Source organism: Pelecanus crispus, chromosome 9 (genome assembly GCF_030463565.1).
Source record: "Pelecanus crispus isolate bPelCri1 chromosome 9, bPelCri1.pri, whole genome shotgun sequence".
Taxonomy (NCBI): Eukaryota; Metazoa; Chordata; class Aves; order Pelecaniformes; family Pelecanidae; genus Pelecanus; species Pelecanus crispus.
The window spans coordinates 4,759,554-4,831,642 of NC_134651.1; the positions used below are offsets into that span (position 1 = coordinate 4,759,554).

General features: G+C 39.9%; 1 protein-coding gene across 2 annotated transcripts; it reads right to left on the reverse strand.

Annotated features, from left to right (window-relative positions):
• Window positions 1–16,392: 16,392 nt before the first annotated feature.
• Window positions 16,393–50,538, reverse strand: BCHE (butyrylcholinesterase). Of its 2 annotated transcripts, XM_075716953.1 has the most exons (5): window positions 50,526–50,538; window positions 48,504–48,551; window positions 44,033–45,554; window positions 23,544–23,710; window positions 16,393–16,520 (listed from the first exon to the last, which is right to left on the reverse strand). In XM_075716953.1, the coding sequence occupies exons 1-5, from the start codon at window positions 50,536–50,538 to the stop codon at window positions 16,393–16,395; spliced, it is 1,878 nt and encodes a 625-aa protein (XP_075573068.1). The 2 variants fall into 2 exon arrangements, with proteins under 2 accessions (XP_075573068.1, XP_075573069.1); XM_075716954.1 differs by lacking the exon at window positions 50,526–50,538 and having other exon boundaries at window positions 48,547–48,565.
• Between the last annotated feature and the right edge of the window lie 21,551 nt (window positions 50,539–72,089).

Genomic DNA, 72,089 nt, shown 5'->3' on the forward strand with positions numbered 1-72,089 from the left:
CTCCTTTCTGCGCTGGTTACACACAAACTCTTCTTTGTACAAATAACATTATTTTCTTTTTTACCCTTGCCTGTGTTATTCCCGGTGGCTATCTTTTTAGTGCCATTTTGCCATTTCTTACAGGTTTGTCTGCACTGTGATTATGCCAGTTTGCTTTCCACATATACTTTTTTGGTACTGAAATACAAAGGTTGGGACTGCGTGGAGAAAGGTAGAATAATTCTCACAGAATTATTTCAGCTACTTCAGAGACTGCACATAATGTTTTTACAACTTTCCATAGATTTTCCTTCTCCCTATACTTGCACATATTTGGTAGTCACTCAGACAATACGACACCCTGACTATCACAGCGCAGGAAAAGAAATTGCTGCGCCTATATCCCTTATAAGCACGTAGTGCAGTCCACATAGATATTTTACATGAGAAACGTGGTTATTGTCAAAGAGACTGGTAATATCTTGCCTGAACATTTCGAAGCTGGCTCTAGGACTGTATATGCAATGCTAGCTGTGATGGAGTAGCTACAATATGCCTACAGTAGCATAGTTCTCTGCAGACGTCAGTAGGTTTTATCAGGCTCAGAGGGAATGTCTGACTGTTTATTGCACTGTTGAAGTTCTCCTGCTTTGAAGAGCTCAGACCAGATTAGGCTTTTAAAAAGCACTGACTCTTTAATTCTATATTTTAATGCTTTCTGACTAGGAGTTGGTCTGAACTTTTTGCAAATTTTTATCAGAAACAAACATGCAAAATATTTCTCAGAAGTTGCTCTACAGTCCATAATCTCGTGTAATTTCAGGTCTGAAATGTGTAAACAATATGATTAGGCAACATGACAATTGCTATATAAGGTAAAACTGCAAGAACTAAGTTTCTAAAATTCCAAGCAGATTTGGGACTGGGTGGTAATAGTTAAACATATAAACTCCAGCTCTCTTAAGATAAACAACAGGAATCCACTGAGGCTGGCTGCACTGAGGTACTGGATGGATATTCAGAGATACCTACTTTAAAATATTTGTTCATCAGTATGGGAGGCCAGCTTTCTTGAATTAGCTTGAAACTCTCCCTCCAGCAAAGTTATAGAGTGGCATTATAATTTCATAATAAGATGTAGCGAGGCATAGGATGAACACAGTCTTCCCCATGATATGTATAAGACTATTCTGAACGGAAGGTACAAGGAGGTGCCGCACATTAGACGATGGGAAATTACACAGCCCAGTTAAAATATTGACTCAGAGCCTTTTGCAGCAAAGTGCTTCAGCTTAAGTCCATCCTTTTTCAGCAAAGCACTTATTTTTGGGGTAGTAAGCACCAACATAAGTCAGTTGATTTTAATGGGTCTTTCCTGCATAGACGCAGCTTGCTGAAACTAAAACCAGAAAAACAGTTTAGCAAGGGCCATCCAGTTTTCCCGGCAGAGGCCAGGAGGCATTAGCTCTCACATTAGCTCCCCTCTCTTGAGACTCCAAAGCAGAGACGAGATTTTGCTGCCTGCCAGCACAGCACCTTTGCCTTTCTCTGAACCCTCGGCTTCTTTGCTGAGGGACAGGTCTGTCACTGTGCCAGGCTTGGGAGGAGATGCTTCTACCAGAGCAGCTTCACTCTGGTACGTGATCCAGGGCAATGGCATTTCTGCTATTCCCTTCCGTTTCCTGCTTGCAGCTACCCCAGTATAACTCTTCTCATCATTCCTCAGAGCACGGCAGAGACGGTAATCAGATATCTGACTCCATTTCCTTCCAGTCACATGTTTGCTTGAAAACTCTCAAGGGCAGCAAGCACTGTGATAGGATTAGAAGGATAACAAGCTAAAACCTTACCCAAAACCAAGCCAGACCTGCAAGGCTGGTTGTGAAGGAACTCGGGGAATTTAAAGTCCAAAAAAGTCTGTACCACATGTGATCCAGGATTGCAGTAACCCTGTTGATGGCAATTTACTTATGCACACACAGAAAAAAAAAAAAAAAAAAAGAAAAAACAATCCATATTCTTAAGTCTACTGTTACATAACTATGATTTACCATCTTAGTATGCATCACAGCGTTGAAGCTGTTGCAAAGCAGGTAACCTCCATAGGACCATCAGCTAACACACTGGACTCCGCAGTGCCACAAGTCACTATTCGTGAGAAGGGAAGAAATATGGAGGAGGGGATGTACCATCCCACGATGAGGTTTGGTACCGTGCCGCCGCTCCTAACGCAGGCCCTGCAGGAGCGAGATGAAGCTGCTGAGATCTCTCTGGTTTACAAGGCCCCTGTGCAGCAGTTGATCTTGCCTTATAGTATCTTAGTGATATTTCCCTAAAGGAGGGGGGTTCACCCTTTCTAATTATAGGAAGCTGCTGGAAAACAAATGAAACCAATTAATAATAAAAGACAGATCTCAAGAGTGTTGAATCCAGATTATCCATCACAGATGTGAACTGGAGGCAGCTAATAGGAAAGGACTTTGGTCTCTAACTTCTCAATCAAAATACTGTGGCTGAGTTGATGGCTGTATTATAACACTATTTACAGACACTGTGTGAAATCACAGGTATAACAAATCCAGAGAAAATGCTAGCAAAATTGAGAGGGAAATTAGCACTTCATTGAATTCAGTGTCAACTTCCATTAAATTCAAAGGGACATGAGAGTCTTCATGGGGTTACTGAGCATCTGTAAACATTTCCAAGTATGTCCCAAATTACAGGTTTATTTTTCAGTTCACAGAAATTGGCCAGGCAAAGGTATGTTTATTTCATATTATAGTAATAGGAGAGCAAAGAAGAATGAGATGAGAGAGCAAAGACATTTAAAAAATTCATCAAAATCTTATGATAGTTGGGGTGCTGCACAGTCTGGGAACCCCATTGGATATGGGGAACCCAATTGAATATGATTTATGTGTTGGTTTGTTTTTTTTTTAATGGGTCTTGTCAACACATATTCATTCTAGTGTGGCCTCAAAGGCACTCAGCATCCTCACATTTCAGATCTGATATTCTTCATGTTAAGGCACTGAAGTAATGGCCATGTTTCACAGAATCACAGAATGGTTGAGGTTGGAAGGAACCTCTGGAGCTCATCTGGTCCAATGTCCCTGCTCAAGCAGGACCACCTAGAGCCACTTGCCAAGGATCATGTCCAGATGGCTTTTGAATATCTCCAAGGATGGAGACTCCACAACCTCCCCGGGCAACCAGTTCCAGTGCTTGGTCACCCTCACAGTAAAAAAGTGTTTTCTCATGTTCCTGTGGTTCAGGTTTTGCCCATTGCCTCTTATCCTGTCACTGGGCACCACTGAAAAGAGCCTGGCTTCGTCCTCTTCGCACCCTCTCTTCAGGTGTTTACATACATTAGTAAGATCCCACTTCAGCCGTCTCTTCTCTAGGCTGAACAGTCCCAGTTCTGTTTGGAGAATGCTTCCTCCCTAGCTGTCTTCATCAAAAGGCAAAATATTAGCTAAGCTCAAGGCAGAGGCAACAAGATCACTGGAATTTATATTCTTGAATAAGAAGGTTGGAAAGATAAAAAAAACTCCACTGTGATGAGGTTAAAGAGCTCTTGTTCAAATAAAGCTTCTTGCTTGAATAGCACAGGAAGAAAAGAAGAGAGGAAGGATATCTAAACATTTCAGTTATAGACAATTTTTAAAGTCTGTGCCCCTCCCAGCAGTAACAGGAGAGGCAATCCTGTATGCTACAAAAGCAAAGTTGGCATCTCAATATTTTCTAAATCTTCCTGTGGTGAAGGTTATAGTCAACAAAGCATTGCAATTCTTGGGCATGTGTGTGACATGCTATTCATACATTCATCTTAGTTATAAATACATGCTTAATTGTTTTGGAGTTTGTGTGTGCATGCCAAAGTATAATCTGTACATTGACTTCTGTTGAACGAGTCGGGGCTGGCTCAGCTGCTAAATTAGGGTTCACTTTAAAACCTACAAACTTCAACTGAAAGGCTTTCACTGACTTCAATCACCTTTAGATGAGGTTCCTAGTGCAAAATATTGAACCTATTTGCAGCAAAAAGTCTTAGAGAATGAAATCAAAAGATGACTGAAAATAAAATCGTAAAGTTTTCTTGAAATCTTGTTTTTTAATTGCTACTCAGAGCTAAAAGGATAAACACAAGAGCTGGGGTAAGCTTCACTAGCCTGAAGCTTTAGTAGTTATAAACAACTTGGAGTGGTAGGAAAGGCAAAATTATATTTGTTAAGAAATGGCCTGCAGCTGAATTCTATGTATGGGAACACCCTGGTTGGCAACCGTTATGGAAAATCACTTTGTCTTTCTTTTTTTTTTTATGATAAAGCAAAACAATACAGAGGAATTCTGCTAATTTCTTAAGGTTCCATAACACTGAATAACAGTCCAGGCAACAGAGAGAGGAAAAGCAACAAATAGAAAGGAAAGGGGAAAAAATACATGAGTAACTGAACACTACCTGATACAATTTGCTAGAGGAATACAAAAGGAAAATGGAGAGATTACTTAGCTATTAGTGAGAGATATTAATTCATGACAAAGGAAAATGACCTAAGCATTTTGGTTATGTAAATTTGGATTGAAACTGGAGATTAAAAAGTGTCCTAATCAGGTGAACTCTGGATGCTGCTGTAGAAGAAAATGTATGTGTTCACATGATGTATCTTGCTGGACTGGGATGAGTATTACACACACACACAAAAAAGAGAGGCTATTTGACTAGACAAAATGGTGCTTCTCTTTGAAGACTTTCTTGATTAATGAGTTTCTTCATTTACTATTGTACATTTCAGGTTAGTCACAAATCCAGGTCTGAAGTTCAGTAGCTCTTTAATCTGGTTGTTGGCAATGTTGCTTCTCTGGTTGGAATACTTGATGAGACCAAGTTTCACCAAAGGAAGCAGCAAAAAGTTTTCCTTCATAATGCAGGTGGTAGTGAAGAAAAACTACATCGTCAGCAGTTTTGACCACCTTGCTGGTTATGTTTGGCAAATCTGAGATCTACAATCGATCAATGAACTGAGCTTCTCCATATAGCATTGAATTATAGTGTGTCTCAGAAGCAGCTAAGATACCTGGCTAGGGGACTATAAAGTGAAGTCAAGCAGATAAGCCCTGATTCCCAAACAATGATTGAGAAGTTCCATAATTCAAACAGAAATACCCTTGGAGCAGTACACATATTTATTGCAAACCACAATTCATTTCTTTACTTTTTATTTTACAAATTCTCCATTACTTGCTTCAGTTACAGTGAAATGGCCTACTGTATTTCAAGCTATTTCAAGCTGATCTTGTACTTCACTTTTCTATGTCAAGAAATATTCAGACAATTGAACAATCAGATTACTGAAAAGCTGTTAAGTGCCCCGTGTTGCAAGGAAGTGTGAGCTATTTAAGACCTAATGTGAAAAATGGCAACTTATATGCTATCAGGTAGGCCTAAAAGAGAAAAAAAGGAAGAATAAGTCAATATGATTAGACAGGACTGTATTCAATAAGCACACTTTTGTTTTGAAGTTGTGAGAAAAGAATGTTATTTCTTAGGAGATATTCCTTTGTACTGTAGAAGATACTTCTACTCTGCAACATGTATTTTGCCCTTGCAAGCCCCATAGTTTGTAAGAGTAATCTGATCGAAAAGAATTGGATGCACAGAAATGAGAATTTTTTTTTACACTGGGGGAGCTAAAATGAATCGTCTCTATTAAAAATTGTGAGGATTATTTGTACAAGAAAAGAGGTCTTCAATCAATAATTTTTAAAGCAGAAACGAGGTCAAAAAGAAAAATGTTACATCAATGACAGCTATTTGGCAACTCTGCGTAGGCTTCTCTGGAATGAGAAGTTGTTGAGTTCATTTGAGTGGACACACCACAAAACCATTACTTTAAACATCTGGTAACTTTGGCCAAAGGACTAAGTGAGCAGTTGCAACTAAGGGCCACATAAAAATGGAATAAAACTTAGTATCGTAGAGCCTGTGTTTTGCTGCGCTTTATAAATTGAGATTTCCCAAGCCCCCAGTACTGAACTAAATCTGCTCTCTCTGAGGTTAAAAAGGGAGGTAAATATTAACGGATGAATTCCCACAACACCAACAGGCAAACTGAGACGCAGGAGGTTTAAATCATAGAATCATAGAATCATAGAATCATAGAATTGTTTAGGTTGGAAAAGACCTTTAAGATCATCCAGTCCAACCATTAACCCACACTACCAAGTCTACTCTAAGCCAATCAAGGGTAGACTAGACTAAACCATGGCCCAAAGTGCCACCTCTGCCCGTTTTTTGAACACTTCCAGGGATGGGGACTTCCCCACCTCTCTGGGCAGCCTGTTCCAATGCTTGACCACCCTTTCCATAAAGAAATTTTTCCTAATTTCCAACCTAAACCTCCCCAGTGCAGCTTGAGCCCATTTCCTCTCGTCCCATCGCTAACTACATGGGAGAAGAGACCAACACCCACCTCACTACAACCTCCTTTCAGGTAGATGTAGAGAGCGATAAGGTCTCCCCTCAGCCTCCTCTTCTCCATGAGAAGTGTCCTTCTTTTGTAAAATGAGAGTGTCCTTCTTTTGCACAAACTTTGAAGAGACCCAGCTTGCACTCGGTTTCTTTCTTGTGTGAAGCAGGCAAGAAAGAACCACTGTTGTCCATTCTGAGCTTGCATGCTTTTATCTGCAAGGTTTGCAAAACGGAGAATTTGGGGGGTGGGAGGGGAGAAAATTCACTGTAAAACAACAGCACTGCACTGAACAAGGTGCATGGGAGTGAGCAGCTTCTGCACTGACCTGTGGCGTGTCCCGGTGGGAATATCGGGTCTGGTTCAGCCAGGAGTAGGAGGAAGGACTCTGACATCAGCCTGCTCCTCTTTGCTCCCGGACCCCGGGCTGGCCCAATTGCCTGATCTGTCGAGAGGGAAGCCATCCACCACTGACACCAAAGGGCAGACAGCAGCACTGGTTCGTATCCCAAACTGATGCATGTTGAGAGTAAACCCCTTTTTCACGTTGCCCCACCTTTCCTGGTGAGCAGATACTGCAGTGCTGCCCGTAACACGCCTACATAGCTGCCTTTAGTGCAGTGTCAGAGAATGCCTGGTAGAATAAGCTACTGGTTTGAATTTTTATAGGATATCCTGATCCCAGTAAATGAATGAAATACGGCTTTCTAACACCGAGGCTGTGTTCCAACTGCCAAACCTTCGCTTCCCAGTCTCAGAAATGCCCCCCTCCCATAGCACCATCATTTCTGCACTGTTAACAGCTTCAGTTTATCTTGCTAAAATTCTACCACTCTAAAATACATTTAGGTTGCACTGAAAGTCTACATCTGTCTTAGAAGGGACTAGGAAATTGGCAATGCAGAAAATTCAGTAATTCATGAGTCATGTGCTCATAAAGTGAGAAAAGCCTTATATCAGAAAATACGGGTTTTTTATATTATATTTCCAAAACATAACAGAATCTGTGTTTTTTAATAGAGTCTCTAGGATGGAAATGCAATTAATTATATTAACATTTGAAAAAGATCTAAGAATTTATGTTAATTGAAGATGGAGTGCCAAAGAATTTACCAGAGATGAGTGCCCATTTCCATCAAAATTTAAGTCAATGACAAACTATTACGACATTTTCATTAAGTCCAAAGAATTGCCAGGAAAGTGTTAAAGATACTTTCAATTATAGCATTTTCTATCAATATATATTTACAGAAGTGGGTTTACCCTACAGAAAGATGGCAAATATTTGCATGAAGAGAGGTGAAGAGGGTCAGAAAAAATGCACATTCTAAAGAAAAGAGGGAATATGGGTACCGTAATTAATGGATCAAATGGTCAAGGAATTGCAAAGAGGATCAGAGGGTAAGAAGATAACTAGCAGATCAAAGGGTACGAAGCCAAGTGTTGAAATAAAGTGGTAGTGATACAGACAGCTAAAGAGGAATTATAGACCAATAATTGTATTGCTTCAGGCAATGTATGCTTTGCTAGAACCATTATTAACACGGTTTTTAATGGACTAGCCTATTTTTATAAATGTGGAGTTATGAATGTCAAATGCCATGAATTCATTACAGAGCCAGAGTGCACTAACAGTAACCTGGATTTTAGGAGTTTGTAACTGTAATACTGAAGGGAAATAGGAGGAATTCAGGCTGCAGTGGCTGGTTATGTGGTCAAGGAAGCTTCCTTTGAATATAAAAATAACATAGAGTGTGATTTTCAGAGATTGGGCATAAGGCTTGTTCTTACATCAACATAAATGACATAGTTTATTCTGGAGTGGGTAACATCCTGAGCCAAAGCCTCTGTGAATCCTCTCCATTGCTCTGAGTGAGTTTTATTCCCTCTGCTGTTCAAAAAGGTTCAAAAGTCTGCCAACAGAAGACCACCTATTTTCATGCTACAGCACACCTGCCTCACCAGTAACGAGGCTAGATTGAATGAGTGAAAAGCTAATGGGGATCCAGGGGTTTCCAATCGTCCCCTGAAGCACTGTCTTGCCAAAAAAGCGAGACCTCTACCTAAGTGGAAATGTCAGTCTTGTTTTCGTAAGCCCCCTGGGCTACAGGCATCGGGTCCTGCTACGGCTGACACCATGGGATGCAGTTAGCCAGAGGTTAACTAGGTGGAAAAAGCAGGTAAGACCCTGTTTGTACTCTATACTTATGACTTCAGCACGAAGCACTGTTAGAAACCTCATACCATTGCTGCCTTACCACTGCTCGAGGTAGCTAACGCTGTTAATCTGCCATGTTCGTGCCCGGGGATAGGGAAGAAAGTTCAACGAGATTTTCTTTATTGCTTTCCTTGCTCCGAAGTGTTGTCAAGTTGCATTGCTCAGACCCAATCCAGCTGTTCCTTGGAGTAAGAGTAGAGACCTGTAGGCTGCATTTTGACTAAGATCCCTCTTTGCAGTTCTGGAGCCACAGGGGATGGTCACAGGCGTGGTTGCTCCTGGTAGCAGTCGGTTGTCAATACCCCTCTCTAGAAAGGAGTTATTGAATATACTGATCTTAATATTTTTAATAATACACATACTAGCTGAGTGTGGATAAGGAATTGCTACAGTGGATCAGATTTATGGTACTATTAAACTAATCTGTTGAGAGCCTTGATGAGGGAGCAGAGGACCCTCAGGTGAGCTGAAGGCATGCTGCCAGTTTTGCTCGGGATTGGCAGAGGACAATTTTAGTTTCTGCTTCCATTTTTCAGAGTCCATTCATTAGTAAAATAATAGAAACATGTAAAATGTATATGAGTTGGTAGCATTTTTAGTTAGCATCTAATAGATTTTCCTCTGCAAAGAGGAGTACATAAATACAGTTGGTCCACAACTTTACTCTCCCATTTAGCTCATCATTAAGAGAAATCTGTGAAAAAAGTGGTGTGGGGTTTTTTTCTTAAATAGTAAACACCTCCCCGATTACTAAGTGATAGAGAAGATTGAAAATGTCAGTCAAAGGAGCTCTTGTGCTTCTGCTGAAGGCAATGACAAAACTTTAATTAACTGAAAGTCACACAGTGGTCTAAAACTGGGAGTGCTGAGGTCATTCCCAAAGAGAGATGAAATATAAAAGTCCTATTGAATGGAGGCAACCATGTGTACATGAGTATATACTTGCAGTTTTGGTTTGTAATAATGATTGCTGGAACCAGAATAATACCTGCAGTGAGAGCTAAAAGATCAAGTTCCTTTAGAGAGCAGAGATGGGGAAGCCTGTAACTATCCAAATCACTATAGCACCGACAACAAAACACAAAATGGGATGAATGTCTAGATTAAAAAAAAATATGCTGAAAGATAACAAAGCAATATTTTTCTGCAATTCTAACTCCTAATTAAAAAAAAAAAGTTAAATACATTTGCTTTAAGTCAGGAAAAATGAGGCATGGTTAATGTTATTTAACGAGTGATGTAACTTCAGCTAGCAGTATCTATAAAATTTGTAGCTCTGTCCTAGTGAGTGGGAAAAGTTTAATATTTCAGAAGTATCACTTTGGATGTGTAATTCCAACTGGTTCTCACAGTCCTAAATAAGTTCCACATGAATTACTTTCTAAACAATTCTTGATAAATGATCAGTCACATCTCTTGCTGCTTTTTCTGGGTTAATACCCTAATTGTCTCACATATGAGATAATAAAATAAGATCAATCTAAAAACTCAGTTGAAATGTATCTATTCTGTAAGAAATGGTGCTGCATAACCTGTAATAGGGAGAGGATGATGAGGTACCCTGAAGTGATTAGACATGCTGCAAGAGTGAATTTAATTTGGAAGATTGAGAGGTGTGGAGATAACTGCTTTCTGCCTACACACTTTTACCACTACTCAGTATAACTGAGGACTTATAAATACTTTATAAATTAAAGAAATTAACCACAGCACTCCCAAACTGCAAGAACCACCTACACCATTTGTACACTGTTTTATTAATAGTGGCTAAAACATTAGCTCCTGCAACCATGGCATATATTAAAATGGAACAGAATTGAAAAGATCAGAAGCTGGTGTTCTTTTCCAGGCAAATACATGGATTTGGAGGGACTAGATACTTCTCAGTCTTAAAACAACAATAATTTCCTGGTTATCTCCAGATCCCTGACCAGAATAACAGTAGTTTTAAAAAGATGGCGATATATATATAATGACCAGATTCAGTAAATCCCAAAAGACAGACCCCCCCCCCCCCCCGCCTCTGGAAGTGTCCTCAAGCTGCTGTGATGCTATCAGGAAGGAAACTTTTTCATCGTTCACTCTTGTGTAACAGACCTTGTGCTGGATTTAAGCTTCATTTTTCCTCCTAATTCTCCCCAAATGAACTGAAATCATTATGCGACTAAACCCTGCTCCCTCACCCCCAGCCCAGCACTTCTGCTTGCAATGTGCCTAGAAGCCTTATTTAATCTCACCTGCAACACAATTAAAAGCCTCTCAAAAATTCACACCTGTGCTAATTGTAGATTCACATCACTGCTTTGTGGTCATTAAGTCTATGAGTTAACATTTTTATGAGTGCAACTAATCTAGTTTATCAACAAAATGCTGGAAGGTTTATGTGCTAAAACAAGATAATCAGTATTCATGCTTCAAGATTTCAGCAGGGGTCAGGAAGGAATTATCTTGTCTTATGAAGCATTTCAAAATGGCTAATTATGTTTGTTCATAAAATTTGGTCTTAAAACAATTGAAATCGGAGTAAAAGCTTTTGAACTTTTAACTGCAAATGACTAATTTGGCTGAGGTGTTGATTTATATCAGAAAGTCCTGTGATCATTTTATTCTTCAGTAAAGGCCAAAAAAGATACTCTTTGAAAATACAAACCCGATAACATAGAAGCCTCCATTTCCATGTTGCTTGCAAAGGTTGGAAACATACTGTTGAGAGGCAATTGCTGATGAACCTATATTTCTATGTATGTGTGCATAGATGCATATTCTCCAAGACACACGTGATTTTTTAAAGCAGTGGTCCTCTCAGCTCGCAGAACCCAGTCAAGGTTGTTAAATATTAACCATGTGCACACAGTTGCCAAATACCTCTTGTAGTTCCCAAAGATGCAGTATTGAAATAGTCTAAAATTTTCTATTTTGCTAGAGATTATTCAAAAAAAAGGGACGTTTCTTCACCTTCATACAGCGGCAATCACCTAGCAATGGAAAACCTAGAACCTTAGATGAGGACAAATAAAAACAGAGCAATGAGAAAGAGAGAAATACTTGTAATTCAGCCAGGAACCCTTTTTTTTTTTTTTTCCCTAATGGATTCTTGCTCCCAATCCACCCGGAGTAAATCGACAGGCATGTGGCATGTACTACAGATGGATCAGCCATGGTAAATGTACAGCTGCACATATCTGTTACACAGGTGCTTGGGTTTAGAGTCGCTGGCTAGCCAAGAGCAGTCAGGTTTTGGCAAATGCCCATAGTTCCATGGATTGGACGAGAAAAAGCAGTGAGAAAGTAGTCAGCTGGCACTTTCCATAGCAGCTCCCAAGCCTGAGCCAAACCTGCCAGTCTCGTTCCTCACCCCATATTCTGAATCGCTGTCAAATTCCTAAAGTTATTTTGCAATTCAGTGGGAGGTTTTTCTGGCTGGAGTTACTGGAACAGGGACATTGGGATACTTAGTACCTCTGTGTACGGTATTAAGCCCTTCAGCTGTTGATCACTGTGCGGCAAAAGTGCTTGTGTGGGCTTTTTATGGTCTTTTTTTTTCTTTCCTGCCCCACCTTGGTTGTCATCCCCCGCCACCACCAGAGGTGAAGGAAGGGCAAGAGCCCTTTGTGGACAGGCTGGTGCTTGGCAGCGGCAGCGCAGGCTGCTCTTTACTAGCTGGACGTGCTGCAGGTGTAACTGAAGTACGGTGATGTTTATTATGTCCCTCTAAATAGCTGCTGCTGATGTTGCAGAACTGGTGCTGAGCCAGTAGAAATGCATGAACCGTAATCAAGTCTGAGTAGACAACTTTATGATGTTGACAGAGACAGAGATATATATATCTCTCCACTGTTAATGTTACGTTTAGATTAATCTGTGTGATATCTGCATATGACAATGGGCCAAATCACAAATCAACGATCTGTTGTGATAACAACATTAGAGAGGCCTACCGAGGTCATATTAAGCTTATACATCATGAAATAGATATACATTTTTCTGACAGTTCCATCAGTTTTTCATAATCTAAGATAACATTCTCTCCAACACTCTAATTAAAATAATAATAAAAAAAGGACTTATGTTCCTTATGTGGCAAAGATACCTATCCAGCTATGAGCTGATAGAGATTTGCCTCTGCTCCTTGCTATTAAGAGATGCATAGGAGTTGTCTGTTCATGAAGATCTAAATTTGGCACATATATCTGTGTGTTGATAGAGTAGTACTCTCTGCTCTATAAATAGCCTGAGCCTCTAGTGACCAAAGACGGCCAAAAAGCGAGGCTTCCACTTAAACAGAAATTTGGCTTTATCAGTATGATAAACCTAGAATGATGGCCAGGGCGTAGGACAGCAAGGCCTGAGCACTTGTCTCAAAGATCCAAGCTATGAGTGTAAAATCTGCAACTGGGAGGAACCCTGGAAGCCTTGGGGGGGCCTTAGTTCTGCTAGAGACAACTTTTGGGGTTGGAGAGCCCCTGTTCAAAGCCAGAAAGCTTCAACCTCGGTTGGTCCAGCTATGCAGACCATCCCTAGACCTAGACCAGGGTACCCAAGGTCAGGTACCCTGAACATCCCAACTCCTTCAGGTTTTGATACTCCAGCAGGAGCACAGATGGGATTTCACTCAAATAAGGCTTAACTTTACTGAAAGCTTATGTAACCCAAATTCCTTTAGACAAAACATTTGAAATGCAAAACCTGGTGGCTTTAATTAAACAGTTTTGTTTGGAAATTTCTGACTTCAGTCTTCTTATGACTGTCTCTAAAATACGTGTGAAATGTCTGTAATTTAATCAGTGCGCATTTAGCTTATAAACCTAATGATAACTGGTTTAATGCCAACATTTTTGTTGGCACTGCAGTTCATTTTATTATAATCTGTCAGAGACTCTGGGACTAAATTCATAATTCTTGCTTCGATATCAAGAATGGTAAGAAAGAATCAACACATTTTCTTTAGTTTCAGAGAAAAAACCTTGGTTTCTTGCCTCTTTTGAGCCAAAAGAAAACATTAATTAACAACATTGCATCTTCAGTGAGGTCTGGGTGAGATCTCTCTCTGCTATGTAATCATCATTTTAAGCAATGACACAGTATCCTCAGATAATTTCTAGCATACATTTGTTTGACCTTTAGTTTGAAACCACCTGCAATGGGGACTGGTCTTTTTTCACTCTTCACTACCTTAGCCATTTACATCCAAGTACTTAAGGCTTTCCTATTTTTGCCTAAGTGTGGGATATGAATATATGACCACACGATATATCGATTTCATATGAACAATAAATGGAGATATTATTTCCCACCATATGAAAAAACCACAAAGCTAGTAATTTATTCACACCAAGAAAATCAGTAAAACCACATTTCAAAAAGTGGTTTAACCTTTATTTTATTCTGCTTTTCTTTCCTCTTCCCTCCACCCTTATTCCTTCTCAAGAACGTCACAGGCACGGTATGCATACTGTGGGAAGGATATTAGTCTTCAAACAGACTTCATCCAGCCCAGCTCACAGCACATACAGACAAAGGACACCTTCCCAGCAAAATATTTTATAAACTGCTTTGCAACCTGCCCTTCCCAAAGGTTTTTTGTGCATTTTAATTAGCTCAGATTCCCCCCCCCCCCCCCCTTGATTAGGCTGATTAGACAGATAGTGAAATATAGCTAAGAAGAAGATATCAAAAGAGACAAATGCTGCTTTTAAACATGCTTAGGTGTTGCTGGTGCTGTCAAGGCTCGCTGTGGCAGATCAGCACCCAACACGTCTATGAAGCACGCCACATAAATAAAATAGGGAGTGCCAGAACTGGCTCAATGATGGACAAAAAGTTCATCCTCTGTGGTTTTTTTCAGTAGCTCATCTGTGGCATGAGGAATATCTGAAAAATAACCAACACACTGTAGACTGACGCAGCTCTCCATGTGACTATTAATAGCAATAACTATGCTAATGTATATAATTAGCTAATTACCTGTGGTATAGACATGAAGTGCTGCATAAAGAGGGCTTTTTAATCCCAGATAATCTCAAATTTTAATTACCTTGCTCAAAAATGACCAGGTTTTTTGATTGCATAGATTTCATTGTAGTCTTTGGAGATACTGTGCTAAAAGGTGGGTTTCCATAATTTAGTCAGGAAATAATTGCATTCTCTTAGAAATAACTGAAAAGATGATAAGCCATCATCTGTTGCAGAATTTGGCCTTTCTGCAAAAATAAATCCTTTCAGAGTAGGGACGCTGTGTGGTCAAACTGATTGCCAGAAAGAGAACACTCTCTGTTCATTATCTAGATCTCTTCAGCCTACTCAATTGGAGAAGGAATTTTGCAAGAGCTCGCAATCACTAGAACAGAAAATAGATGCACTGAAATGCTATTACATTTACAGAAAGTGTCGGGATAATTTATTTACGAGTTGTTGCTTTTACATACTCCTCATGTTTTACAAATTTTTAGCATTTATTCTTCCCAGTTGGGCCAGTGAAAAGCAGCTAATTAAGTTGTTGTTCAGGCATACAACTTCCAACCCTGTCCAGAAGCAGAGAAGTAGGAAGAAGAATTATCCAAGGGTTTTTTTTAGAAGCTTCTAATAGATTCAGCTGGAGTAGGCAGAGAAGGATCCAGCTTATGCCTACTTGTATGGCAACTGGAGCTCACTTGACCATGTCGAAGAGCTGGGTCCTTCCCACCAAGGTCACAATATCCTCTGCAATGATATCCTCCCCAGCCTTCCCCAAGAGGAGCAAGGGCTTTGTGGCCAGGTATTCTGCTGAGAGCTGGCTGGCTCAGCAGGGCTTTCGTGGCTGATTTCTGATGAACCTGCCAACACGCAGATCAATGCTCTTCTGCAGGTATAAAAACTTGTCTGTCCTGTTCTAGTAAACGTGGGGTTGTCCCTCAACTGGGAGGCAACTTGGTGGACACAATATATCATAATTGGAGCTTACTTCCTTAGCAGAGACTTTTACCAGCTGAAGACAGTGGGTGCCTGAGCAGGGAAAGCTGTGAGTTCATTACTTTGTGGATCTGTAGGTCTTTACTCCTTGAAAAATGAGGAAAGCAGAAGCAGAGGCGTCGTTTTTTCTGGCTTGTTTCACCATTACACTTGCACACAGAGTGCTGATGATTTAGGCCTTCAATACATAGTTTGAATACTCTCTTACTATGGCTTTGTCCTACAGGTTTGGCCATAAAGAAGCAATGATTCGGGCTTTAATGGGGGTCTTAAAACTTTTTGGTCTAACAAGCAAATATCATTTGGTGTGTCCAGCAAAGTTATTATTTCTTTATGTCAATTAAATTATGTCTGAAGCAAGGTTTAAGTGCGGTGGCATTGCAATTAAAGATCAAAAACGATTGTGTTTTGCATGGCAGTACTGTAAAATACTGCTATTTCTATTTAAAAAAATCCATTTTTCTATAATAGATTATATTGTTTCTTTGAAGTGTGAATTTAAGCAGCTAGTGTTTATAATAATATGTACATCATTAATCTTCAGACTTTAATCTCTATAGTCCTATTTAACACAGTGAAGCTTCAAAGGGCACGGATGCCTTATATTGTTTATTGAGATATGAGGTAAAATATAAAGGAAAGATCTGGGGAATCAAAATTATACCCATAACCTTTTTTTTAATCTGCATAATATATTTAATGCTAGACGTGTTAGAAAGCTACCTGTATATTTGCCTGATGAACAGTAATACGGACATACTGGAAAGGGTAAACATATTAATTAGAGCCTGCACATGTCTCCTTCTTGCTAGTGTAATCATTAAATTGATTTTTCCAGTCTGACATGTAATTGTTCCAGCGATGGAATCCTGCTTTCCACTCTCGTTCTGCTTCATCAATATTTCCTGTAAAACATGAAATGGGTTACATTAATCTAAATTTGAATCTCTTTATATGCTAATTGAAAAATAATTTTGATTATCAATGTCATTTGCTCCAAATACATTATAGGATGGTCTTTTGCCTCTCTTAAACCTGGAATGACTGATAATTTGGTGATTAACACTTTATCTTTACATCAGGAAGGAAGGACTGTAAAGATAGGCTGGCACACTGCAGGGTAATAAATATACTTCTGTATGGGCTTGTTGCTTTTTGGATAATATTTCTGTCCACCATATTTGTCATTTTAAAGCCACTTTTTTTTTTTTTTTTTTAAATCCTCAAAATATTACTTTGGTTCAGTATACTCTACGGTGAAACCCACATACCCTGAAGACTACGATATGTGAACTGAGATAGGTGCTTGTAAAGATACAGTGAAATCACAGCTTTGTTCAAGGCAACAGTATTGCCATTAGTTTCAATGGATTTTAATGGATAGCCAGGATTTTACCCTACTGTGGAATAAATCCGCAAGTTTAATGCTTAAGGGGCATGAATTTGGAGGAGGATACTGTAAAATGTGCACTACGTCAACATGAAACCATTTTCTCTTTTCTTTTTCATTCTAGCCTATAAAGCATTTGCCGACTAATCCTGTGTCCCAAGGCAATATTTATTGCCAAATTTGTTACAGGCATCAGAGCAGAGGGTGAGGATGAGAAGCGTAATAAAAATATATCATTTTACAAGGTTCCCAGAGTATTTTACGGACAGGGATCACTTCTTCCAGTCCCAAAAGGTAATTAATGCTAGGGAGAAATGCAGTGACCTTGCAGGAACAACCCATACAACAACTAAAGGAAAGATAATGTATGTAGGCTGTATCGCTCACTGTGGCTTATTATGTTGGATCAGTTGTAGACTTTTTCTTAAAGCTTAGAAATTATTTATGATCTATGAATGCCTTTATTCAGTCTGGACCTAATTATCTCAGCGTCCCATACTGACATAGATTGCTTCCAAAAAAATTTGGTAATTGTGTTCATGAGATAACAGTTCCATGGTTTCTTTATGCTCTTTTGACTTTATGTTCTTCTGCTGCAGTAGAGCATAGGCCCTTTCCCTCCATAAATACACCCTTTTTCCCTTTTTTACGATCTGCCAGCACTGCGAGTTTAACTGGTTATGTGAAAATGAAATACTTTTGTGTTTCACACATCAGTAGAGAAAATATTCTGGAAAGAGAGTTAACAGATTCAGAGATTTAGTTTGGAGAAGCATTCAGTAATTTGGTTGCTTATCTGCAGTTTAGCTCCAGACCAAACCTTTTTGGTCTGGAAATCCAGATGGCAATTTAATGAGACTTTGAAAGGAGATTTACATTACTTCTTGGTTTCAGTGAGACCAGAAATAAAACCAAGATACTTTTCTTTGGGGAGGTTCTGTACTTCTGCATGTAGTCAAAAGGGAAATTGTGAAGAACAAATATAAGAAAAAATAGTTAAAAAATTAACCACACTCTTCTCCCTCAGTTCAAAGATGTAAATAAGCTGGGTTACATCAGACATCAAAGAAAAATTCAGATCTTTTTTAACATTTTTCTGCAGGCCACAGTTGTCATTAACTCAAAGAGGATTTGTAAATGCTGGTAACAATAAGAGCACATTTTGATTACTAAGCTATGCAGGTAAGACTCACAGAACTATGGTGAGAAGACATGCACAACCTTTTACTTTCATGACTCTAAGAACTTGCCTTTGCATGTTTCTTAATTTAAAGATGTAGCCAGGGTCTCAAGTAAAGCCAAATTTTCCACACATGTCAAATGGATTGGTAATTTAGCATATGAACCATTACTAGTATTATTTGGAGAAAAATGCCTCAACTGTATTTCTTGTCTTATTCTTGATTATGAGTATCCAGTTGTATTTATCCAGGCAAAGCATCCCCTTATGAATTAAAAAAACCTATGTTCCTTCTTTAATTATTCAGGTTTAGATGTGTTTGAAGTCTGCCCAAAGACTTTAGAAACTGGAATACCTCTACCATACACACATCTTCAATTAAAAGTCACTGTTCTAGAGTATAAACCATGAGGCATTTCAGTGCTTCTTAAAGATCACTGTGAAGAAGTGAGTCAGCTAGAGAAAGCAAACAACAAGAAATTCAGAGTAGCCACCCTTATGAGTTTTAAAATACAAAAGGGGAAAGGAAAACACTGAAATAAGAACTTGGATTCCTATTTGTTTGCTTTTTTTTTTCTTTTCAGTGATAAGATCCAAATTGAAGTCACAAGTCAATGCATCCCATTATCACCAACATCATCAATCTCTTTGAAGCAACCACCCATGACTTAGATGAGCTGACAGCTAGAAGGAAGAAGAAAAAAAAAAAAAAAAAAAAAAAGAGTGGAGAATTCAACTTGACCAATAATTACAGCTCAGACCACTGGGTTACTACAATGCGCTGCAGTCCTATGGAAGTCAGCTCATAATTCAGTAAGGTTATTTTGCTATATGCAGTCATTTAGGCACTCTCAAACTTTATAGGAATACCAATTAGCCTAATGCAGAGCCCATTGAATTTTACAAGGAGAAAAGGGGAGGTTTCAGTAGGCAATGAATCATACGTCAGCGCTTAGGTCCCAGTTTAACAGACCAAAAAAATGAAAGTTGGGGTTTGGGTTTGTTTGGGTTTTTTTCTTTTGATTCTTCAGCAGCATCATTGCAGACAGCTGGCATTTCTTTTCTTTCCACACAGGCATACAGCCCTTACTTTAATGGCATTATAGCAAAGTTAAATTTATCTCCATACCATCATTTGTTGAGCTGCTAGATGTGCCAATAAAGTATTAATCTTAAATGTGGTATTTTTTTGTGGTATTAAGATTGGGACAAAGGCCATATAGCTGTTATGATATAGTATAATTAATAAGGGATGACAAGTTAGAATTAGTTTTTCTGTCCTCAACAGCTCATAAATGTGTGTACCTGCAAACTTTTTGATTCATTAGGATGATAAATGCTATGAGTTTATCTATGCTTTAGATTCTCACGGTGATAGTTTCTACACAAATGTTCAGAAAGGAGAAAACAAATAGTATCTATATTTCAGTATCTCTATTCAATGTTCTTTAATCACAGAGTCTGAATATCAATGCTTTTTTAAACCAGAACAGTATATTTGTTTTCATATGTATTTTTAAGGACTTCAGGTTTTTAATTTTGTTTTGTTATTTTCTTCTTCCAAAAGTCAATAGAGTTCTCTGGGAGATAAAATATTGTAAGGGCTGTTATCTCTCCTATGACCTGGGATGCAAGGTAGTGAAGTTAGAAAGAAATCAGATTATTTATCTACATAGCTTATTGCCCATAAGTGCACTGAGTGCAGTCTTACTTTGTTGGTAGGTGCGTAGTATTGGTGAGGTTACTTTTGAGTTGTTTTTTGCTACTTTTTGCTACGTTTTGAGCTACTTTTTTGCATGCATAATGAGTGCAGCATCTAGTTCTGTGGAAACTGAAAACTAATTCTGATGGTGAATTTTCTAATTAGTCACATTTTTTATATTCTTACTACCCTGAGTATTTAGCTCTATAGAATCCAGATGCTATTTGGAGGATCATAGCAAATACAATTATTTTGGTTATTCACTGGTCAAGAGGTTGAACTTTTCTCTTCCTCCACATTCAAAATCTTTTTAGGGTTCTTTTAAAATATAATGTATTAATATTAGCTACTTTTATGTTTCATTTCTCTATAGATAATATATGATGCAGTAATATCAAATAAAATAGAAAAATATGTACTATGTGTATTAGGCACACTAAAATAGTAATGGAACACAAATGGAAAGCTTGGCTGCCTGCAGCTTTCTATAATCAAGAGGAAGCTGGCATATATATATATATATATATAGTTAGGGCTCTAGATGCATTAAAGATTGTGTTGAGGATGTAGAGTCTAACATAGATGCTTTTATAATTAACATACGATTGCTCTAAAAGCTACTTAAGAGTCACTTAGTGTTTACTGTCCCTCTGATGTGTTTCTTTTGGAAGCAGTCATCAGAAAAAGTTCTGGTGATCGTCCCAGTGCTCACACCCTCGACTGAAATATCAAATGCCGAAAGCTCCCAGCTTGTCTTAGGGTGAGTGGGAACAGAGGGCATTCTCAGCGCCTTTGCAATAGGCTTGAAATCTGTGTAGAAATTGTGTCTAGTTGGAACTGAGAGCCCACGCAAAGCATGTCTAGGTCCAGTTTACCTGGCTAGTGATTATTATCAAGCTAGGCACAAAACTACATGCTTTGACTGGTGTCGTCAATTATACTTTTATATACTAAAATTGAGGGGAAGACATTGAGAAATATTCCCAAATCATACAAATCACTCTAGAGATATAAAGGCTGGTATTTTACATATGGCTGTTACTGTTGTGTTAGCGTGTGAGGCTCATTTTTTTTTTTTTTATTAGTTTTCTCAATCCATAACCGTGACAAATTTTTTTGGAACATATATGATTTGGTTGCTTGAGGAAAATATCTAACCATAAAGATGGCAGGGACTAAATATTTTCCGCCCTCACATATTCAACTGCCTCAAGGAACCTGTCTTAGCCAGCCTGTTATGTGAACAGTCTTGCTCAGACGCTGAACACATTTGGAGCTGGCCATCACATGCCGAGAAGACCTCAGGGGGGTGCCAAGGTTTGTGCCAGGTGTGGATCGGTAATTAAACAAGTATATTCCAAGCACATCCATGTCAAATTCTGAGCACTTGGCACCATGAGAAATCCCCTTTCAATATCTGCAAAATAAGTTGGTTTGATTGTACTCTTCAGGTTCTAACTGATGTAATCCCACTTTGTCTATCTGAACCCTACTTCAACTATAACTTGCAATAATGGTAACATAAAATTTCCTTACTTCTTGTTGTCTGTCATCTTATATCATATCATATTAAAGCAACCTTTTTTTTCTAAGAATACTTCAATGGAAGAAGTAATAGAAAAGATAGACCCTCAGAAAATGAGGAAAGATGTGTATTTATGGCATACACTGTCCTTTAGGCATAAAAGGAGATAGGAAATGCAAAATAATATTGCAGTGAAGAGAATTATTACAATATAAAGTGTTATATCATGTTTGTAAGCAGAATCTTAAAGGCTTCTTTGTCAGAATTTTATAAGATTGTATCAGGAACATAAATATAAAAGTAAAAACGTAGTATTTCTGTTACAGTATTTCAAGGACTGATAGATGTAGATACATGGCAAAGCAGCGCTACTTCTTGACAATATTTTTGTCTCATTTCTTTATTAGGATCCAGGCACGATGATTCTTTCCTTTTGCTAAGAATATGCCGAGGAATTTCTTTAATTAAATTATGTAAATTTATGTTGTAAATTACTGAATATGGCAAAATAATGTATTTGTGTCTCCTGGCAGATCCAGAGTGTTGCTTTGTCATCCCTCACGCCACCATGCAAAGCAACTCTGCTGTCCTGCCAAGATGTGCTCTCTTCTGCTCCGCCACAGAGCATTTGGTGATGCACGGTCCATGTGTCAGATGCACATTTTTCAATACAGCTCCACGGCCAGGTTAAAGAAATATGTAAAATAGTTCAGTTCTCCTGGCTCAGCATAAAGGGCTCATCAGAATTTGAGAAAACTCCCTCAAATCCATCCAAAATTTGGTATACCATGATTTTAAAATCATGGAGTATGCTTTATAAACTATTCCTTTTACCTACTGATTTTGCTTTTCTTGATTTAATTGAAAAACATCTATTGAATTGAGAGGGGATAAAAGTTGCACCATAATACAGTTATAGGCTCAAATGGGGAAGGAACAAATTATTTCAGAAAGAATCATCTGTGCACCGTGAAAGTTTACGTATTTTTAAGACTAAAATTCAAACTGCAACTTACAGAAAACTTGTAAATTACATTTAAATTAACATTTAAAAAGTGTATCTTTTATTTTTGAAATGAGACTTTCCCTGCCACCCCCACCCCGCCCAGTCAAACTGCAGAATGGCAGTTCCAGAGCTGCAAAATCACTTTATAAAATCAATTCCTTTCAAAGCCAAGAAGCATAGAGGCTTGGGCTGTTTGGTGGGCTTTGCAAAACCAGCGGTATCGGGCTTCTAAAAAAAATCCGAGCCCTTTGTATTCAACTAAGCTTAAAGTTTCAGACAGCCTGTGATATTTTTCTGGGTAGTGAAATCTCATAAACACGCTGTACACTCAGTCAGGCACAAATCAGTTCTCTTGCATAGGCAAGTCCTGAAGTTTCCTGGTTGTCATCAATGACTGACACTCTAGAAATAAACCACAAGGCGCTCTCACGTGAGGTGTAGAACAGAATCCCCTTTTGGCAGCAGCAACACACTTCATATCCTCTGCGGATTAGCTGCATAATAGTACAAACCCATAAATAATAGATAATATAAGCCCAATATAACACCCCTCAAGGTACCTTAGATACGTGAGGTTTATACAGAACACCTAAAGCCTCCGGAAATCCCAGTGCCAGCTCCCACTTCAGCAATGCCCTTCCCGCTCTCTCCGGTACCGCAGGAACCCGGAGCCAGGCAGTGCCGCCCCTCGCCGTGGGATAGCTGGAGAACAGAGATTTGCAGCGCTCCAAAATGTCTCACTTCGCGGCCGCATCTGTGTTTTGGGGCAGAGAGTCTGCACACCGCACAAGTCCTGCGCCTTGGCCTGCCCCCAGGTTTTGTCCTAGCGCGTAAGAGGGTGCTGGAGGGTGGTGAGCCCCCGGCCAGAGGCGTAGGGCACGCGGCAGGGTACACCCTCACCGCAGCACGGACAGCTCTGTCCGACATCTGAACGTCTCCGAGAAATTCAGTCACAAATAGGAGCATAAAGATTTAAACTCAAGTATCCCAGCTCACTGCAGGGGGGTTGGGCTAGATGATTTCTCAAGGTCCCTTCCAACCCATAGCATTCCATGATTACATTACTATCAAGCAAAAAATCCTTGTATAAAAGTTATATAAAAACATCTATAAAAGCATCTTTACCTGTCATTTCCAGGACTTTGGGAAAAAAAAATTTCCAGAATCGACACTGCTGAGCACGTAATTTTGTCAGTATCTCTGAAGTGTCGGTATTTAATGTCAAATATTTTTGTTCAGTACTGGTGAAGACTGGCCATCTTGTTCCATTAATCAGGGTCCCATTTGGAGTTCTAAATAAGAAAAGAAACGTTTCATTTGGAATGAGAAATGACCTCAGCACATCAATAAAGCATTATTTGTTTTTTGTTTAACTGTTATTTCAGCTTAAGTATGTTAGTTTGGAGTTACTGAAGTATACTTTTATAAGCAATGGGGAAAAAAAGGAAGATAAATTTGATTTAGCTTCATTTAGAAAAAAAGAAAATTATTTGTATTTCCCTTTTGGGGTGTTTGGGTTCACTTAAGGGAAAAAAGTTAATAAATGACCATATACAAACAACACTTGTTGAATTTGGAGATTCTCACAGAAGCTGTAAATTATTATGGATGACTTAAGAAGTAACTAACCAACAGTTTGGGAGGCTGAGTGGTTTATGTTTTAGTTTGAAATAATAGATTGGACTAAATAGCTTGGATAAAAATGCAAGTAAAGGTACAAATAATGTCTAAACTTTGGATGAGATCTATATTCGGAGAGAAAACAATTATTCCTCATTAAGAAGGACCAGTTCCTCCTTGAAGTATGCTGAGCCCCATCAGTGGAGTGCCAAACATGAGCAACCTCAAGTCTTTTGGAAACCAGAAAGAGGTACAGAGCACTTGGCCCTTTATAAAACAGGCTCTGCATGTTAAAGGATCACAGCTGTTACTACTAACATAGTTGTGATAAGTATTTATAATACAACAGAATTCATAAGATTCTAGGGACAGACATCCAGTTTTGCCCCTCCAAAAAGGACAATATGTAGTATCTATATGACTAAAGGAAAAAAAAAAAATTGGTTTAAGCATGTAGAAAAAGAACAAAATTGGGAGTATTGCATAGGGAACAAATGAGATGGAATATGATTTTCAGAAAAAAGAAGATGATTTGTGACTGTTTGAAGTATAAATCTGTGTTAGCTCAGAAGAGGTTAAGAATACAAATTAAACTTCTCATTGTAGTGCAAGCAGGACTCCTTTTCTAGAAGCTGATATCAAGGAATCTGGGGTTTAAGGCAGAACAAGAGTATTTGATGATTCTTTGGGGGACAAATTAAGGAGCACTATTAGCTAAGTTAATTTGGTTATCTCTACTTTACTTTTCACCAGGACTCTTCCCAGAAGGCAGCGGTCAGAGAGGAGTCCAGGGTGTGTGGAGCCCACTTGAGTTCTGCTTGCCAAGAGTGGGAACAAGGTACCAGGTGTAGGTGGGAGCAGTCAGAGCACAAGATTCAGCTGCTGAAATAATATCGATACCTCTTAGTTCATTCAGAATGAATCAAGTTTTCGGCCCATGTTTTAGTCTTCTGCTTTACTCTGGAGTCTTTAGCGCTAGGCATCGGCTGCTTACGGAAATGTGATTTTGAGAATAAGAGATTCAGCATGTCATTTCCTGAATTGCTCACTTCTTTACTAATTTTTCTTTACTAATTCAGCTCTGATTAACCTATGGCACCCTTTTTAACTGCACATTTATTTGTGCCTCACAAGAATGATGACTTAAGCAGAGCTGACTTGCACTTCAGTTCAAGATCAGAACGCTAATGGTGCTGTCAGTATTCATTCAACAGCTTTTATGCTATGAAATAAATCATGACATTCCACATTATAATTTACAGGTGTGTGGGGGATTACACAATGGCTACAAATGTATTTTACTAAAAATGATTGAAAGAACTGTCAGGTGAACACAGCATTTTGAAATACGTGAGCCTGCTGATTACGACATTCTCTCCACATTTCTAGGAAGCTTGTTGTTCAAAGAAATGTCCAGTAACTTCCTTCTTAGCTCCGTTATTGAAAATTTCCCAAGTTAAAAAGTAGCTCCCAGTTACAGCAAAACAGAGATCGCAGGAGTATAATTTTTAACTGGTAAGAACAAGTTATGATTATAACCTCGTTGTTCTATCACAATTACTGTTCATTCCTTCTTGCTAATAACTTCATGATGAGAATTGCAGTGCCCAGAATACGATGTAAAATTCCCTGTTCTTTGCACCAAACTCAAAGTTTAATAATATTCATACAGAAAATTAAAAATATTGTGAGAATATCCTTACTGAACAGAAAGGAATCCAATACACTGCACAACCTTGTCTCTGTCCATCTATGTGTGGATGGACAATCTTTGCTGATAGATTATAGGAACTTGCTTGTACGGAAACAAAGCTCAGAATTTCCACGGAAACCTTCCTCCAGTCATCCTTATCAATTCCTCAAACCTCTGCTTTTTCATCTTCTGGTACTACTCACTCATGTCTTCTTCAGCACATTCCAGTTTTGCCCACCTCAGAGCTGTCAACGGGGCCTGAAGGTGTGTCCTGAAAGGGCTTGGGCCACGCATCTTCAGGACAAACCTCTATCTTGTGCATCTACCTTGGCAAACATGAATCGCCTTTCTTAGACCTCTGCCCATATCCGTAAGCTCTAGTCAGGGAAGACCTTCATTTTGTTTGGAGAAAATCTGAGCTTTTTCACTGAATATTTTAGAAAGAAGCTAGCTCCGTTTCTGCATGCTTTTTAATGTTTGCAGGAGCAGGTCTTAAGGCAATTAAGAAATACAATTATTTGAATTGCTCCCAGAGAAGAAATGCAAAAAAAACCCCAAGCCCCAAAACCACAAACCACCTGTGTGTAAACTTTGGTCTAAACAGAATTTGTTTTACTGTTTCGGCTATTTTTTTCTTTGTATATGCCCTGAAGTTATAGGCTGGACTCTCTCTGCTCTCTGATAGTGGTACAGCAGCTCATTTATAGTTAATTATTTCATTAAGATATGTCTTTAAGGCAGCCAAACTTATTTTCTCATTAACTTGAAAAACAGAGCATCTTTTTGAGCTCAGTCTCCAGTAAAGCTGCTCTCATGTTCTACCTTTATACATGTATGTACTCTCAGGTAAGTTCACAAGCATTTTTTAATCTTGTGCTCAGTAGAACTTGCTTGATATTACTTACTGTTACTAAGATCAGGTTCCCCCCCCTTTGGGTATTGTACGTCTATAACTGTCAAAAAGTGAGTCTTGAGAATTAAATGTTATAGTCAAGACACTAGATTTCACATAGGAATGAAGAGGGGTTTAGAGGAGCTTATTCACTGATAAATTTCTATATATTTAATGTTCATCTTCAACAACTTTAGAAAGTTAATTTGGTTCAGACGGAAAATGCAACAACCTGAACACAGTTCTGTTCTTCATAATAAACATACAAAACCATTCTCATTCATATGATCAATATAGCCTGAAATACAATACTTGCTCACTGCATATTTATTAATTTTTACATAGCATTACTTTTACAGATGGTTTATCAAACACATAAACACCAAAATTTAATTAATCATCTAATTTTTTTTTTGTAAGTATTCATGGTATAAAGTACCTGTAAAATATTAACTTTATTTTTGTGAGTCAGCTCTGAATAGTTTTCACTCTGCTGCAGTATCACCATTTAACAGAGAGGTTCTTTTGTAACGTTGTTATACTTTGATATAGTCCACAAAGAAAAATTTTCTCTGATAAGTCTCTAGAAGATGGTTTTAGGCATCATTTAGCTTCCTAACGAGTGTTGTAAACACTAACTGTACCACATGCGAGCTCAGATTGCCCCAAGCTTTCACTGTATTCCTATTTCTATTTGTAAATGGGTCAGGTTAAGACATTGTGTGTTTCTCTAGAGGAAAAGAAAAACAAAACCCACACCATTTTACCTGTCTAGCACAGATGAATTATACCAACCCAAACTCACTAAGAGGTTCACAGGCTGAAACACAATTTTCCTTCCAGTCCCCAGTAGCGCCTTCCTCCAGACAGCCCGCCTGGAAGACCCCAGATGGGCAAATGCTTGTTCTGCCTGGCTGAAGCTGTTCACAGAGATACAGCTCCCTGAGAAGAAGCATGCACTCATTTCACCCGAGCGGTGTGTTATTGCTCTTAATTGTCTATTCAGTTGCAGCTGGCTTCCCTCTGACCTCCTCCGAGAAGAGCCCAGCAAGCTCGTTTGCCTGCGGTTCACGCCGCAGAGGATTTCCCATTCCTCCCCGTCGTGCGGGGCAGCGGGGAAGCGGCCTCTCCGCGCACAGCCCGCCTCCCTCCTGCTCTCGTCGGGGCAGCAGCAACCCCGCCAGTCACAGACGCTCGGCAAGGCAATTTCTTCCTCCGTGCCTTCTGCAGGTTATCACCAGACTGGCATTCTGCTGGCATGTGGCTTGTTAGCTGAACGGGTTGCCCACTGAGATTAATGAAAAGTTATGATAATGCCGCTGCACCCTCTGCTTCCCCCGTGCAGTATGAATTAAAATCAAATGGAGACCTGTTCCTCCTAGGTGTGACTTTATTGACTTCACCTGGGTTGTAATCACTGATGCTCATTTTCAATTTGGCCCCCTTTTTCTTTTAAACAGCTGGGTTAAAGGGAGGAGAGAGTACATGTGAATCATTGTTTTTAGCTTTCATGATTCCTCGTAGCTTGCAGGCGGTGCTGGCAATCAGCTGTTTTTCTCGGGATGGCGTTTTACAGTGTGTTACCATGGGCACAAGGTAACAGGGAGGGGGAACGGCCTTAGAGCGAACGCAAGGGCAGCAGTAACCCCGGCTCTTGCACGTTTTCTACAGTTGCATTACAAAGACTTTGAGAATTAAAGTTGCATTACAAAGACTTTGAGAATTATGGCAATAGCCAGCTCGGCATCAAATAAGAAGCATACTGTAAATGTTTCACCCCAGGGGTAGCTCTGGGAATGAGGGAGGGTTCTGCACGTGTCTACGCTGCAATCAAAAGGAGCTGCCGAAGCTCGCCCAGCTGTACCCACGGTGGCTTCAGAGCAGCCACGCGAAGGCTGCCAGCAGCACAGCGGGCTGACCGCCCCTGCAAACACTCGTGCAGCACCCCAGTACGGGTATAAAACCTGACAGGAGTGAATGGAACTAATAATGTCTTTGTGCTTGCAGAAATACATAATGAACTGCTTTTTCCTTAGCGTTGTAACTTTTGGTTATGTTGTCTCCTATTTTCTACCAGGTGAAAGGGAATAAGATAGCACAGGGCAGAGAAATCCAAGGTTCAGGCAAAATGAACAAAAGGATGAGAAGATATCAGCTGCACTATGGTATCTATAGTTGGTCTCGGTGAGAAAGGGCTTGGAAGCAGATTATGTGGTTTACGACAGAGGCAAAGATGCCAAACTAACAACTGGTGCCACAGGTTAAGCTGTCACTGCACCACAAGTAAACATGCCTGCTTAATGTAATGAAGCTACAGGTAGATTAAAAAAACGATAGGATGGTAAGGGCTCCTGGGTAACACCATCGTGTGATGGGTCCCCACCAAAGCTCTGGCTCCTCCAAGGGACGAGCTATGCCAGCCCTTTGTGCTTCTTTCTGCCGTATGGCCAAAGCCTGAGTCCCTCTTGCTGATGCCTCGATCCGTGAGCGGTCCCGTTGACTTCAGAGGAGTCACAACGGGAGTATCGTATGCTTTGAGGAAATGCCACAAGATTTGTATCTTAAAAATTTATCTCAGTTTTACAATTGCTTTATTAGTGGTTGTGTCATGTAGAACACCTCCATTAATCATGCTGGCACTAAACAACATACCCAATCAAAATATCTTTATTTATCTAGTCCAAATGGATGAACCTTGCCCCCTCCCCGAGCCTGGAAGAAAACATTTTGTTTTCTTTTCCTTGGACAGAAGGGCACTCCTAATTAGCAGGAGAGCTGACGAGGAGCACCAGGCATGTCTGTGCTGCCTCAGCCCTCCGGAGCGCCGCTCGCTGCAGAGGGGTGGCAAGTGTTTGCAGCATTAGTCAGGCAACTGTATCCAGATGTCTCGCGTAATTTCTAAAGGCCACAACGCATGATATTTATACCTCTGTTCATTTTCTCGTTGCAACACAACAACTGCCAGGTTAATATCAATTTTGGGCAGTGGCATGGTCCCCAGGGGGATGATGGTGCAGCGACAGTACATGTTTGTGTAACGCTTTGCTTGGATGGTACGACTGGGAGCTTAACCGATACTTTCCAGCCCAGTCCTATTAAAAAGAAGAGCAGATTTTATTGTTAACTACTGGTTGAATCTTCTCAAACCCTCAAACAATTTGGCTTAATGCCGGTTTCTTCATACCAGGCTATTAGTTTCAGATGACTCACTGTTAAGTAGACACCGGAGAGGGCTCTGAGGTTGAAGTCTCAAAAGTCCTTAACCTGAGGAGCAGTCCTAGCTATTGGAACAAAGAAAATGAACCTGTTCTGGAAACTTTCCTTAGAAAAGTTAGCAAGGGAAAGGATGAAGAAATATCTGTAACACCTGTAAAAAAAATTAACTGTAAAAACATCCCCAGAAGCTCTAATTACTGTATAAGCTTTCCATTCAGATACTGAGGCCCATATAAGTCTGAAAGGCTCTCACTGGGTGAATATGCAGATTGCATCTGATGCAATATCGCCATCAATTGAGTCCACCCCTGTATGATACTGTAATTTCTTAGAATTCTAAGAATAAAAAAATATTCTTAGATCTTTTTTTTAAATTCAGACAGTTATCCAGAACATTTTCCCAAGTGAGCTAATCGTCTACCACCTACTAAAATGATTTGATGGACTCCCTGCGTAAAATCTTTACGTTATGCCAAAATATTTTACATTAAATTGTACACTTTGAGGCTTTTTGTTATTAGAAACCGCAAAAGCAAAGACAAGATGACAGGGGCGCTTTTCTGTCTGTTATCCGAAGTTTATGAATTGGCCCATTTGGAACAAGCAAGGGGAAGTGCCACCCCTAAATAAGTGAATCGGAAAGCTGACATGCTATCACTTCACAAACACGTATATTACTTTTGATGTCACTGCTGCTACCAGTTGGTGTTCTTTATACATGATACCGCATAACAAGTTACTTTGCCAGTTTTTATTTAATTGAGACAGCTCTTCAGATTATTGCTTAATATCAGCTAGTCACTAACCATCCCATCTATTGAATTGATGGACCCTCTGTACAAATGCGCTGCCACGCTTAATGTTTTATTTTAAAATATTCTCTTAAGGTCTTTATCCTCTTAGGCTAATGGGAAAGACAGCAGCTATCTAATCTATCAGCTGAAAAGGGTGAGTGGTGCCATTTATAATAACCAAGCTCTAAAAACTACCATGCTGAAAGGTGACAACTCAGACAGGGGTATTGTCAGCCTGTGCAATGCTGGGTGATCGGAAAGCATCCACGATTATCTCTTTCATACACTAAACTTCCTTGCAGCCTCGTGGCATTAGCATTCTCAAGGTATCAGGTCTGTGCTCCTGTGGCACTATGAAGAACTGGGGAACTTAGGAAAAAAAAAAAAAAATTGGTCACGTTTAAAAACATGGTTTTATTTATTAGAATTTAATTATTGTGAGCAAATAGTAACCCATTTCTGAAAACTTGTAGTAATTGAACCTTTCTCATTTACTTGTTTCTTAATAAGATGCAAAAATCATTGTTCCTGATTCTGTGACACTTGAGCCTTACTGCGATGCCCACTGTAATGAATGAAGGGACTCATGTAATTGAGTGCTACAAGTCTGAGAGAGGTTGCAGATTTGAATCCTTCAAACTACTTGTCTTAAGCAGCTGTTTACAGGAAGTTCATTATATGCTGTTGTGCTCAGCTCTCACTCGCAGATCACACACGAGTTCATAATCTGGTGACTCTGAAGTGGCCCTGAGCCACAGCAAAAGGAAACTACCTTGCAAATTATATCGTAGGTAAATATTATTTCTTCTGCTGATCCTTGAAGAAACCTGTAGGATCCAGCTGGCATACTTTTTAACTGATAGAAACTGGAGAAGGACCTTTGCAGCCAGGCTTTCTTACACCTTCACAGGCTAAATAAAGCTCAGGATATTCCTTCCAGATTCCAGCTTGGTGACAGCAGTTGTGTGTTTAAGTGTCGTAAACTATAAATTATCGTGGTATGCACTACTACATCTGATATCAGTTTCAGGAAATGAAGCAACAAGCTGTTGTTTCTTTTTTGGTCTTATTGTGTTCTGCTCAAAACAGCCTCGCGAAGCACCAAGAAAGTTGAAATGATTCTTGCTTGTGCATGTCTTGGTACTTATTTGTGAATTCCTGCTATATATAAGGGATTGACAAGGTAGGTCTTAAGGTATTGGCCATAAATAATATAGTATTTGAGAAATTTAGATCCAGGATGTTCTGCCTTAGCTCTTTGGGCATGCTTGCAATGCATTTAGGAGCTCAGTGCCTCAAATCCCTGGCTCCTGGATCGGAGTCTGCTCTGGTATCAGGAGTAATAACGAGCCGGGTCAGCTGAGCCAGAGCTAATGAACCCTTCAGGCCCGGGCTGTGTGTTTCTAGCCTCCTGGGCCCATGCTCGTACTTCTGCACGTAGGTCCCCTCCACTGCGAAAATGTTCCAGCAAAGCTTGGTGCTATTTCAGGAACCCCTGTCCCAAACTCCACTATCTTTATAGCATGTGATTGAGATGCCGTTATCATACAAGGTCTGGAACAGCAGTCCCACCTCTAAGAGTGACTAGCACAAGAAACTTGAAAGTGAGTTAAAATGTCCTTTTCTGAGCAACCGGTAAAGTTAAACATGACCAGACCTTTCTCTAAATTTAGCTCTAATTGATAACAAAGATCCACATTGATTTAAAGAAGAACCACTTTGTCCCAGGATCCTCCAGGTCCCTCTGAGTGAAGACCATCACATCTATACCTGTTTCTCTCAGCAAATCTATACTACAGTCCTGAAGCCCTGACAGAGGGATCTCAGTATCTCAGACGGTACATCCCAAATACATGCATGTTCTGCACAGTTTTGAAGGGTGTGTAAAGAAGAGACTGAGACCATGATGAACCTCACAGCTGCCTCATCACAGAGCATTATTTCTGGCCAAAGAAAAGAAAGATCTCAAAGTGGAAAGAGCCTGCGACATTGGAGGCTGCCACAGTGAGAAGAGTGATTGGCAAGAGGAAAAGAAAAAAAAAAAACCCAAACCAATTCAAAACCAGAGAATAATCTTCAACCTAATGGTATGATGTCAAGAAGGCAAAAGATTTTAAGTTAAATTGAGTTCAGGGAAATGGATGAAATTTTGACATTAATGTGGAGATAATTTTACACTACCAAAAATATGTTTTTTTTCCTGTCTTAAGAAATACTTATCACTTACTCAGATGCTCACAGACACACTAAGCTGAATGTGACAAGTGTCTAATCTAACATGCTTATAACATATAGTTGCAGTCATTTACATTTTTAGATTATGTATTGGGATAAAGCAGTAAAGAATTTTCAAAATTAGTTTATTCCTTCTGCTTAACATGCCTTGCATCTGATGTGTTATTTCACATTGTGTTTGAAGACCAGTGCAGCACTTTTTGAGGTGAATCAGCTAACTAGTTAGGGGCTGATCCAAATCCAAAAAAATGGAACAGATTGACTGACTTCAAAAGCTTTGGATCAGGTCCAAGGCTGGAGAAATACCTGTAGCTGTTTACAGAAGAAGCTTCTCTCCTCCTGGACAGAATTCAGTGATGATTTCACACCTTCTCCAGGACACCAGTTTCTGGTATGAATATTCACAGTTCATATTTATGTCACTTTTGAATAGACATGAGAGAGGCAACACTATGGCTTAGTCCTTCTTTATTCTAAAGGAACATCTTTGCTTTTTTTTTTTTTTTTTAATATTCCTGTGAAGTATTTTGTAAGATCCTTATGCCCTTTTGAATGGTATCAATTTTAGCTTTCAAGGACCACTTTTCAAAGCTGTTATTTTTTTTACACTCTTGGCTGAGCAAGAAATCAAATGAAACTAGAGTTTTTAGTCTTACCTGTAGAGGTTAAAGAGGGCTATTTGGAAATGGAAGAAGGTGCTGAACCCTATTGAGACCTTGAAGGAGGAAGTAACTTCCAGAGAAGGTAAGTAAAAGAATAACTAGATGGGAGGGCACATGGCGCTTGCTCTTTTACTCATCCTCTGAAACTGTCTTAACTCCTCTACAACCTCACTTCTCCTTCTTATGACCTGCAAAAACATAAACTTACATAGTATCTTAACCAGATTGCTCCCTGGCACAAACCTAAAGAGAGTGTGTAAAGGAAGAGAAAAATGGGTTTATTGCCATGGAACTATTAATACTGTGTTTTAAATTCCCAGTGGCCTTGGTAAAATTTGTCAGCCCAGTTGCTTGTGAGAAAGAGTAAATACTGTACTCATATGTATAAGATTGCTGTTTCCATCTCTTCCTTTCTTTCCCATTAATAGAGTTCATCCCAGACACTCAGAAATTGTTAGATAAATGGATTCAATGCCTGCCTTATCTCTAGAGACCAAATTTTCAATACAGGCTGTGTGGTAGATACTATACTAGGATATAATATTTGAGATTTGTTTTCAATTGTAATTGCCCTAATCAGGATTTCTTTTCTCAAGATGGATGCTCCACACAGACCTGCACCAAATAAAATCATCTAGATCCATTGTGTCCTGATGGACTTCATCATAGTAGCATTTTTCTTGATATTTTCCACTACTGCCAGTGTTTTATTTCTGTGAATGGTAGGAAGTGCATGAGTCACAAACTTCAACTACCATGTAATCTAGGTCAAATTGAGCAGTCCTATAAATGAAACCATTTCGGTAGCGTGTATATGTGTTACTGCTTCATCTGAAACAGAACCACTGATACTTCATGATGGGAAATGTAAAGAAGCAGCTATAGTGTTCATAACCCCCCAAATAAGATATTAAAAAAAAATGATTATTTTCTTATCTCTGTTATGAATTCATTGTAGGTTTGACATCTACAAGTGAAGATCATGTTATCTTCGTACGATAAACGCATTCCAATTATGTCCCAGTGTTACAACATTCTGTGAATCTGATTTGAACTACATTCTGGCACCAAGAGGGAGATCTCCAAATAAAAACATTTGGACTGAGAGTCATGAAAGGCATGGTCTCAAAAAGAAATATTATGTAAAGAGAGGAGGATATCTGAGCCTATTCAAAGTCCTTCTCTTCCAAAACTGAGGGGTTTTTTTTCTGGAAATTATAGTACACAGACTACTTCATAGCTAGGAAAAAACAACTGTTTAAACCTCTAAGCATTTCCTGTTATATAGAAAATTCACTTGAAGGCTACTCCTTCAGAACACCATGATGAGTAACATTCATGAGAGGCAGATATTAAAAACTTCATTAGTTAAAATAAAAATCATGGTATTTGAACAGCAGCTTCTGTAGAAAAAGGATCTGTCTGGTGTAAATTTGAGGCAACACTCTTTAGAGTTTGTATTGTATGAAATTAGGAAGTTGTCCCTCAACTTTCCTCAAGGAAAGGTAGGGAACACAGATGGGGGCCAGAGATGTCTGGGAAAGCAGACAGTGGTAGCTTTTAATTTTACATCTGCGCTAGCATATAATTGTGTCACATCACTAACTGTAAGCATGAAATGCCTGATTTCTGCTTATGCGGCTTCTAGATTTGTGGGGACAGAACCTCACAAGTCCTGTGACTAAATTGCTAACTACATTTACCCACAACTGACTTCTCTTGCAGCTGATTGAAAAAAAATTAAACACCATATTGAGCTACCTTCAAAAATATGGTGTTAGGTAACCTCTGCTGCTCCTCATTTCCTCTTTTCTCCCCTTTGCCACTTCCCTGAAACAAGCCAATCTCTTGCGTTGGGGAGTAAATTAAAATGTGTACTGAAAGGTTTCCATTCTTCATGTGAAATTTCTCAGTAGGACTTCAGATTAGTGTTCCAGAACCACCTGGAAAAATGGGGTTTGCAGACCTTTTAAACTTCAATTTCTGCCTTTTGATGATGAAACAAGAACTAAGCTGCAGAAAAGCAGCACGGAAGAAGAGTGCCCTTAAAAAGAGGATTAACTGTGGGTGAACACTAATTAGAATTTCACAGGGACTTTTGCAACTCTGTTTACATGTTTGCAAAAATTATGATATAGGGAATGTAATCCCTAATCCTAGATTATCTTTGAAGTGTGTTGCTCTTACACGTGAACTTGCCTAACATATAATTCATAATAAGTTCAAGCGTGCATTTCTTTCATTTCACTGTTCATAGATCCTTTCACCCTCCAAAATGGTTAGCACGTCTCTCAGACATTTTCTTCTCTTTCAATCTCTTTTTGTCCTTTCTCTCTTCTTTATGTCTTTCCTTGTTCACCTAGCCTCTCGCATCAGTTAGCGTTTCCCTCTCTTGTTTTCCCACGTTCCTTACTCGTGTACTTTCCATCAAACGTGAAATGATTTCCTTCCAGGCTTCTTATTCCCACTCCCAAATTTGAGGTAGCAATCATACCATGCTTCTATTTCAACTCTTGGAACAGTTGTATCTCTTCATTCCTCTCCTTTCTGCAAAACATATCTGTGTAGGCTCTTTGCCAGGTTCTGGGCACAGCAGGGGAGCATATCCAGTACAGGCTCTTCTACGTACCTCTGTTGCAAGAATACGAAAAGCCACATCCAAGATATTTCCCTCTCTTCTTTTACAGGGTCAGCCAAAGTCAGCATAGCTGTACAAAAACCCACCTCAAAGAGATTCACTTTATCATTTCTTTTGTGCCTGTGCGTGCATGTTTGTGTGTCTCTGCCTTCGACTGCAGACACAGGGAGTTCGCTTTGCTAAGTCCCAGGACCGTGCATTATCACTGGTGGTTTGGATTCCGCAGCCTTTGCCAATTGTATTAGAGCTTACCCTTTTCTATAAAGCATTGCCAGTGTTGCACTCAACGCAAACCTTTGCATTGTAGTTTTAGGGCTTAGTTTTATGTCTTATTCAATTACTCGCACAATGTTTGGACGTTTCCTTAATAGATGTTCTCATCTCATGTTTGAAAATAATAGTTTGACTCATCTGTTGTAGAGAATAAAATCTGTATGGATGGAATTGCATTTGCTGCACATATGGAAAGTAACAAGACATCTTCTTGTAATTTCACAATATTTGTAATAATATTAAACCAATCTAAACAATTTGTATCCCAGACCTATTTTCAAAAGATGACTGAATCAAATACTCCTGTTTTCAGGTTTGAAATTCAATGACAGCTTGTCAGCTTGCAAGCCAGAAAGAGAGAGATGACTGCCAAATGTGAGTGTCTAGTTACTGATTTTTTCCATGATGCACTATTTCCAGCTAGATTGCTAAAAAGGTGTTTCCATTACTGCTCCTGAATATAACAATATGTATGGACCCTGGAAAGTTGATGAGTCACTTTTAAGAACCCAAAAGCAAAAAGTGAAGGTGGAGAAACAGCAGTAAGCTTCCTAAAATTTGCGCATTATTTTGTTCATGACTATGATTTCCACCATTTTTTTCATGGCTCAGAAACGGTTTCCGTGAAACAGTGAGTGTGAGAATGCATGTGCCCTTGGGTCAAAAGTAAAGCTTTGCTTTTCCCTAACATGGGAAAGGAAGACTTTCCATATAACTTTTTGTATTTTTAGAAACTTCTCTCATGCTTTGTTTATACTCCTTCGGTTTTTGCCTCACACCCAGAAATATTTGTTCTGGATTCTTGACCTGATCCAGTCAAATCACTAGTTAAGATGACAAATGACTTATTCTAGATAAACGTGAGATGCCAGAAGCAGCAGCCTCAGGAAAGCCTCCTCTTGGTCCCGCCGTGCTACAGCTCTGATGTTTTTGAAGACCCTGTGAGGACCAGCACCAGGTCTCAGCTCCAACACAGGCACCTGCCTCTGTCCCTGTGAACGTGGGCTAATCTCAGGAAGAAAAACAACCCACAGGAAATTTCTTGCCATGAAATGGCTTAGTGGTATGTAAAACTTCCTAGTTTCTGAAGTATTAGAAAAATTAAAAGCGATTGGAGTTTTTTATTTTCTTTTTTTTCCCCAGTATATCCATCCCTTTCCATAGATAGAGTATATAGGTCCCCAGTTCAATCTGCTGTCTGGACTCTATGTGAGGCTGTTGTTTTTGTTCTCACTGTTCTGAAACTACTCTCTATAAACATGTTGTGATAAGTTGGTAACAAAAGCACTGAAATTTATTATATGTCTACCAGTGGAACATCAGGGAAAGGCAATAATAACCAGGCAAAGTGCTCCAGAGCTTTAGTGGGACAATCAAAGCCTCACAAATTCCCCTAAAACATAGGAGGAAATATTTCAAAGGCTTCACTTTATAGAAAAAGCTGCAAAGATTTGTTTCAGCAGTTGAAAAACTGGCAGTGAGACAAGTTTTGCCAGTTTCCTTTTATCCGAAACATTTTTCACAAAGCCTTAAAAATATTAGCTTTGTATGTTCCACTACATTCTTATCTGAGTTTTCATCTCATGATTTGTCTGTCTCCTTGTCACTTTACGTCACTCATGTCTAAAGAATACAGTTACCAAATCTAATGAATAAAGTAACGCAAAAGGCATAACCTAGCAACTACTGATTTGGGATGCCATATATTTTTTCATGATAAATAAAACTTCCTCTTACTAGAGTTAGCAGAGCATTCTGCTGCTTATGATTGATAGTACCTGTTAGTGTCACTTGCTTACTTTCAAAAGCTTTCTGAAGACTAACAAAAAGGCAGCAGAGAAATGAATTTTAAAAGTGTTTAGAAAGAGAAATTTAAATTCTTTCACCATGTACATCACTTAAAATAAAGTGTGCTGGAAAGCATTCAGGAGAAGGCCACTGAAAACTACCTTGTTATTGTTAAAATGAACTTTACCTACACACAAGCACAATCATACTGAGCCTATCCACCGCCTCCCATATGATAACACACTATGGTTTTCTGCTGAATACAATTTGGCTACATCTCTTTGCCTGTCTAATTTTGATGACGATGTCTGGCATTTTATCAAACAATTTTAAGGCTATTGATTGATAGTCAACTGCCAAGATTCTTAAACACAAGAATCAGCTGAGGAGACCCTAGCTCAGGGTAAATGGAGGAATTTGAAATCAAAGTGTAAATCAAGAACATTGATTTTGGAATCTGTTCTTTCCTATAACCCAAATATTTTTGATTTATTCAGACAGCACCAGTAATAACCCTCTTTCTTCCCTCGCTGGTAGAACAGAGTTTTTTGAGGGTGTGATGACAATGTTGTTCTTTCTGGTGTCAAGTACATGCAAAAAAGAAAGCATTTTATGAAATTATACTAATAGCACTAGGAATGGCTGGGATACTTGGTCAACCTTACTTGGTAGCAAAAGTTCAGTCACTAAAAATTGTGGTGATAATGAATCATAGAATCATAAAATCGTTTAGGTTGGAAAAGATTTTTTTTTTTTAAGATCATCCAGTCCAACCATTAACCTAACACTGCCAAGTCTACCACTAAACCAATTAAGGGTAGAGTAATAATTTCATGTTTCCTGGCTTGGTGGCTGGATTATTTTTTAATGAAAGCAAAAACTAGGAATTGTTAAGGTTGGAAGGGATCTCTAAGATCATCAGTCCAACCATCAACCCAACACCCCCATGTCCACTACACCATGTCCCAAAGTGCCATGTCTACCCATTTTTTGAAACAGCAGAAGTGTTCAAGTGTTGGAAAAGGAATTACCACACCTGGAAAATTTTGTCTTCCAATCCCAGGACTTTATTGTCAGTTTAGTAATAGTTACTTTTTGTAATTGTAAACATATTTCTGAGGACAAGAGATGCTGCAAGTGTATAACTGGAGGGTAAGTGACCCACATTGCCAGCCTGCTTAGCCACAGCTCCATGGAGGGTGCTTACCTGTGTCCTGTGCTCTATCTATAAGCATCAGGGTTAGCATTAGCTAGAAATAATCCAAAAGGCTGATCCTAAACATCACTACCAGGAATCTTATGGGCCTTCCAGTCCATCCTTTCAAGCTACTCCATGTTAACTGCTTGAACAGTCAGACCCATGAGGTAATTTGATTTTTTTTTTTCTTTTCATTCTCCTCAGACTATGTGATATGAAGTAACATTATTTATATGGGTAAATCCTGCAGACAGTGATGAGCAGCCTGTCCCTATGTGCAGTAACAGAGGTAGTTATGGTATCCATAGTTCCCAGGGGTTCCCAAGTCACCAAATCCTGTTCTGGATAATGAATCTGCAGGGAATCTCATGACTGAAAAGATGTGGTTTATTGTCAAAGACAACTATTCCAGCAGGGTCTTCACAGATGTTACAGACCAAGTAAATATATGGCAGATTCCTAAAAATGACACTGTTCCCTTGGGTACCGAAGAGAGATATCGGTGTATAACACCAGCATCTAACTTCAAGCCTCAGAGGCGAAATGTCTCTTCCCATCTCCTACTGAATCATCTACATTACCCATTCCTCAGTCATATTAAAAAAATATATATTTTCATCCCTGTTGATTTTCCAGCAACAATGGCCAGTTATTGCTGATTTTTATTTTTAGCAAGGATGTGAAGTAAGAAGTGCCTAGAGACTTGGAAAATTGCATCAGCTACTAAGGGGGGTGGTGGTCGAGTTGGAAATCCTAGGGCTGGCTGACAGTCTCCTTTTGTTTACTGAGAAATGTAGAAATCCAGAATTTCACATACACTTTGGGGATCCTTTGAAGGAGTCACTTCTCTTTTTCTCCCTAACATCTTTTCTTTTGTTCTCACGTGACGTTAGGTATTTCTAAAGAAACAGAAAATGCTCCTACGGGGTATACCTTCAACATTTCATATCACCATTTTTATTCCTAGTGCTCACGTGGGAAGGGAAACCAGAGATCATTAGGGTCAAAGTCTGGCTTGAAGATCTCTTGTGAGAAACAGCTCTGCATGTGGTGAGTTGAGCCAGCTCTCAGCCCCTCCCAGCCAGAAAGTACCAGGGGAAACCCCATTTCTTTCAGCTTTTGTTGGCTCTACCTTATCTGCTTTCCTCTGCAGGCTGCTCTTCCCTCCCTTGTGCTTTTGTACTTCTGCACATTAGAATATTAGGTCAAACGCCCTCACTAAAAATTGTGCTGTACTATGCTTCTGATTTTCATCTTTTGCTTGATTTTCTCCTCACCTACTGGAGTCATCAATGGTAAAGCAATCTTCCCCTCAAATGTTTGCCCTTTGATCATGCCAGAGTTTACTGCAAACATTATGCCAAATGGGGCTTCCCCACTTCTTTACAAATGTTTCCCGTGTGCTCAAAGGTGCCAGGAAAACAAGGATCAGCTATTACTTTTGGAATTATTAACAATTTTGATTATTTCCCCAGTCATTATAGACTATGAATAATGTGTTACAGAGCCTAAGGGGTCTGTGTTCTGGATGATGAGGAAAGTGTCTCATAATGGGTTAATACTGAGCTGATCTTTTGCTGGTACATAAATTGCGTGATTGTATTGTCTACCCTAATAGCGACGCTTTTGATACTTGTGGAAGCAGAGGGAGGGATTATTTGCTGTTTGCTGTGGAAACTACTTGGAATTTGATCTGTAGGCTAATCTAATTGTAGTGTGAATAATAATCAGACTAGATGATGGGACTGTCTCCTATAAACTTAAACCCAAATGTACCTCATGTTTTCTAATTTTAGCTCGCTACAGTGACAGGTACAGTATACTCTATTTTGCACAGCAGGTAACTGAGATTTTATCTATGTACCTATGTTTACATAGAGAAAAATATCTAATATATTTTATATCTGTTTATATTTTAAATAATATCTTTATAGAGAAATATATAAATTTGTGGGTTATATGCAAATATATTTTTATATCACGTACACTATATATTTTTATATACCTATATAGACCTAAAATATACACAATACATATTTTTAATATATACGTAATCCAGTGGAAACCAATAGTTCACAAAAATGTAAATATTATTCTGCAAAATCTAATCTAGACCTGATTTCTCTTTCCCTGCTAAGAAACAGTTCTGTTTAATAGAAAGATCTGTTATTTCTGGTGCAAGATCCTGATTGCAAACTCCTGTAGGGCAGGTTGTAAAGCTGCGGTATGTAATGAGGAGCCTCCACTCAGTTTGCTCTCCGCTAAGGGCCTACCGATACCCGTTTCAAAGCAATGTTGTCATAGCATGTCTTCGCGATGCAGGAATTGCTACCGAGCTTTACCTGACCTCATTGTGCAGACTTCATCCTGGAAATCTATCAGATGCATTTTTGGCATCGATAAATCAACCGCACAGCTCAATTCCAGAACACACACCCCTGCTGAGCGCTTTTCTCCGTGCTACAGGCTTCCACACCAAATTCATATGGAGTGGTGTCATCAGGCTCTGAGTAAAGAGGGAAGCAGGCAGAGCTCATAGATTAAATTTTAGATTAAATTTTACAAGAATAAAACCTGTATTAAAACATTATGCATTGATGAGTATAGCCATCTGTATAGTCATTTTCTGCGTTTTAATATGCTCTTTACCTACGGTAAAAAAAACTATTACAGGCCTCAGCAGGTAAAGGGGATAGAACTTGTAATTAATATTTCTGCATATCAAGGCAAACAATCAATCACATCTATTGGTAAGGAAATCTGTTTAAAAAAAAGGATGCATATAAAAAAAAGCTGTTCGTTCACCTGGGAGCGTAGCGTGAAGGGGCTACGTAGGGCTCGGGCAGCAGCCGGGCTGGTGCCAGCCACTGAGTGCAGCGTCTTTCAGAGCCAAAAAAGGGGGGACGGTGGGATCGGGGCAGATCACAGGCGGGCACACAGCAGCTCCTCGTGCACCACCACAGTCAAGGCAAAGAGTACTTTCCTTGGGTGAGTAAACAGGGGAATATCAGGTTGAGCTAGAGGGGACGGATGACACCTGTAATTAGGACTCTTTGGGGACGACGGTGTTTAATTCCAACACGGAAAGTTCCAGCAAGGTGTTGATGAATCACAGTTTTAGAGAAGATGCATAGTTATTATTTAAGGACTTGAAAAAATGCATTATAGTGAAAGCCTCAAGAGTAGAACTTGGTTTATTTAACAAAAAAAAAAAAAAAAAAGATTAAGGGTTATTTGCTGGAGCCTAGAATTATCTCTATATGAAACACAAATCGTAATATAAAACTTAGAAATTGTCAAACAAAATCTAGCGCCTGGAAAACATAGAGTAGGCAAATTCAGACCACACACAAAACTTCTTTTTATAACTGTAACCACTTTAAGTGGAATTAAGCTTTAGAACAACCTACCAATATTTGTTCTGGATTTTTCATCACTGGAAATGTTTAAGTCCTACCTGTGTTTTGTGTTATGTACTAGGTTATATGGACTAAATGAGCACAGTGCTCTCCTCTGATTTCTAATCTATTAAGAAAAATAATTAGATCCTGTTCGAAAGTTGATTTCAGCCTTTACAAACCTAGGCATCCTTCACAAATCAAAGGAAAAGTCTATCATGGAAGCAAAAGGAATGCAGGATTTTAAAATTTAAGTTAATTAAACATTTTTAAAGTGCGAATTAAGTGTTTGGTTGTATATTCTCACAGGTACAGATTTTTGTATATATAATTTTCTCAGGGGAGAGCACAAACCAAGCTTCTGAGAAGACAAGATACCTCTCCACCCCATCAGGCTTGCAGCCTTGAGACTAATCGTCCATGACTGTAGTAGTGGCTGTTTTTCTTACCGCACTGAAATGTTTTGATTTCAAACTGAATATTGCATTGAGAGCCCCACAACCCTGCCAAGCAGAGCAAGGGCTGTCTCACTTCTCTTGGATACCAGCTAAACAGACTGAATGAGGGGTTGTATTTAATCCATTTCAAACATCCAAATGAAATATGCTTATTTGCTTATACAGGCTAGGATATATTTCACTTAAAGATGAGTCTAATGGAAATAGCAAGCGATTTGTCATCGGCTTCTGTGAAATGCAGGATTATACTTACAGTACACATGGGAAGATAGGCTTTCTGAAAAGAACATCCTGCAATCCCAATCACTTCATCACGTGAACATAATATACCTCCATATTATACACCTGAATGTTCTGAGCAAATTACATCTTAAAGGAAACTGGGCCTTTTGCTCCTACTTCTGCTGTTGGAAGCCTTTCCCAGAATTTGAAATATTTTGTTTCTAAAACCTGAAACCACTGCCTTCCTTCGTAACAACTGCTGCCATGGCAAAAAAAAAAATGTTTAGTATTCGCATTTATGGGTGAATACACATTGTTTTCTTAAGATCATCCAATACAATGAGCTATGCATCAAGAGTTTGTTTCACTAAGACGGTGTTTTTATCAGAACTAAAACGGGAATTCTGGATAGCCAAACCACTAGTCCTTTCTCATCAATCTCATCAGGTTTCAAATCACCACTGAAACAGTTAAGCTTTTTCCGCCTGTGAAACAAGAAGCATCTGACCAATCAACAGTAAACTTACCCAGTTTTCGCAAAAGTTGCCCAGTATCTCAACATGGACCGACTTAAGATTTCTTCAGCTTTGGTGTAGTTCACTCTTCTTTCTAGGGGCAATCCAAACACAAACTCGATCTCATAACCATGCATTACTCCCATCCACTCTGGCCAAGGGAGCTTTGAGGATCGATGTTCAAAGAAATAAAAGAACACGTTGTGTCCTTGTTGTGCAAATTTTTTCGTGAATTCCACTGCAGGACATATTATATTGTAGTCACCAATAACATCATCCATGGCATCACGGTAATGCTCTGGCTTTTGCTCATTTTCCCAATCTGTGTACTGAAAAATGATGGATTCTATGGCAAGTTGGCTCGCTTCTGGGAAGGACAGAGTTAAAGCTGCTTCAAATTGTGTTTTATTGATCAAGCCATCACTATCCTTGCTGAAGCCAGGGACTCCATATGCTAGAAATGCTGATCCTTCGTCTTTATTAACACCAACTAAGATCTGTGTTTGTTTGAAAAGGCCATTCTCAATCAACATTTCTGGCATGTCTGAGAGAAAATCACCATCCACAGTTGGACAAAAATATACTTGCAAAAGAGGGTCATATGTTACAATGGAAATTTCATTCTCCAGTATATCCTTCGGGTGCTTGTCTTGGAGGCAGAGAATTAGCTCTGTCTCATTGCTGGTGGGACACTGGAGTTGTTTAGCTAAAGTCACTGTTCTGTTTCTGGCTTCAGATGCTGTTATTGCAGCCCAAGGGGCATTTGCAGATCCGCTCTGCATGATGGCTCTTGTGAATAAAGGATGGCTTTTAGGAGAAAGGATATGGTAGCTGACAGAAGCCGAGCCAGCGCTCTCTCCAAATATAGTCACACTTTTTGGATTGCCTCCAAACGCTGCGATGTTCTCCTGGACCCACTGAAGTGCCAATCTTTGATCAAATAAACCTGCATTTCCAGGAGCTTCCTGGTTTCCTGGCAAAGCCAAAAATCCTAATGCACCAGTCCTGTAGTTCATAGAAACTACAATGACTCTTTCTACCCTGGCCAGAAACTTGCCATCATAGACCGGTAGGGAAGTCGACCCACTCTCAAAGCCACCACCATATATCCACACCATGACAGTTGCGTTCTTGGGTTTGGGAGAAGGAATCCATACATTAAGGTATAAGCAGTCTTCACTTAGGTTAGTCTTCGGATTCCACATCTCTGATCCAGGAAATCCTGGGTAAGTTGTATCTATAAGCTGGTAACAAGAGTTTGCATGTTTTGTGGCATCCCAAACATCCGACCACTTCTCACGAGGTTCTGGTTTTTGAAATCTCAGTCTACCAATGGGTGGCTGTCCATAAGGTATTCCAAGAAAGGCTGTCACTGTTCCCCCTAGTACCTGCAAGTTCATGCCTCTGACTCTGCCTTTCTTGGTTGTAATGATGTTATCTTCAGGCATTACTTTCCTGATTAACATATACAGGAGAAGAAGCCACATAAGAAATCTGGTATAGAGACTTGTACCATTTGTCCAAATCATGATGCCTGAAACACAGGAAAAAAGAAATTCAGAATTAGTATTGCAGTGTATCAGTAGCAGAGCCAAAACAATTTATTCAAAAAGGGTGTAGGTCATCCCAAGAGGATTGAAAATAAGATGGTGCCGCTGCACAAAGCTCAGCAGTCTTTAACCGTAAGTTCTTGTTAGTGAGTTGTGCTGCAAAGACCGTGTTTAGTATTTGGTCCAGTGCTTCAGAAAAAACTGTCGCTAAAAAAGCATAGGACTGAAGAAGCCATACCAGGGAAGGTAAAGTCATATAAGCAGACTCTGACTACTTCAGTTAGCAGATGACTTAACCACTTGCATTTCCACTGGCATGATGAACAGGACATGTTATGGTCTGTGATGGAAAATGCCATCCCCAACCAGCCATTATTCTGTTAGACATTACTTTGGCAATTTGTATTTTCAAATCAACAAAGAGCGATAACAAACATCACCAGGCACAGATTTTTCCACACGTGAACACTGAAAAGGAGCTTGAAGCCAAGTTTTAATCCAAGGATTTCCAGGTCCACATAAGTTTTGAACTAGATGCTTGTGTCACTGTAGATGCCTGGGCTGAAGCAAACCATTGAGATGGCATTGCTAGAAACTCAAAGCACTGGGTGATTTCACTGTCCTACTCTTATGTCCTAGGATCTGAAGGTGTTTTAACAAGTGATGTACATAAAGTGCTCTGAACTGTCCATTCATCAGCTCCTGTGGGTTACTGCATACAGAGGTACGCCAAGACCTAAATGAAACATTTCTTTCAAGATCTTTTTTCTCTAAAGCAACTTAAGCAAGTTTGAAACCATCATAGTCATGACACGTAGTCATAGTTCTACTACTTAGAATGAACCTTAAAATGCTAAAAAGCCAAGGATTTTTTTAATATGTGTAGGTGGTACCTAATAATTTAAGTATGGCCTTGTCTTTGCTTCCTGAGAATTTTTCGAAGTGATAAATAATATTATCTTAAAGCTGAGGATATAGATGCTGATTATGTACCACATTTAAGCATACTAATAGTCCTATTTACCCCAACGTTTTCAAATGCTATAAAAACCCCAGTATCTTCCCCTTGAAAGTGAAAAGTCAGAAAAAGACTATTTGCATAAACCCATTTCTATGGCTTACATATTTGAAAATGCTCAGCAAAGCTTCCTTCTATTTTTTGCTTGTCGCCCTGTCGTACATAGTGTACTCTGTCCTGCCACTTTAAACAGGCCATTCTTTGTTAATGAGGAGCACTTGTGTCCTTAAAAGGAATGAGGCTAATTTCTGTGGAAAGTACAGCTGTGGCCTAATCTGAGCTCCTCCTGCTCGTTTGCGTGTTCTTGGAAATCAACTTAAGAAAATGCAGGGGAGGGGAGAAGGAAGATTTTGCACAGAGGTTCCTAGCTTTGAGAGGACATCAAAAGGAGCAGGGAAGAATCTTCAGAGACAATATTTTTAGCATTCATCTAAACAGATAGAAAGTAGATAAATTCTAGAAAACATAAACATTTACGCTCGTCTTTTTATTAAAAAAAAAAAAAAAGATAAGGTGGTCAATGGGAGCAGGAGACTTCAGAGTTGGTCTAACACTCCACCCAGCCTTCAGCTTGACTTATAGACACCTGCAAATGGCTCCAGGTATGCTCAACTTCAGAGATGTGAGCAGTCAATCTGGATGTCACACGTGGTCCAGCAACACCCGAGGAGTTTGGGTAAGCAGAGGCTCGCTCCGGCAGCCAGCAGGACCCGCACAGGAGGCTCACATCATTTAGTGGCATTTAGCCCCCCTCCCTCTGTGCCAGTCATTTTTTTTCCCATTCATTCCTATAATAAAATCTTTTAAGAGCTGGGTGAGAAAAGGTATGTAAATATTAGCTTAGGGCTAAACTCTTTCGCCCTACCTCACAGTCAGCCAAGGCAACTGGGGTGGCTGTGAGAAATGTTAATAGTAGGGCTCTAGTTGGGTATGGGGGCACCCAATGCACAGCACTGTGAAATGGGAAAAGGAATTTCTGTAAGTCTGTTGTCTCACTGACACTGTCTTTTTTCACATACTCACTTCTAAGATACCACCCAGGACCAAACCACAACAACAAGCTGGAAATAATAAGAGATTTCAAACGTCTTCATTATGAAGAAGAGGAAATTACACTAAGAAAAGCAAGAGACGCTGAAGTTCCTAAAGCTTTTAATGTCTAAATAGTAATTAAAATTAATTCCCCTCTGCACTTTCCTGTTAATTAAAAAGGAACGGGATGGGAGGAAAACAGTCTAGCATTGCAAAACACAGAGGCATAACTTTTGACCCTAAGAAGTTTTAGACAAGAATTTTGTGAAGAAAAAAACCTAACAAAAAATTCAGTTCTGTACCTTTTTAATGAGCTCTGCAAAAGAACAGGTGGCATTTTAAAGCAGAAGTTTGCAATAGATCAAGCTTGAAAAACAGAAGTTTTGTACTACTGAATGAGAGGACTTGTCTAGTCTCAAGTTACTCTGCTAATATTAACAGAAGTAGCAAGTGACAGAGGATGATTATTATACCTTGAACGTACGGCAAATATTACTTTTAATAAGGTTTTTAATGCTGCATTAAAACAAACACAACGCAAAGCACACTGAGCAAAACAAACATTACTTGATTATTGCTATGAGAGTAAAAGGATCAGATGATGAGCTTTAGCTCATCAATCTTAACCGAGCAGAGATATATCACATAATGTATATGCATACTTTAAAAAGCTGCTTCTGTAGTCGTTTCCTCTAGCAAAAGTTAAACAGACTGTACTTTTGTATTCTTATTCAGCAAGGGAATACAATTTATTTCAATAACTGTTTCCTCTCCTTGCAAATCTTCACCCAGCCAAAAAATCTATACACACGACTATATAATCACTATTTAAATAGAAAAGATGGTTGAATTAATAAGTGATTTCTAGCTCAGCTTCATTTACTTAGCCCAGGATCCCTTGAATAATACCAAGGTCCGATACACACGCCTGCTTACTCGTTCCATTTGCAGAGCAGAGTGAGTTTTCCCAAGAGAGCAACAAATGGGCACGGCGTAACATTTTAAAAGATCCCAATCCCCATGCAAATCAAGCTGAACTGTAAATTATCCTGGCAGACAGAGACGTGTAAATAGAGAATCACTTACCCCACTTCTATTACAAGAACTACAAAGTTTTTAAGAGTCAGGATCTTTGAATACTTCAGGGAAAACGCAGTATGCAGCTGCGGCTTTAAGCCCGTGAATTGGACAGTGCTGACATTATAATCAACTGGTTCTGACACAAAGCTCGCGAGAGTTGGCAGCAGCAACTTGATCTGCAGGCAGCCGTTCCTTACTCTCGGACATCTGCTCAAAGGCTAATGGTATCGCTGTAGAAATGCTGCAGAGAGAAACCCATTTTGGAGAAAATCAGGCATGAGCCTCTACAGGAAAGGGAAGATGCAGCGATTTGTTCCTAGCACAGGGCAACAATTTTATAATCTAGAAAGAGGAACAGGATTATAATAAAATCCTGCCTCTCTTGCCTTCGTCTTGCTTAGAGCACCGATCTCCCCTATACTTTTTTGCTGTTGTACAGCTCAAGATTAGCACAATTTTAAAGTACCTCAAACTTTTCACTGTAAAATAAGTAGTTATTTGGGGGTTTGAGCAACTGCGGCAGATAGAAAAAGAGTGTCCTCTGCACAGACATGTCAACAACTGGCAAGCATCCGTTGTATTACTTGACTCATGGCCATCTGTGGGCTACTGCAGAAATCTGCGTTGTCCTCTTCTGATATTAGGGTTAAAAATGGTACCCAGATGGTGTCACGTGCTGTTTTCTCTCTCTTCTTAGGCTTCAAATAGGAAATCACCCCTGCTGCTTAGTATATCAAACATCCCTCTTTTCCTTGAACCTCTTAAGTATTGTTTCCACCAGAATTCAGCACTGCAGGTGCAAAGCCAGTCTAAACCGCAGGTCAGAGCTGTCAGGGCTGCGGCACAGCTGGGCACAGGTCCCATGACACAGGGGTCCACAGTGCTGGTCAGCAGTAAATCTGCACCTGCAGTCCCCCAGCTGGGAGCCTTTCTTTGCTGTGTGCTATAGGGATGTTTGCCGACAGCCTATTCAAATTGCAAATGTTTTGAGGTATAAATGAAGGCAGAATAGAGAAAAGGAGTGGAGAAGATAAATAAATTGCATACCCTCCCGTTACAAAATGTGTTCTCCAACCCACATCCCATGAAACCACTTTGGTGGGGGGCTGCTGGCCCCAGCAGCATCTCGTCACTCGCAAAGTTTCCACAATTTAAGTTTTTCTTTTACCAAGAGCCTTTGCTTCCCCCATTAGAGCTGAAGACAATTACTTTCCCTCTGTTTAATAATCAAACTACAGCTCTGTTTCAATTACACAAAAGCAATATTTGGCAATGCATAGAACAGGAATAAAGCAGAAATAAAAAGTATGAAGTTTATAGACCATAACATGGAAACTACAAATGATTTTTAAAAGCTAGCATGTGAAATAGTGTTTTAATAGCAAAAAGCTCAAGAAAGCATGGTCATTTAGTTCTCCCAGTAATTTTACAGTCTACCTTTAGGATCGGAGTTTTGAGAGGTACATTGCAGGGACCTGTCCGTTGGAGAGAGTATGTCCCAGTCTAAACCTAAACCAGGTTATGAATCCCTAAGCTTTTAGCATGGAAGTGGCCAATATAGTTGCTAGTTGGGAATTCAGAATTCTTAGCTGAGATTGTTATCTCGGTAATGTAACTAGAAACATTTAATAACAAAACAGGATTAAATCAGAGTCAACTCTAGTGGCAACTCTTGCTGATCAAAACTTTCCAAGTGCAGTTTCCCGCAGGAAACACTAAGTTGTGCTCTTTAAATTAAGGCAGCTTTGAGTGTTCTCTGACGTGCGCATTTGCTGACTTTCTCTAATGTTTCTTCAACCCATTTGGAAACATAGCCAGGTGACACACATTTTCTTCATTTCCGTGACATCAGAGAAATGAATCATAAGCCCCGAATCTTGTTAGAGGGCACTTTTAAATAAAGTATTTCTGATGCTTATGACAAACCATTGTATTCTCAACCCTCATCGCTGCCTTCAGCAGTAGAGAAACAGCAGGAGACTCAAAACACTACAAAAGCTCTTTCTGGCTTCATCTGTTTTCCAGCATTGGCCATGTTTTCCTACATCTGCTGTCACCACCGCTCCCTTCCCCTCTCCTCGCCCCTCTCTGCTCTCTTTACAGTGCCCAAGGCACCTGAAACAGCCTCCTGCTCTGAGGCAGGCACAGTTGCTAAACGCAAGATGTGGAGCATTTCTATGGACTCTGACAAGGTGACCCTGGGATAAGTGAATCAACTGTCTCAGGCTGTTTCTCAAGTGGTAGGAAACACAGAGTTCAGCCTTGGGGTTACCTGGATGTCTTTAGGGAAGGGGGGCATTAGGACAGACTGTTTATACTGTTATACTTCTTGACTATTATACTTTAGTCTAATGTTAAGACTATTATGCTGTACTTTTTAAGAAAACAGCCCTCTTCTATAATTTTTTCCTTTAATTAAAAAATTAACATATAAATTAAAGTTTCACAACTGTGTGCTGTGAGAGGAAACACTTATTTTAGTTATTACTTAGCTTACTAAAAATACCTGTGTGAAAATTAGAGATTAAATACACTTAATGCCTTCAGTAATTCTGTGTAGAGTGGTCATTTTCTCAGTTTTCCTTTGGGAGCTTGAAAGGAAAGGAGGTACAAAGTAGCAGATAGAACACTATATATATGTGTGTGTGTGTGTGTGTATAAGAGTTGTTATAAATACATATATATATAGAGAGAGAGAGAATCATAGAATCATAGAATCATTTAGGTTGGAAGAGACCTTTAAGATCATCCAGTCCAACCATTAACCTACACTACCAAGTCTACTCTAAACCAATCAAGGGTAGACTAGACTAAACCATGTCCCGAAGTGCCACATCTACCCGTTTTTTGAACACTTAATGTACATATATATACATATGTACATATACTGGTACTTCTAAATATCTCTATCCACCTATCTACCTATCTATCATACTGGGTTTTTTTGATGTCGTGCAAATTTTTATTTGCAGCAAGGTTCTTAAAAATTACCACCAAAAATAAAAGTGCCTTTTCATCATTTAATGCGTACATATGAAATAGAACTCACACTGACATAGGAATTTTGATAGGAGAGATGTCCAAGTCTCTTAAGAAATGAAAGCAAAGGCCAGCTCTAGGAAAGATTGACATTTAGTAGTCTAAGAAGCTTAGAGTATTTAAACAATATGTATTATAGAAATATCAAACACTTTTTATATGATTTAGTTCATTATTAAACTGCCCTCCGGGGTATTACCTAAGAACACGCAGATGTTTACACTTATGAATAGCCTAAATTATGTACATTCTGGGTTATCTTCAGGACTTACCTAATAGAGCTGAGAAATTTATGGGCAACAAAACTGTTTGGAAAAAGATGTATCTCTGATATTTCTAGTGGAAAACACCTGCCTCTGTCCCAAGGGGTCCTCTGAGTTTTCAAGGTCTATTTGCAGGTGAAGAGTCCCATTCGCCAGATTTAATCTTGCCCTTCCAAGAGATCTACAGCCTCAGAAAGAGCACCTGGGCTCCTGTAAGGATAACTGGGCTGAAAAGCTTTGCAAATATCACTTCAAAGTAAAGGGTACCACATGTGAAGTATGCGCATGTTTGAGGAAATATTTACATGCTAATAGCGTGCAAAAGTAGGAAATACTCATATTTTTTAATTGCTGAGAGGAAAATCGAAATGTGAATTACAGCTAAACTGCATGAAATGTCATTTGTATGAAAATGTGGGGAGGTTTTGTTCAAACTCCAGCCTTGGTAAGCTCCCTTGGCGGGGCTTGGCCATCTCTGATCCCGGCTGAGTTTTCATGCTGAGCATCTGTGTGACCTTGGCTCGAACTGCTGAGAAAACTGCTACTTTGTGAGAAAAAGCGGTGAGGAAAACAAGTAAACTCAAGCTGTACAAGATACGAAAGGTGAAACTGCAGACAGGGGTAAGATTGCCGAGATGGGGACAGTTAGCAGCTCAAGGACTCGGAGGGAAAAACACCAAAGCTGCAAGCTGTGAAATCTTAAAAAAGACAGAAGACGGGCGCTCAGCAGCAGCAAGGAACTACTGATGCTCAGCTTCGGTGCTTGCTTTCATGTTATTCTGCTGTGCATATTACAAAATAAATCATTGCCTTTACTTTTGAGTATACCCTGCTTGCAGAGCATCTTTCCATGCCCAAATCAGTGACCCCAAAAGCTTACACCTTTCTCCTCTTCCTGTATTTCTTTTGCAAATCTTACACTTGTTACTGCACACACCATCTGGGTATACCCATGAATGTAAAACAGGGACACCCTAAATAAACCTGGAGAAAGCTTAAGTGTTGCTACAGGTGACTGTAGCTGGTGGTCAGACCCATCTGAAACTGCTGTTTTGGTTATTCTAAGAAGCCTCATGCCAGAGGAGCTTCCAGGAGTAGCAGAAGTTCCCAACAATAGATCTGAAAGGTAATTTGATAATATTAGGAAAGGTGTCTTAGATACATGCCATGAAAATGGATACCAATTTATTAAGTATACAGAAGACTCTAACACTCATATAAGCCATTAAACATGATTATATTTTCCTCTTATTGGTTCAATTATGATCCGCTGTACCTTTTTCCTTATTACTCTAATTATAGGTTGGTATAATTTCCTCTTTATTAGCACAGTTATGGTCTATACTTTTATAAAATTCTTGGAGAAATCAAAGACAATGAGAAAATATAGCCAGTTAAAAGATAAAGGTATTATTATTATTATTATTTCTTTTGAATGTTCACTTACTCTTAATTCCTTATGGTACTCTTACATAACTCAGTATTTTCTCTCATATAGGGATCAGATCCAATAAAGAAAATAAAAAATGATTAATGGATACACAACATGTCTTGCATGATGTTATTATAGCCTGGTGTTTAGCTTATAAGAAAACAGGCAAAATTGGAGTGTCAGCAAAGAGCTGAAATCTTGTGTGATCATGATAAAGCTAATTAAGTTATAAGAGGTTTCACAGATTTGGGTAGAAGATTAATTAATTGACAATATAACTGCTTTCCATTTCTGCTTCCTTTTTCTTTCCTACAGATAGTAAAGCTCTAACTGTTTAAAATTATGTAAAGATATCTGAATAACCAAGCTTGGTTGCTGATAATCACCTACCGACAGCAGTGTGAAGTTCACGACAATAATATGTTCCCTCACACCCAAACTCTGTGAATAACTATGAAGTCTGATGAATAAATGAGCTCATTTGACTCTCTTAAGTAGAATTTGTATCTGGAAGGTGGGAACTCTTCCCAGTTCTCCCAGTTCTCACTCTTGATTTTAGGCCTTATCACTAATATGGCCCTCCATCTTTCAGCTTCTGCGTCCACAAGAGAGATACACATCTTTAATGAAAAATACCATAGAGATGTTCAAAGGTTTAGCTTAAGCCATTGCAGTTTTCAGATTTCAATTTCATCCAGCATGTTGAAAATAGGAATGAAAGAATTGAGCCTTACATCAAGACCTGCTGGGACCTGCGGGTGGGAAGTTATAGAGGAAACAAGTTCAGTGTGCCCCAGTCCACTCTCCAATAAATGGGTCACAGCACCTGAATGTGTCACAGCTATGGATTTTAGTGGAAATAATTAGGTGTTTGTCATGAGATAAAACTTCAGATCCACTGGTGCCCTGTCATTGCTCTGCGTAGGTCTGAAGCCTGTGGGAGAGGGGTTTGAGAGGTTGCTGCAGCCCACACGCAATGAAGGCAGCTGGGCTGCACCTTTCTAATAGCTTTGCTCAAGCAGGAGGAAGGCAGCGCTGATGTTGGTCAACACCAGGTCACATATTTTATTTTTCCTCGCTATGACTGCATCAGAGCAAAACTAAACAATATTCCAGAGCCCTTTTTTCCTTTATTTTCTACAATTCACAGCTGATTTGATCTCTTTGCCTATGTGTTCCATGAAAGAAATATAACTTTGGGAAAAACAGATAGCCCTAGAAGAGGTCGTGCTTATTTTGTTACCACTGCGGCACAACACAGGTAGGCACACACTGACCTCTGCCATCAGGTCATGTCCAGAGACCATTACGCTTATGAAAGCTCCGGCACTGCTGAGCACTGTGGCAGTCCCATCAGAGAGGCAAACTTCTCAGGCTGAGTGACTTTTTAGCAGAAGGCCCCTTCATTCTGTGGATGTGCAAGTGTCGTGTAATCATGAAAATCTCATTATAAACATCTGTGCAAATTTTGCAGGAAGATGCCATGATTGGTGGAAATCGGGTAATTCATCACAGTGCCATCTGCTTTGAAAAACAGAGTTGTCAGAACAGGTGGCTTAGTGGTAAAGTACAGTAGACTCCCTCAGGTCTTGCTATATGTCTATACATTAAGTACATAACATTAACTTAAAGGTAATGTGATGTTCAAAATACGATGCTCAATGTGACGTTCAAGGATACAAGTCAAAATACTAAAGGCATTTTGATTCCCACAATGTCCTTAAAACATTAATGATGTATAACTATTAGGAAACATTATTTTATAAAAGAGAAGAAGTCTTCATTGGTAACCTTCATAGTTTATTAACAGTACATTCTGCTCATGATTATTCTGCCCTGTGCAGATTCCCGATGGATTAACCCACCCAACAAACTTATCTTTTCTTCATCTCACCTTTGTTTGCACCAAGGAGATCATACAAGCCTGAAACAACACGGACTTTTCCCAGTCCCTTTCCCCCTACCATGTAGTAGCATTTTAACACTGAAAACAATCCGTAAGTGTATTTTCTCTTAGCAGGGGTTGCAGCAGGTTGAAATAGGAAAGAAAAACTTCAGTGCATTGCTAGAGAACACGGCACCACGGGCAGACCTTGCGGACCTCAGCTGGGGAGAAGCAGCATTTTTAGCAGTTGCGGGAACGGCACGATTCTCTGCTCATTCTCTCACTTTTGCCTGAAGGCAGGTTCAGTACAAAACGCACAAAGACAGTCTGCAACCTGAAAGACTTTCTATTTAAGTTATCAGACCAAGAATGCTGGGAAGTTGAAAGATGTGCCCAAGATCATAAGGAAGATTGAATTGCATTCAGAGATCCAGAACTTTAAAACACCATCCTTCTTGGTTTGTTTTAAATCCCCCAGTTTTATAGCTGCAGTGCGGTAGGTTTTCTCTCAATATAGTACTAAAACCTGAAGATGTTTTTGATGGTAATCTTGAATAAAAGCAGCATTTCCATCCATTTTTCACAGTAAACAGAAGTCAGTCTGGGTTTCAGAGGTTGCATTTTCTAAAAGTCACCATAGGCAATAGTCAAAAGAAGCTACTGCAGAATACTGCTGGGCTCCTGAGCTGGTAGACGTACCATGGGGAAGGAAAGGCTCTTCAGAGCAGTCTGCCCAGAAGCTGCCAGTGCCTCTTCTTGGAGCCACGACCACAGCTGTGAATCTTTTGTGCACAATAATTAATCATAATAAAGGTTGTAGTGAGGATTCGGTCTGGAAATGGATTCGGAAGGCACAGATGGAATATCATGGCACAAAAACCATGTGCCTTCATTTTTGCCAAAGCAGTGACTCACTTGCATTGAAGAAAACTCACAGGTAGGCAGGCAGGGACTGCTAAGTGAGTCTTACATGGTTTGCCTTTCATTGCCTATCCTGCAGGAACGCAGCTTTAATCAAATGTCAGTCCATTTCCCAGTGCCGCTGGAGGAATAAAGTGCGATGGCTAAAACTTCCTCAGTGAAAACATTCAAGTGATTTTAATTTCCATGTTCACGCAAAAAAAATTCCATCACCAACTGATGAAAACATTGAGATTTTGAATGTCGCGCAATGAAATGCAAGTGCCTGTGGTGTTGCCTTTCTGATTAAGCACACTTGTACTTATATCAAATATGAACTGTCCTCCCCAGTGAAAGGGCATTTACCAGTGTTTAGGATTTAACCATGTGAAAAGTGAACAGCAATTTGCTAACTCTCTTGTGCTGCCTTTTCTCTCCTCCTCCTTTTATTCCACAACCCCCCCCACCCCTAATTTTTAGTCAGCTTTTCTCAGTGTTGCTAAAAAATGTGCAGTGATGTTCTTACATGCAGGGTATAAAATATAGTTTTTCTAATAAATGTTAACAGCAGCCATAAAACAGCAAAATAAAATAATACTAAGAAAAACAATCAATAAAAATCTGTACAAGAATTAAGTATTGGTGCATAAAATAGGAAAAGGGAATGAATCAGAGTGCTTTATAGAGAAACCTGGAAGCTATTTCAAGAGAAGATGGGCAAGGAGTAAAATTTATCAAATGTTGCTGAGATAATTATACCAGAACAGACAGGAAACAAGATGTTTGACCCAAGGGAATGTAAGTGAACAGATCCAGCTCTTTTCTATGCTTCCCAAATCACTGTTCTTTTGGGCTTAAGTGATCCCAGTGTGTCACCATGCAAATGATTTTCAGCTAATGCTGAGACAGATGTTTCAGCTATGGGAGCCTGGACAGTAGGAATTTAGTTCGTGCTAAGCACCGATGCATGGGCAATGGGGATTCAGTCTATGGGATCAGTCTAGAGCTTCTCCAAACTGGGGGGGGGGGGGGGGGGGAAGAGGAAAAAAAAGAATAAAAGAAAAAAAGAAATAAGAAGCCCTGCAGTGTATACACCATCAGATGAACCGGATCTTTTGCTGCTCTCACCAAGCTGCCCTACTTGCTATTGCAGCCACGGTGTGTCCGTGGGTACCTCCCTATCCCAGTGCGCGCACCCAGACACGTCCAACTCATCTCTGCAAAATAACCCAAAGACCATCTGGTCAGCAAGCAGAAAATGGGACCATGCACAACCAGTACCTAACAACCTTCAGAAGTGAGCCAGGGTAGATATAAATAAGCATTTATTTTGGATGATCAAATAAAGAGTCTATAGGATCGATATACATAAGCAGCTCCAAGCTCTTGTCACGTGGGCTTTGGTGTCTGTTCTGTGGACTAAGAGCTTTTCACCTGTGAGCAGTGGGGGGTTAAGCATGGGAAGACAGCCCCGGCCTTAAGCAGTTGCAGGGACTTTCCAGCTCTTCCTTTGGTATCCCTGGCATTCTGGATATGGGATTGCTACGGGATGAGCTATCAAAGGGCTGTCCAACAGGCGCGTTACTGTCTGTCTAGTACGCCACACTTGAGCTAAAACATGAGCCAGGAGCCCAAGGGTTTATGGGTATTAAGCGGAGATTTCCAGCTTAGCCATTTCCATTACATACACAGATTCAGCAGCAGAGGCTACAGAAGTGCTTCCTGGGCCCCAGCGGATATTTGCTCAATAAAGTGGCTGAAAGACAGACATATTGCCTCCTCCTCATCACCCAAACATCCTGAGGGGCAAAACCACAGTCTGCTCAAGTCAACAACCTCACTTGAACAGCGGCTGTGAGATTCTCCAAGCATAAGTCAAACCCCAAATATCTGCCAGAGGTGGTAGTGACACCACAGTGAATGCCCAATCCAGTGATGATACCCAGCATTTGACACAGCAAACATCCAAAGAGCAACTTTCATTTACTGATTTGTGGCACTACGGAAAGTGTTCCCTCTGCCCCATTACTGGGTTAAAGATCTTTACCAAGATCTCTTTGAATGTATTGTAGGGAAATTTTATCGTACGTTTATACAGAGCAAACCTTTCTCTCAGAAAGCTGTACTGTGTCTTCACTCCATGACTGGAGTTGCAGCCATGATCAGGACTTTTCATGCAGTGGGGTGTGTAAGGAGATCAGCTATGAGCAGTCTTAGTGAAAAAAAGCTTTCAAGATAAGTGGCATCTGGTGGAAGCAGAAAGATGGGACACACACCCCGAAAACTACAAAGCAACATTTATCAGCACATACAGCATATACCCACATGAATGTAAGGCAATAAAGGTGACAAATTTGTGTGGAAATGTTTATGGGAAGCTCCTTCCCCTGCACTGAAGAACAGAGTTGTTTGTCTGAGCTAGGGTCAGCCAGAAAAGAAGTCTGGAGTTTTTGGCAGGAGCTGGCATCTCAACAGCAGCGAAAATAAGAGGTAGGCTGAGGGCAGGCTGTGAGGACAAGTCATTCAGACTTGGAGTGCAAGCATCTGCCGGCTAGCTCCTCTTGTCCCCATGGTGCCTCAGAGTCACATGAAATAAGCCTGATCTTGGCTCGCATTAACTCATTTACTATAAATCTTTGGCACGGCATACAAGAGGATGTCAGTAAAAATGGAGCAGTTAACGCATGGATTTTTAGCACCATATACAGTATGTCTGGAATTACTGTAGTGCCGTTAGCAGGAAGGACTCTGGCGCCGTCACGATGCAATATGCCAGCGCCTACCGCAGTTATTAGCATGTCTACCTTTGACAGGATGCCTTAAGAGGTTCTCCGTGGGACAGCTGCTATATTACATCATGTCAGTGCACAGGATAGAGCTATTAATGACTTTTAATGCGATACTCTGTATCCTGACAGTGCATGCTATTAGGCGGTCCTTAACCACCGGCTCACGGATATTGATATACCAACCCTAACAGCTCTAAAGATGTACGGTGCCAAAGTGTGCTACCCACGTCTGCAACAGTATATGGTAAAACCATTAGGCAAAGACTCAAAATGTTATTTAGTTCAAAGGAAAATTATGAAATTTCAAGCCTGAACATCCACAGATCCAGCGTATGGTAAAAGTAATCTGAATTTTCATTTTCCAGGTGTCCACCTATTCTTGGGTTAATGACTGAGTGCTACAACCAGCTTTTCAAAAATGTAACAAAAAATATTGCTGCTCATTTTCCTGGCAGACTGCTTGCACCGTTTTAATTTAGGAAGCAAACCATTTTACAATAATCACAGACATGCAAATGAGCCAAAAATGGTGTTTATTTTGCTGCTTTCCAAATTTAAGCTGACCTAAATAATTTAGTACAAAATTTGTAGCAATGAGAACAATTGGGTGGACACATATGGGAACACACTGGATTTGTACTACAGAATTGTTACTCCTCTGAGTAAAAGATGATTCACCCTCTAAATGTACTGTAAATGCTGAGACAGCATCCACTTTGGTGGCACGAATGGCACTGTAAAAACAATTCAGACCCTCTCTATGTTCCCTCCATTTAACATAGAAAAAGGAGAGTTTTCTCTCTTACCCAAGCATGAAAACTGGGTACATGTTTATTCTCTGAGAGGGTGTTGGATACTCAATTGCCAAGATTGACAGATGTCCCCAAGTAGTATATTAAGTTGTTGCTGACAAATTCTTTTTGCTAACATGAAAATATGGAGTAACTTTAGCAAACAGTAGGGAAGCAGAGTGGAGGACGGATGCTATCAGCAGTGGTGTGTGTCCACGCTGCCCCAGACACTACACAGCAGTTATGGCAGTAGGGGCTGATGGAGACACGTCAGCTCAACCCAGCTGATTTGAGGTTCTCCATCCAGTAATCAACACTCTCACCTACTTCGTGAGCAAAGCAAAAAGCGATGTCTGAACTGATGGATTATAATTATTGAGTAATGAAAAGAAAACCTATTAAGCAGGTAGACCTGATGTCACTGTGCTCACCAACAATTTTTAGCAAGCTGAAAAATATTCTGGAGTTTCTCCACTGTGAAGCAGGATGTGTGGGAAGCTGGCACAAAGGCATTTCATCGAGATGTGTTTGTTGTCTATTCATAGTTATGGCTAGCTACAGCAGAAGTGAACATGCTTCCCATATCTGCTCCTGTGGGAGGCAGGGATGTGGGAACTGCATCACCTCCCTGTGCCTTGGTGGACTATAGGGAAAGATTGTGAACAACAGGATTTGGTCTTTGACCATTTTGTCCTCTAATGCAGCACTCAAGGAAAAGAAAACAATTCTTTCCCTTCTTTTTTTTTTTTTTTTTTTTTTTTTTGCGTTCCACACTTTTCCAAAACTCTTTGTACAGTTTTTCAGAAATATTGTCACTGGTCTTCAGAGTATTTTGTCCTATTTATGTATTTCCTCTATAATAAATGAAAGCAGAATAAGAAGCATTTTCATGAATTTCAGCATGCTTTACATTTCATATATATTCAATCACGATAAAATAAATGAAACTTAAGTATGAGCTTAAGTGTAAGTTTAAATGCATTAATCATACTTCCACCTGGACTAAAGGGCTTTCTTGGACCAAGATTGTCAGTCATACTTCAGCCATGAACAGGACTAAAGTACAAAGATGAAGCAATGAGAAACCTTAGCATTTACTTGTGGTGACAATCCTATAGGAACCTTCACTGCTTTAAAAATAATGCTACTTTTGACTCAAAGCACTTCAGTCTTTCAGTGCCTCGGTAAGTGTCTCTTCAGATGCCTCTTCTCTTGGGTCCAAACCCACACAGGCTGAAATCAAAGATTCTTTCTATCAAGTTAAGCAGGACCAAGGAGCCTGGGTTTTAGACACAGCCTGAAAATGAAAAAGGCTTGCACAGTCTCAGCAGCAGCCCCAGCATTGGACTGGCACCGCCTTTCTAGTTACAGCTAGTGGCTTTTGTCCCATTCTATATGATGAGTAAATGAACTGAATGTGTCGTTTGTGAGAATTTTGTTCAGCAACCACACCAGCGCCAGCTGCATCGCTAGTAATAACACAGCCCGTTCTTCAGAATCAAGCAAAACAGAAAATGTAATTAATTTTATTTGAAAATTCTGTCTGAGCACATTTGGCACCCGCTTCATTTCACTGCCACATCAGAAGATATACTCTGACCAACGTCACATACCCTGAAGACACAGAAGAAAGAGAATAAATATTATTATTGGTGTTTGAATATTCAGTCTATGTAAATGTGTTATCTACTTTGCTTGGCTTCGTCATAACAGAAAAAGCAAGCAAGACAAACTTGTATTTTTTTTCTGCACACACTGTCCTTTTGTCTTTTTTTTCGTATTTTGCATAGTGCATATTGCAGGCTTTTCTTTTTAGTTATACGCCTCTAGCTAGTATCTTGGAACAAAAATTCAGACATATCCAGCACAAAACCACATGAAATGGCTCGTCACAACGGCGCCCCGAGGTTTCAGAATCATAGATGTTGGAAAGGGAGAGACCTATTAATTTATCTTTTTGCATATGCCCTTGCAGTCTAGTGTTGTTTTTTTTTTTTCTATTTGTTCCGAAAACCTCAGGTAAAATGGTATCTCACAAACGAATTAATGAAAACCAGCTTCGGTTCTGTACAGGCAGAGCTGGTTTCTGGGGAAGGGAAAGTCCTGTGTTTTCTTGTGCGGCTCCCGGAGCTGATGCATCAGAATAACCACAAGCCACCAGGTTGTGCTGTTGCCCTGAAGCAGTCTGCAGAGCTGTGCTACTGCGCTCCTCCGATGGCTGTTACTCATCTGGCAAGACCCTAAAATCCTAGAAAACCAGAAAGAAAACAAGTCCCTCAGACTCATTTTCCTCCTTATTGTGCAGCTCAGTATTTTTTCATAGGACCTTGGATCGCTTTGTAAACCACTGGCAGTGTTTGCTGGCAATGAAATTCAGGTACAAAAATAAATAATCCATCTGCACAGGCTTAGGATGCAAACACTGCAAAGCTGATCTGAGAACTGATGTTACGCGCAGTGCGATTTCCAACAAACCATCTATTAACGTTCATCACTGCAGCTTACTTTCACCACTGCATTTCACCCCGCCCCCTGCACAGACTTTCAGTTTTTCAAAACTATATACTATTTCAAAAATCAGGAGTGTACTGTGGAGAGAGCTCAGAGGACGCCTTCGATAAGTAGAGATCGGTGAAGATGCTGGACACCATGTCCATTTGCAGTTGGAACTGCAGTGCTGCTTGCACTGGACTAACCCTTTGAATCTTATGAGTGCCTCTGGCATGATGGACTAACCTATAATTTTTTCAGAATATTTTTCAGATTACCCTTTTTGACAGTTTATACCTGAGCTTTTTTTTTTCTTGCTAATTGCTAAATAGATTTAATTCTTTCAGGTTCCCCATTATACAGTTTCTAAGTAAATCACCACGAAACTGAGCAGGTTTGGGTTTTTTCTTCCCTACAGGACTGATCATCTCAGACAGTGGTGTCAAAATTACTTCTCCACTATGTATGACTAAAGAAGAATGTTAACTGCAGAGAAGGAATAACATCTGCCATTAAGTAACAGAAATTTTAGCTAAGAAGAATGTATAAGAATGGCCACGCTGAGTCTGAACAAAGGTAAATCAACAAATGCCAGGAAAATTTGCAAAAATAAAGTAGAAGAGCAGGCTAAACATATAATGATACATGTAAAACCTTCCAGCCAGCAAAAAAGTGTCTCAATAAGAGGTGATGTTTTTGTATCTTATTGCCACCTAGAGGTTTTTCTTCCTTGAATTTGTCCAAGCACTTTTTGCGACGTTGTAAACATTTGGCATCCAGATCATCTAGTGACAAGATCCATCGCGTAAGTACATGAGCCATGAAAAACTCTTCCTTTCAGTTTGCTTTTGAGCCCACCACCTGCTAGTTGTGAACAAGACAGTATAAAAAAAACTGGGCTGACATTCAAGGCTGGATCCTGATACTTTCCCTCATAAAACTAGATAATTAGGTAAGATCGGTTTTAGTGGTTTGTGACACAAGAGACAAGACCATCCCAAAACACAAAACCAAAGCCAGGACCCTAAATCTTTAAACCTAGAAAAATAACTCAGAGTCACGTTTGGAGATGATTTATTTTAACTTCCATGTCACTAAGCATTTGACTGTGTATTCTCTTCTAAATATTCCCAAACCTTTTAGGATAATTCCCCAGCTACCCTTCAACTCTTTGCTTGGTGCTACAGTAGCCTTTCCATGCTGTGTGCTTTCCTCCTCCAGTGATGCAACACATACTGTCTTCTGTCTTCCCTCAGAGTACCCCAAGAAAAACAGCTTTTAGCTCTGCTTAAAAAGAAGAAGGGAAAAGGCTCCCCTTCCTTCATGCACTTCAGTGGGAATACACCAAATCAGGAATTGCTCTAACACAAGAAACGCAACTCAGGTTATTCGGCTCCCAGTGGGGAGCTGGCACTGTCCTGGCTTGCAGATCACACTTTAGTTGCACATGGCATGCTGCACAGTTACTTTCTTTCCCAAAACAGTCTTCCAAAGAATATAACCAGATTTTTAGCTGCTGAAAATCATAGTAGCACTCTTACAGCCTGCTTCTGTACATCTATTTAGCTGAGATACAAATCTGGCCTTTCAGAAAGGACTTAATTATGTGTTGGACATTTTCAGGTTTCCTACTGTCTAAATTATTGAGAAGTAACCACTGCTATGTCAAGTCCAGTGTTTCAGATGGGGTGATAAATGTGAATATAAAACTCCAGAACATTGAGAAAATCATGAAATAGGGAAAAATCCCCCCTATTTGGAAAGGTTAAAAATCTTGCCCCACAGCTCTGTGGAATGCCAGCAAAAAAGTTAACAGAGAATAAAAGCAAACCTAAGGAGATCACTCAGTTGTAGTTTTAGAAGGCTTATGACACAATCCATCACCAAAGCCTATTACGGAAATTTGAATTCTACAGGGTAAAAGGTAAATTTCTGCCATGGATTAAAAACTATTCATGAGATAGATAAAACAAAGGAGAATAAAAAAGATCTAATTCTTGCCATACAGAGAGGTTAATATGCAGTGCCCCAAGACTTGCTGCTGGGACTGATTTTTGTCACTTTAAATCCCCGGTATAATGCAAAAAGTACTAGCTTACTCAGCAAATACTCTGCACTTCTCTACTGCAACAAATACTTGTGCTTTCTTGCTTTAGATCTGGCTCCCGAGTCTGTATGCCTTAACTTGTAATAGCACCCACAAGACTATCAGGGCACGCAAAAAGGAAGCTTAATCTCGATGTGGTTACACTTCAGTAGAAATGTCCCAAGGGGAGAATCTGTGTTACTTGTGATTGCTCATAAATCAGAACAAAGACAATTTTTCTTTTAAACAATTCAGTGAGTCTGAAGCTCTGCAAGGCAGATAAAACATATTTTTTCCCTTGTATATTGAAAAAATGTGGGAACCATGCTGCTCCTGTGGAAAACATTGCTATTATAGCTGAATGAATGGCATTCAGCATCAAAAAGATTCTTTAAATCACAAGTAAACTCCATCTTAAAAGTTTAAGTCATACCATAGATGTATGCAGACGTTCAGCATGGAAGTAAATGGTATACAAGTCATTTTCCAGTAAATGTAGTCAACTGGAAAAAGTGGTAGATGAAGTTTAATGCAGATGAAGATTCATGAATCCACCAATACAGACACTAATGGATTCAGAGATGGTTGTTTAACTAAAAAAAAAAAAAAAAAATCTAGACAACAACTCAGTAAAAATGACTGCTTATTCTTCAAAAGCATCCAAAAAAGATGGTTAATGTGTTGCAGGCAACTGCTAGCAAAAAGATAAAGTCCAATTAAAAAGTTTGCTGTTATTTCACATCATCTTGATTTTGAATTTGGTTTCAATCACATCACAGAAAACATGGAAAACATTCAGAAGAAGCACAACACAAATGTCTTCTACACAACAAGAGCTTTGAAAAGTGTAAAAGCAGTTTTACACAAGATTCTTTTTTGACCAGCAAAAGTCTTTCAACTGTGTGGCATATCAAAAGCTGAAAAGCTGCCACGGTCACACTGATTAGAGAAATCTGACTCAATTATCCTGTGCACATATATCAAGATAAAAATACTAAGTACAATGAATACTCATGATTCAGAACATAAATTGATTAACAGTCGGTTCAGCCAAAAAGTTGTCTTCGTGCTGTATTTCATATTTAGGCATCATGGCAGGAGGAATTGGCAGAAAACAAAGTTGAACATCTAATTTCCATTGTCAGTTGATGAAGCAATGATCTCAGAAAATCAGTTACCTTATGCCAACACCTAATGATATATGTGACTATGTAATATATTTATTTGCATTATGAATAATGCTGCCTAGTGTAGGCCACCTAAAATATCTCATTTTTCTAAAAATGGGATTGGAAGCCTTCCCAGCTTACACAGTGCATTTGCCCTTTTGAGAATAATGCAGAACTGAAGTCAATAATTGTATTTTATTTCCGGTTGTGTGCAGCACATGCAAAGCATTTGCCTTCTATTCACAATGCGAGATCAGCAGTTGTGAAGTCTTGATGGTCCCTGTAGAGGAACTGATGGAAATCAACAGCTGATACCCACCTAGAAAGGAATTCAGAAAATACCCCTGATCTTTATTGGTATTGGTAAGGATATCTACAAAATTAAAAAATTTATTTTCACAATATTTTTAAAATATGTGCTTTTCAGCATCTCCTTTTCCTTTCTCTTGTTCTCAAATACATGGAATAAGGTAAGGCTGACAACACTGGTTTATTTTGTTAGAAATGCAGCATCTCAGTTTTAGATTCCTCAGTGTTACTTAGCTGATAAGAACATAGTTTAGTTAAGCTAGAAGGCCTACTAACCGTAATAATCCCCAAAGCATCTGTTTGCTGAGCAGGCTGACAGTTTCTGCCCACTTTTTTGCCTTCTGAACATGTTGTTTAACAAAAATCAATTTTTTTCACAGCAAAATTCCTTAAGACTTCCTGCTCATCATGTCCAGACCTCTACTGTTATTAGAAATCATTATGTATTATTTCACTCATTGCTTGATTAAGCATAATCTTGTAGTTTCTTGCCCACTTTACTCCTAATGGAAGAGCATTTAACAATCTCAATCACTTGTGATTAGAAATCTTACTCCCATTTCCAGAATAAGCGTATACAAACCTATTTTTATTATGAGTGTTACAATTTCCTATGACATTTTCCCCTCTTGGATATTTCTTTGTGGTTAAATTTATAAGAAGGAAACATCTGCATCAGCTGCACCATTTTTCTAAGCTAAGCCAACGTGTTTCAACCTGAGGCTTTTGGGGGATAGGAGAGAATTTACTTTCCCTTCATCATCCCAGTAAACCTTGTCCACCCTGTCCCTATTTGAAAGCATCACTCTTGACACAGAGGGATCAGAAATATATGCGCCAGTATTGGAAAGTACATCAATATCTTAGACTTCATATCTTATTTCTATACAGCTATTCCAATGCCACTATCCTAGATTAACCAGAGCGGTCAAATTCTACCGTTTGTCCCCGAGTGCATGACTTGGTTTGATTTGACATTGCAAAACCAAATAAGCTTGCATGACAGTTTGAGATGAACACAAATGCAGGAATACCGGAAAGTCCTCCGAGATGTAAATTCTGCTTTCTGACTACTCTGCCACGTTTCCTTGGCTACTCTGAACCAGCCCAGGGCTCGCTATCTCGGGTCTAGAAGTCATCAACAACAGCAGCAAGCTGCATGCTGGTAACTGTGTTATTACAGTCTTATTTGAAAAAGAAACTAAATCCACAATGTTTTCAGCATTGCAGAATGATGTACTTATTTGAAAATAGAATCCGTACTTTTTCTTCCCTAGCCTATCACCATTCTAAAACTTCATCTTGTTTCTCTGAAGTCAGGCTGGCAGAGAGCAGTCCATCAAAAGCAACAGAGCTTTTCAAATAGTTTTTGAAAAGTAATTATTCTACACAGAAATGAAGGGCCATTGGACTGTCCAGAGTCATTCCTTCTGCGTTCCTCACTTGATTTACAGGAACGCCGGTGCCTGTTCTTCCCTCTGGGCTCATCGACCCAGCCCTTTTTTGGGTGAGAGAAATGAGGGAAGACCATTTCTTGAATCAGAGAAACTCTGGGAACATGGATAAATAAATTAAATAAATAAAATAAAAGGAAATAAAAGCAGGGCAGGTGGTGCAAAGTAGGGCTGGGCTGACCTGGAGTGAGCCAGGAGTATCAAGACCTAATTTGCCCATTATTTGTAAGTGAGGTGGTAATTCAGCACCGTCATGAGATGGTCTACTAATGCAGCCTCTTTGCATGGCACCGAGACAGGAGGAATTGTGTACCCAGACTTTTTTTTTCCTGATTTCCTTCTCACTGCAGCTTTGCAACAGTGTTCCCCTCTGCTAGGTATGAAGGAAACTGCTTTGGCTCGAGGTGGGAGGCGACCGTGCTCCCTATCCACAGCACGCACCCACGCGCACAAATACGCACACACCTCTCAGGGGAAACTTCTTCAGATGGTCTTTCTCTTCAGAAAGCTGCTTTGTGTAATTCCGTATTGACTGAAAGGATTTTCAGGGGAAAAGATATCCAAATTAAAATCAGTCACTTTAAAAACGTGGAAGGAAAATTGCTGTGTAACAGCCATACTTCTGCCAGAGAAAAACAGGTGTAGGAAGGGAAGAAAAGCCTTTCTGAAGGTTTTACAACTGGGAAAGCCTGGGAAGCTTATTTTTCAGAAGTCGTAGAAATGCAATGGTTTACTGCTATTGCTCACTAAAACAAGTATGCTAGTTATGGTAGAAGTGCAGAGATGTTTATGCAAAGATTGAAAAGACGAGGAGCCCAGAGAGCCTGGGGCAGTCTGACAGAGCAGCCTCCTCCAGCATCCAAAGACCTGAACACAAATTCTGACTGTCCAGAAGCACATGTATAAAATGAGATTAATCCCAGGAGGAAGAAGGCAAAGATTTAACGAAGCACTACTGCAGGATCACACGTGTTTATCAGCTTAGTTACCTACAGCATCGACCCCAGCACCGCTATCAGTTAATGATGAACTTCGTGTGTGCCACAGCCCGTCTCCTTGCTGCAGATGGCCTTGGGGTCAGCTGGGAGAGGAAAGGCAGGGGAGAAGGGAAGAAGCTGAGCACAACTCGAGCATCATGAGGAAGGCGAAGAAGAAGGAATAGCCACTCCTCAGTGCTCGGCTTCAAGCAGCGAGCTGTCAGGCGCATTACATTAATAACTGTAATTTGTAACTGCGAAAGCGCTGGGATATCAGCGGTGCCTTGATGAGCTGTGACCAAGGATTAGCTGCAAAGAGCCTCCTCGCGCAGGAGGAGCTTCCCCAGCCCAGGAAGCGCACAGCCGCCCCGGCAGAAGGGAACAGCACTTCGGAAAGGCACCATCAAGGGATGGTGCACCTCAGTGTCCCAGTTTTGCTAATCTCATGGCACGACCACAGCACAAAGAAAAATACATTTGAAGTATCAACCTTGTTGCCAACAGTTAAGTGCCAGCGGAGTAGCAGGAAATCAGCTAAGAAGTGTTTGCTCTGTTTCTTCTGTTTATAACGTGCTTTGCACAAAAGACATCTGACAGCATTATCAGCTAGAGAGAAATAGCTGCGAACTGCGGTGTGAGTTTAAGTGCGTTTATTATGGCTGGATTTTTGATGATTGCAAAATTCCCAGTGGGATCTAGGAGATGCAAGCAACTGACATTTAAAACGTTTTAATTCCACCTTCCTGTCCTGCTAACACTTTACAGAGAAAAGCGTACATGCAGTTTCATTCCACACTGATGCATAATTTTATCTCAGCCAGTTTACTCAACCTAATGCTAATTCTCACTCCAATATTACTGGGCAATTTTAAGGCTGACATTTCTTGCTTTGACCGTGACAGACTCAGATGACGTCCCTTCCTCCTCTGCAGCGCTAATTCCTACACCAGTCCCCTTTGACAAGGGTGATCCCACCTCAGCTGGGTACAAACCGTCTTGCGTTTGCCTTTCCATGTGTCTGTACGTATTGCGGTCACTCGGTGCCCGCCCAGTGCGACACGGAGGTGTCTGTACGCCCTCTTTGTGGTTGTCCAAGACCAGATTTTTGTGGTTGTCCAAGACCAGATTATTTAGTAGCACAGTGTAATAGTAAAGCAACACAATACATTTAACTGCCTATTCATTCTCCTAGAGCACACTTTGCATTTTCGACAATAAAGAGCATAGAAAGGACCAACAACATGCCGGGTTTAGCCATCAGCAATTAGTTAATTCTCTTTTGGGGTTCCCACAGAGGAACCCCCCACACCTTCCTCCTTAACATCTTTTGCCCGTCCTCTGTGTGCAGCCCAAAGCATAGGGCAAGGCAGGTCTAGCAGTCTCTGCCAGGCTTCGGGTGCAATTCAATTCATTTTCCCAGACCGCGCTGTGGGATTTGCATGGCTGGCTGCAGCGCTGAACACCCTGCGGCTGCTTTGCGCCGGGGCCAGCGGGAATCTCTGCAGGACCGGCGGCCGCAGAGGGGACGCTCCAGAGTTCAGGATAAAGGACACCAAAGCACCTGGAGCCCCCCACCATGGAGCTGACGGCTCCGGCTGGTGCCGCTTTCATCATTTGCCCCTTAAAATGTCGGACCGGTGACTTTGGCAACAAATTAACATGGAAATGGAGGGGGGGGGAAGCGGCACGTATTGTTTATTTACTCTAACCTCCCTGTCTGATCAAATCAACGCTTCCACCTCTCCCACTTTTATCACTTTTTTACCTGAAAAGGAAGCAGAAAAGACCAACCTCAAAAGCTGATTTTCCCGTCTTGCTGCTTCTCTCTTTGAATAAAACAGCTTTCTCAGGCCAAGAACAGACTACCAAGTAGCCAAACTACTTATATCCTCAATTGCTGCTTTATCTGCTGCCAGATAAGCATCAGGTTAAGGAGCCAGGAACATCACATGACTCAAAGGATATGCTACTTTTTCTATGTAAATAAAGTACTGAAGTAATGACACTTTGGCCAACAACGAAGGAAATGCACACATTTCTGCTCAGCTTTGTTTACACATCTCTGCATTTCCCACTTTGCTGAGACCTTTGCCTATTACAGCATATTTTTATAGTTGCTGATAGGACTAGAGGTTTTTGTTTGTTTTGAAATTCTTTCCAAGATCCAAAACAAGTAAACGTAGATTTTTTTTTCTTTAACTTTTTGCAGTTTTAATTCACAGGGTCGATTTGTCATTGAGTGGAATGTGCTAGATTCCACATAGCTTTTGTTAGAAATAAGAAAGCATTAAAATCTCCTGTAACATTGGGGTTATCCAACTTATTTATTCCATTTTCCTATCTGCTATTACTTGGCTGTATGATTGTGGGATGTCAGTTCAGTGCTCAGGACTGAGAAAGGGCGCTGTGTTCTGGTCAGCTAGCTGCTGTGGCATTGAACTACTTTCTTTTCCACTTCCAGTTTTTTGATGAAAAAGAAAACAGTTTTGGTTTGGTTTTTGGTTTGGGGGGGTTTTTTGGGTTTTTTGTTTGTTTGTTTGTTTGTTTGTTTTAAGCTGGTATTGTCTGTGAGCATTTTAATTGAATAAAAAAATCCCAAATTTTGCCCCAGAAATAAAATGTCTGAAAAATAATTCAAGTTGAAGAGATTCCACTGTTCAGTTCTCAGCAAACCTGCAACATTGTCACTCTCACGTTGTCACTTGCTTGTATCCTCAGTCCTGTATGTACTTGCCATCTGCATTATAAACTCTTAAATCTGAACCACTTATGTCCTGAGTTTTGGCCAACTAAAACAACACAAGGAAGTTAAGCTGGAGGTAACATCTGACCTACTCCAGCTGCTCGTGTGATCACCCCCAGGTTAAGAGCAGGTTGTTACTACAGTTTTTAATCCGTTAGGTGAAACCTTAAACATCTTAAAAGGTTTAAATGTGACCACATCCTTCCTAAGCTGCAGAGAGAGACCGGAGCCGCTTTTCATTCCGTGATAAACTACAAATGGGTGTTTGCAGCAGCAGGAGGCAGGGCCGCACCCGAGCCACGTTCAGCTAACTAGGCTGACATCAATGATTAACTGGTAACACCAGAAATTGTGGTGGTAACAGGCGGCGTGGGTGATGCTGACGCTGAGCCTTTTGAAGGGGAGGGCTGCTGGGACCTAGGTGGGTCTTCCAGGTGCCACCAACTGGTGTTCCAGTTTTCGATCTGTGCTGCCAGGTCTTCATTGACACCTGCTGTTCTGGGACCCTTCACGCAGCCTAGTTAAAGACGACAGGTCTTTCCCCCTATTGCAAGCTCATGCCTTGCTGTAGCAAGCACAGCCGCATCCTAAACGCGGTGTTTTTCTGCTCAGATTCTGACCGCCAACCCATGACATTTTCTGCTCAAGAATGATCCCGTTTGGTACCAGCTTATCCAATCTTTTTTCATTATTATTATTTAAAGGTATGTATATTTAAGGTGTAAAAATACAGATGCATTTTTAGCTTCCGGTGATATTGTGCTGAAAAGAGCTACAGGATTCCAAAGGAGTCTCCCATCAGCGAAGTCCTGGGTGGAGCTGATGAGTGCAGCAGGTGTGTTACTGCCAAGCAAAGAGATGAGCGCACTCTCAGAGGAAAGCTGGCCCAGGGAAATGGTTTTTAGGACGACAACCTCATTAGGAAACCAAATTGGAGTTTCTGAGTTGGGGTTTCTGTTTATTTCTACAGTATCTAAAAAAACATGGCTTGGTTTATGTAATTTGTAAATAAATATTATTGTACCTAAGAAATATTTCACTTATGCTGAGAGTGTATTGTTT

Coding starts and splice junctions, on each gene's coding strand:
- BCHE (XM_075716953.1), bottom strand. Junction 45,555..48,503: donor TTCAAGGGATCCTGGGCTAA/GTAAATGAAGCT, acceptor CCTGTGTTTCAG/GCATCATGATTTGGACAAAT. Junction 16,521..23,543: donor CAAAGTCCTGGAAATGACAG/GTAAAGATGCTT, acceptor CATGTTTTACAG/GAAATATTGATGAAGCAGAA.